General features: G+C 39.0%; 9 protein-coding genes and 1 pseudogene across 9 annotated transcripts; 6 read left to right on the top strand and 4 right to left on the bottom strand.

Moving 5' to 3' along the window:
* The first annotated feature begins 7,966 nt into the window (after positions 1-7,966).
* LOC103950225 lies at positions 7,967-11,041 on the top strand. Its single transcript, XM_009361410.3, is given in 6 exon segments — positions 7,967-8,221; positions 8,542-9,158; positions 9,161-9,432; positions 9,608-9,808; positions 10,112-10,307; positions 10,571-11,041. Coding segments are annotated over 5 exon segments (1,455 nt in total). The 5' UTR covers positions 7,967-8,221; positions 8,542-8,557; the 3' UTR covers positions 10,756-11,041.
* A 497-nt stretch (positions 11,042-11,538) lies between these two features.
* LOC103950224 (E3 ubiquitin-protein ligase RSL1-like) lies at positions 11,539-13,143 on the top strand. The gene is made up of 2 exons (XM_018648181.2): positions 11,539-12,752; positions 12,924-13,143. The coding sequence occupies exons 1-2, from the start codon at positions 11,737-11,739 to the stop codon at positions 13,000-13,002; spliced, it is 1,095 nt and encodes a 364-aa protein (XP_018503697.2). The 5' UTR covers positions 11,539-11,736; the 3' UTR covers positions 13,003-13,143.
* A 625-nt stretch (positions 13,144-13,768) lies between these two features.
* On the top strand, positions 13,769-16,709 carry LOC103950286 (annotated as a pseudogene).
* A 1,322-nt stretch (positions 16,710-18,031) lies between these two features.
* LOC103950223 (E3 ubiquitin-protein ligase RSL1) lies at positions 18,032-20,228 on the top strand. Its single transcript, XM_009361407.3, has 2 exons — positions 18,032-18,933; positions 20,001-20,228. Exons 1-2 carry the CDS (start codon positions 18,032-18,034, stop codon positions 20,083-20,085), a joined length of 987 nt encoding a protein of 328 aa, XP_009359682.2. The 3' UTR covers positions 20,086-20,228.
* A 1,219-nt stretch (positions 20,229-21,447) lies between these two features.
* On the top strand, positions 21,448-22,756 carry LOC103950285 (transcription factor LRL2-like). Its single transcript, XM_048570754.1, has 3 exons — positions 21,448-21,659; positions 21,751-21,816; positions 22,393-22,756. Exons 1-3 carry the CDS (start codon positions 21,465-21,467, stop codon positions 22,672-22,674), a joined length of 543 nt encoding a protein of 180 aa, XP_048426711.1. The 5' UTR covers positions 21,448-21,464; the 3' UTR covers positions 22,675-22,756.
* A 1,153-nt stretch (positions 22,757-23,909) lies between these two features.
* On the top strand, positions 23,910-32,231 carry LOC103950222 (1-phosphatidylinositol-3-phosphate 5-kinase FAB1A). Its single transcript, XM_048587801.1, is given in 13 exon segments — positions 23,910-24,281; positions 24,574-25,282; positions 25,657-26,379; positions 26,569-26,722; positions 26,890-27,234; positions 27,587-28,480; positions 28,585-28,916; positions 29,062-29,185; positions 29,277-29,444; positions 29,566-30,756; positions 30,758-31,063; positions 31,181-31,447; positions 31,782-32,231. Coding segments are annotated over 12 exon segments (5,448 nt in total). The 5' UTR covers positions 23,910-24,281; positions 24,574-24,656; the 3' UTR covers positions 32,100-32,231.
* Positions 32,232-32,779: 548 nt separating this feature from the next.
* Positions 32,780-40,043, bottom strand: LOC103950221 (conserved oligomeric Golgi complex subunit 3). The gene is made up of 24 exons (XM_009361404.3): positions 39,821-40,043; positions 39,437-39,634; positions 39,314-39,358; positions 39,147-39,221; positions 38,962-39,057; positions 38,757-38,834; positions 38,252-38,337; positions 38,059-38,125; positions 37,888-37,950; positions 37,676-37,777; positions 37,366-37,470; positions 37,161-37,253; positions 36,806-36,894; positions 36,332-36,551; positions 36,117-36,203; positions 35,387-35,500; positions 35,257-35,289; positions 34,973-35,059; positions 34,825-34,887; positions 34,454-34,570; positions 34,160-34,252; positions 33,615-33,725; positions 33,373-33,473; positions 32,780-33,221 (listed from the first exon to the last, which is right to left on the bottom strand). The coding sequence occupies exons 1-24, from the start codon at positions 39,896-39,898 to the stop codon at positions 33,089-33,091; spliced, it is 2,334 nt and encodes a 777-aa protein (XP_009359679.1). The 5' UTR covers positions 39,899-40,043; the 3' UTR covers positions 32,780-33,088.
* Positions 40,044-40,907: 864 nt separating this feature from the next.
* LOC103950220 (DNA repair protein RAD51 homolog) lies at positions 40,908-43,705 on the bottom strand. Its single transcript, XM_009361403.2, has 9 exons — positions 43,447-43,705; positions 42,883-43,027; positions 42,665-42,775; positions 42,475-42,566; positions 42,017-42,111; positions 41,823-41,936; positions 41,520-41,649; positions 41,294-41,415; positions 40,908-41,219 (listed from the first exon to the last, which is right to left on the bottom strand). Exons 1-9 carry the CDS (start codon positions 43,534-43,536, stop codon positions 41,096-41,098), a joined length of 1,023 nt encoding a protein of 340 aa, XP_009359678.1. The 5' UTR covers positions 43,537-43,705; the 3' UTR covers positions 40,908-41,095.
* A 2,394-nt stretch (positions 43,706-46,099) lies between these two features.
* On the bottom strand, positions 46,100-48,854 carry LOC103950219 (putative pectinesterase/pectinesterase inhibitor 45). Its single transcript, XM_009361402.3, has 3 exons — positions 47,778-48,854; positions 47,534-47,694; positions 46,100-47,202 (listed from the first exon to the last, which is right to left on the bottom strand). Exons 1-3 carry the CDS (start codon positions 48,716-48,718, stop codon positions 46,505-46,507), a joined length of 1,800 nt encoding a protein of 599 aa, XP_009359677.2. The 5' UTR covers positions 48,719-48,854; the 3' UTR covers positions 46,100-46,504.
* A 1,642-nt stretch (positions 48,855-50,496) lies between these two features.
* LOC103950218 (probable pectinesterase/pectinesterase inhibitor 12) lies at positions 50,497-53,038 on the bottom strand. The gene is made up of 2 exons (XM_009361400.3): positions 52,017-53,038; positions 50,497-51,263 (listed from the first exon to the last, which is right to left on the bottom strand). The coding sequence occupies exons 1-2, from the start codon at positions 52,939-52,941 to the stop codon at positions 50,575-50,577; spliced, it is 1,614 nt and encodes a 537-aa protein (XP_009359675.2). The 5' UTR covers positions 52,942-53,038; the 3' UTR covers positions 50,497-50,574.
* Between the last annotated feature and the right edge of the window lie 422 nt (positions 53,039-53,460).

Raw genomic sequence — 53,460 nt, forward strand, 5'->3', positions numbered from 1 at the left:
GGCATTCAAGCTTCTCAAGAACAAGCTTACCACGGCACCTATCATCCTTCCACCTGATTGGACGTTGCCTTTCGAGCTCATGTGTGATGCATCCGATTATGCAATAGGGGCTGTTTTGGGTCAAAGGAAGAATAAGCAATCCCACGCCATCTATTATGCTTCTAGGACACTAAATGATGCTCAATTAAATTATTCAACCACTGAGAAAGAATTACTTGCTGTGGTTTTTGCATTAGATAAGTTCCGATCTTACTTACTTGGTACTAAAGTTGTTATTTTTACTGATCATGCAGCTCTCAAATATTTGCTCACGAAAAAGGAGGCCAAGCCTAGATTGATTCGATGGATGTTGCTTCTACAAGAGTTTGACATTGAGATTCGGGATAAGAAAGGCGTGGAGAATGTGGTGGCTGACCACCTAAGTCGAATGGTACATGAGGAAGTAGCGCCAATTTCTGAAACCTTTCCCGATGAGCAATTAATGTCTATCCAGGTAAGTGAGCCTTGGTATGCTGATTTGGTTAATTTTCTGGTGTCTAAGCAAGTTCCTAACACCTTAAGCAAGGCTCAACGTGATAAATTAAAAAAGGATGCACGTTTTTATGTTTGGGATGACCCTTATTTGTGGAAAATATGCCCTGATCAGATTGTGCGTCGTTGTGTTCATGAATCTGAATTTAATTCCATTTTGAGTTTTTGCCATACATATGCATGTGGTGGACACTTTGGCACACAACGCACCGCGTTTAAGGTTCTTGAGAGTGGTTTTTATTGGCCTACATTGTTTAGAGATGCTAGGGCTTTTTGCTTAACATGTGATAGATGTCAAAAGACCGGAAGTATAGGCCAAAGAGACCAAATGCCGCAAACCCCAATCCTTGTTGTTGAAATCTTTGATGTTTGGGGTATTGATTTTATGGGTCCATTCCCTGTGTCTTTTGGTTTTACGTACATTTTACTTGCCGTTGATTATGTGTCAAAGTGGGTGGAAGCTAAAGCCACCCGAACTAACGATTCTAGAGTTGTTGCAGACTTTGTGAAATCTAACATTTTCTCTAGATTTGGGATGCCTCGAGTGCTCATAAGCGATGGTGGGACTCATTTTTGCAACCGCACCATTATAGCATTGCTCAAGAAGTACAACGTGATGCATAAGGTTTCCACACCTTATCACCCCCAAACCAGTGGCCAAGCCGAAGTTTCAAATCGAGAAATCAAGCAAATCCTGGAAAAGACCGTTGGACCGAATAGAAAAGATTGGAGCTTGCGCTTGGAGGATGCACTATGGGCCTATCGAACGGCGTACAAAACGCCCATTGGAATGTCCCCATTTCGGCTAGTCTATGGCAAGCCGTGCCATCTACCCGTAGAGCTTGAGCACAAGGCACATTGGGCGGTCAAGACCTTCAATATGGATGTGGACGCGGCTGGAAACCATAGGAAGCTACAATTGAGCGAGCTTGAAGAGATTAGGCATGAAGCGTATGAGAATGCCCGGATTTACAAGGAGAAGACCAAGGCCGTTCATGACAAGATGATTAGAGGCAAAACCTTCTCAATTGGGCAGAAAGTGTTGTTATTCAACTCTCGTCTTCGATTATTCCCCGGTAAGTTACGTTCAAAGTGGGTTGGCCCTTTTATTGTCACTAATGTTTTCTCTCATGGTGCAGTGCAAATCAAAAGTTCAAGGACGCAGCAAGAATTCAAAGTGAATGGGCATCGATTGAAGCCCTATTACGAGATGTTTGAGGAGCATGTCGTGGAGGAGGTACCCCTCCATGCCGTGGAACCTAGTCAAGCTTAAATGGAGGTACCGTCCGGCTGCAAGACGTAAAAGAAAGCGCTACTTGGGAGGCAACCCAATACAGTGAATAAAACAAAGCTTTTTCATTAATTTTCGAGAAATTACAAATGTATCTAACAAATGGAGCTTCACAAAGGTTGTTTTTGTTTTTGTTTGCGTGAAGACCCGCCACGAGGCAAAACTCTAGAAGCGGAAGGCATCGAAGCAGGAGGCATCGGAGCAAGAGGCATCGGAGCAGAAGGCATAGGAGCGGGAGGCATAGGATATAGAGCATTCCAGGCCCCAATACTTGGCGAAACGCTGGATGACCCAGGAAAGAGGTGCCCCTGGAAGAAAGACGCAAGCCGTTGACGGTCACTTTGCATCCGACCTTGAGATTCCAGCATCTCATCAAGCTTCCTCTTCATGCCCGACGAATAGTTATTGGCAAGCACATGCAAAGTTCTATTCTCATACTTAAGTTGTTTGATCTCTTGTTTCAGGATCTCAACCTCCGCCATCAAAGATTCAACCTGACGGGAGCGAGCAAGGAGGCGTTGGCCCATGTTGGACACAGAGCCTGCGCACTGCACGCTGAGAGCCAGGGACTCTTGAACGGCCAACTGATCGGACCGTCCTGAAAGCAGCTGACTATCTCTGGGAGTGAGGAGGTTCCGAGCTACTATCGTAGCTGTTGTGGCGTCCTGCATCACGGAGTCTTCAACTGTAAGAGGACCGTCAGAAGATAAGAAAGAAGGGCGCCATACGTTATCTTGTTGCGGCACGCCCGAATCACTGCGGAGACTCAATTCTAAGCTAAGGTTCGATGGGTTTGCCATTTTTCAAAAGTGTTCAAAAAGAAGGGGTGGACGGAGTAAATTTTCGAAAGGCCGGAACCAATTTTTTTTCAGAATGGGAAATCTTCAGAGTGTGTAAGTTGGCGGTGATCGATAGCTCTATAAAAGGCCAAGGCAACGCGTCCACCGATTCAAAAAGCCGGAATTTGAGGTGCAAAGTTCGGCGACGCTCCCTCAGCTTTTCAGAAAACGCGTTCAACACGTGGAGGCCATCATCGCAGCTACACGTCTTTAGCCGACAGGCGCAAAGTTCGGCGACGCTTTCTCTGCTTTTCAGAAAGCGCGTGCAGCCTTATCGAAGAGACGTCTTCAAAGATCGAGGAGTCGTCACTATTCCAAAAAGCCGGATTTGCGGGATCAAAATGTTTGTCGACAACGGTAAAAGCACAGTATCACCACTTGCTATTGAATTCCCTATATATGTCGACCTTCATTTTTTTTTTTGGCAAGACAGAACTGAAGAAAATGCCCAACTCTTTCTCACCTCTGAGGGTGCACTCCCAGCAAAGCCTTTCGAGATACTCCATTCTCTCTTCTTTCCCAAAGATGATACCAGATGCCTGGAGTACAGATGATCCAGGAGGAAGCAGCACAACACATACATGTGCTGATTCATTCACCGCTTCTTCAAAAGCAAAGGTATCTCATATCATCAAGGGCAAAAGCAAAGGTATCTCATATCATGCTTTTTCCCTGTCTTTTCCTTTGTCCTTGATATTACTTGCATGGCAAAGTGAAATAAGCAATCAGCCGGCACTTGGAGTCTATCTGGACTCTATTCCCTGGTTGCTTACCTAGCTTTGCTAAGCTATCCTCTAACCCTCTTCAATACGAATTGGAGAGATTGAACAAAGAAACAGATAAGAGGAGGAAGCTCAGACCTTCGGGGGAGACGAAAGGAAGCCTGCTGCCCAGTTCAAGAGTAGCACAAAGGAAAATCAACGATGGGAGCAGCGCAGTTCAAGAGTAAGCCTGTGGAATCACAAAGATCCAAGCCTCACTGCAATGATCAAGGAGAAGATGGAACGAACACTCCACAACCAGATTTGCATTTCTAAACTCTTCTCTTTGTTAGATACATTCAGCCATGTTTAGTATGTTTAATTGCTGTTTATATGTTTGTTTGTGTTTAGTGTGGTTTTTAACATTGAGGACAATGTTTGATTTAAGTGTGGGGGAGTTATTAAAGTATTTTGATGCAAATTCGTAGGGTTTTATCCACCATAAACCTCAAATGTTGTTTCTTGCTGTTTTTAAGTGTGTTTAGTGTGTTTTGACTTAAAATTTTGAAAATCACATAAAAATTTGAAAAACATGTTTTGAAAAGCCTAAAAAGAGTGTTTTGAGTCGTTTTTGTGTCGTAGGTCACCTTCCAACACAATAATAAGGATTTGGTTTCTAATTGCATGACTGTTGAAAAGAGTTATAAACATGGAGAAAAGTTTGATTTACTCTTGGTATATGCTTGATTATGGTTATAATGTATGACTTCACATGCAATCATAAAAGAAAAATTCGTTTTTGTAACATGCTTGAAGGAAGGAACTCAAACAAACGCTACAACCCTGAGAGACTTAAGCCTATAACGTTCTTTGGAGAGTATAATCTGTGATTTCTTGTTTTCTAAAGTCGTTGCATGATCTCATTATTCTTTGCTTGGTTACTACTTAGAAGGCGTTTCATCATATAGTTCCAAATGCTAGAACTCATGCCCATTTCATTCAAAGCATGTTATTGATTTGCATAACATATATCAAGATGAAGTTGTGTAGTTGCCACCATAGCCAAATAGCCTCACTTCCCATATTTCGTATTTGTTATAAGTTTTAACCCCGTTGAGCCTTGTGTAGCATTTATTCTTTGTTTACCCACATTTTCCTCACCTAGCCTAGTTTAGGACAATCCACACCCTTGTTCTTAAAAGATAGTGAGCATAACTTAAATGAATTCCTTTTGAGAAACATTATGCAAGAAAATAAGTGTGGGGGAAGGAATGCTTGTTCTTAAGTATGTTTTGAGTTTCAAACAGAAAAAAAAAAAAAAAAAAAAAAAAAAAAAAAAAAAAAAAAAAAAAAAAAGAGCTTGAAAAATGAAAGAATGAGTGATTGAAGAAAGGGCTCAAAACACCAATTCTGGCCCTAAATTGTCTCCCTTTTTGTTCCAAAGTTGAGTGAATTCTAAGTTGATTCAATTGTCTTGCTCACTATTTCTTTAAGAACCTTTGTTTTCCATATCCCTTCTTTGTTATCCACACACCCCAAGCCCCATTACAACCCGTGACTTCAATCTTGAGTGTTATGTGTTTCAATTTGTGGAGTTTGAACTTGGTATGAGCATATGGTGTCACTGGTTCTCGCGTCTAAGTAGTAGCATTCCATTCATGAGATCATATCTAAACATGCTTATTAACTCCAGAAATTGCGTTCCTTGTGATACATATATGTGAGTGTTCGTTTTCATATTTACATCAATCTTCTCACATATACTTAGTGTAGGGTGTGTAGTTAGAAAATCTGAGTGAAAATTGAGTGCATATCTTGTAAGGAATTGAGCAAATTCTCTAAGGCATGTTACTACATTCAAAACATGGTTTTAAATGCTTAATTGTGAACTAGTATATGGTGACTATGATTAAGAATGTACTTAAGTGTGAAGATGACTAAAATCTGTGGGAATGATGATTTTTAACTTGTCATGTGCATTGGAAATCCCTAAGACGATTGTTGGAAGGTTTAGGTGTGTTTTACTTGTTTTGTTTCGTTTCGTTTTGTTTTGTTTTTCTTTCTGTTTTGCTCGAGGACTAGCAAAAGATAAGTGTGGGGGAGTTTGATAGGAGCATATTCATGCGACTTAAACGGCTTGTTCTCGTGCATTTACGTTATGTTTCTCTAGTTATTTTAGTCCTTTATGCTTCTTTTGTGTGTTTTCAGGTTCTAAGGGCTTAAGGAAGAAAAAAGATGCATTTTGGAGCATTTTGGAGCAAAATTGGGCTTGGAATGGATGGCATATGATTGGAGCCAAAATGTTGGACGAATTTGAAGGCCTTGTATTCATTTTGGACATAAAACAAAGGGCCTAGCCCATTCTCTCTTAAACCAAGCCCTTTGCCATGCATTTCCTTCCAATTCCAAAAGCCCACAATCAATTCAAATGCCATGCAAATCCATATTCAACACCCTAAACTACAAGCATGCATCATCTCACCAAGCAATCAAACAAGCCACATGCATGTCCCTTTAATCATTCAACCACATTCCCACTTTCCTAGCTAACCCTACATGCATTCTTTATTCACTCTTCATCATTGCACCACAAATCATTCACCCACATGCATTCATAAATCATCCACACCTTTGTGCCATGCACATTCATAGCTTTCCCAACATAATTCACATACATTCCATTCCATCTCCCACATGCACATTCACCCCTTTCTCCATACCAAAACCGTGCATACACATTTCATTCCATTCATCCATCATTCATCCATCTTCCACCCCCTTTAATCATTTAACCCACATACATTCACAACACACTTCACATGCAAAACAATAACCATTCACACACCAAAACATCCATGCCGTGCATCCCCTCCACATTTCAGCTTTCCAAATGTAATTTCATCAACACATGCATTCATTATTCATTCACCTTGCATTTCAACCCACATGCACATTTAATCATTCAACCTTGCAGCCACCTTTACACCCCATTCATCCACAAACATGCAACCAACACATTTTCATCAACAAACAAGCATCATTGCCGTGCACTTCACCTTGTGAAATTCCAACATCTTCACATGTATTTCTAGCTTTCCCTTGCATTTCCACCACTCATTCTTCACCTACATGCATTATTTATTAAACTTTTCATCATTGCATCCAGAAAATGAGCAAGAAAGCTTCCCAAACACATGTTTCTTCAACAAACAAATCAGCCCACATGCATCAAATTCTTTCCTTTGCCGTGGGATCCCTTTGGCCCCCTTGTGAAAATTTCAGCTTTCCACCCACTTTCCTAGTCTTTTATCACATGCATTGCAGCCATATGTTCCCTCCACTACTCCTATAAATACCTTGCATTCTCATCATTCAAGGCATTCCTCATTTTCACTCACAACACAACACTCTTCAAAATCATCCATTCCTCTCCCTTTGGCCGCAAGCTTTCCCTTCCATTTCTCCTCCATTTCTTCCATTTCCATAAATTCCCCAATCCATTCAATACACCAACAACATCCCTTAAACCTTGTGCTACAACAACGAGGAAGAGAAGAGTGCCTAAACGTTCATACAATTCAAGCTTTGAGTTGTTGGAATGTTTAGGTGTTTCTTTGATTTCAAAGTTTCATTTTAATTCTCTTTGTGTTGTATGTATGGAAGAGAAGAGTGCTTAAACGTTCATACAATTCAAGCTTTGAGTTGTTGGAATGTTTAGGTGTTTCTTTGATTTCAAGGTTATGAGGAACTAAACCCCCTTTAGGTAGGGGGTGATTCGAAACTATGTTTATATTTGCAATATGAATTGATTAACTTTCGTTGGAATTTCATAAGTTGTGGATTCAATTTGTTTAACCGTTTGATTGATAGCTTATTTATGAATGTTTATTAAGAATGCGCGCTTAATTTTCATGCATAAATATGACGCTAGAATATAAGTGAATTTCACCTAATCGTTATGAACTTATATTCACAAGTAGTGGAGGTTGCTTATAAACAATCGTGTTAAACATATTCTTGGCACGAGTTTCATGCTCATCATAGTAACGAATGCCTCGTCAACACTTATAGTTTTCATAATGCTTAATGATCTTTGATTGTATCTTTATTGTGCTATTCACGTAAAGGACTTTTGGAGAATGTTGTGAATTGCGTTGCGCAAACCCATCCAATTCATTAACTTAAGGAAAATTTGACGGTTAATTTAAGCGGACCTAATTAATCCGGAGTGTTGAGTATCATAATTTATCGAAAGACCAACTGAGAATCAATCTTGTATGCAAGTATAACATATGTGGAGAAGAACCCCTTAGCTAGCTTCCCATCCATTCATTTCCGTCAAATCCATATTCACAATTTGTTTTGTGTCTAAGTATTTATTTTAGTAAATTCGTCCAAATCCAATCCCCCCTTATTTTGTTTAAGTTTTAGTCTTAATCTTTCTTATTTTTAGTTTTGCATTCTTTGAGCATTAAATATTGTTTTATATTGTGTTTTTACGTTTTTAAGTCAAATCCAAGTGATTAACAATCCCTCCTAATCCCCGGTCCAGAACGATCCCTACTTATACACTTCACTACAATTGAGATCGCCGCGTGAACAACTGCCATAAAACAACGGCATGCCATTTCCTTTTAAGATGAGGATTTTTTTTTTTGAAAAAAAAAACGTGTACCCGACTGGATGTTGTTTTTGTGATCACACGCGGACGCCAAGTCTTTTCGTGCATCCGAAGAACTCTGGGTGTCTTTTCTTCTTCTCCCGCTTCTTCTTCGTTGGTCGCAAAACCCTGAAAATTAAATCCCTAATCAAACCAGTTTCTCAATTTTGTTCAATTGACAGCTCGAATTGATCAACAGGTACGTCTGCTGTCGGTTTATCTTTTTTTTTTCTTTAATTTAATTCAATTAAATTACCCTAGAACAAACCAGAAGCAAAATCCCCAATTCCCGAATTCGAATTCGTGTTATTTTTGCTGAAAAGATAATTAATTTACGATTTTTGATTATTTTCCAGCTGCATATTGTTGTCGTGCTCGTTTCCCTTAATTTAATTCTGAATTTTTACCTTGATTTCGCTTTGACGTCAAAGTTGATTCTCTTTCTGGGATTTATTTATTTTTGAATTTTGTAACATATTCTGGTTTCGAATTCGAACCGAAAAATTGAATTTTGTGTAGTGGTTTGAGGAATTGTATGGAGAGCTTTGAGGGGAGAGTTTCGTATTCGTCCCTTCCAAAGATAGACAAACACCAACCCCAATTCCACTATGGTGACGAGTATGTCGGTTCCGATTGGCCCGAGCCAGAACACTGCGGGAAAGTTAGTTACCCCGCAGTAGCATCCAAGCCCGAGAAGCATGATTATTCGTACCAGTTTCCTCTTGAGTCCGAGGATTTTGTTGATGGCTGCGAGTATGATTCGAGCGAAGAGCCTTGTGATTTACCTCAGACTAATACGCAACCGGAAGTCAATTTGAAGAATGTGCTGACTGGGGTATTTGCCATTCTGACTGGCCGGAACAAGGCACCGGGTCTTCCATCAGGCAATCAGCTACCCAATTCGAATGTTTCATTTTTGGGCTCAGAAAAAAATGGTGATACATGCTTGCACTCGTCGGTTTATATACCCAGTGCCCCACCCCTGCTTGAGCCAACAACGTTTAATTACAACGCATACAAAGATGTTTTGGAAGCTGAGCCCCCTGAGTGGCTTCCTGATAGTTCTACTACAGGTTGCATGCAGTGCACTTTGCCTTTTACTGCACTTACTCGTGGAAGACATCATTGTCGGTTCTGTGGGGAATTTTCTGCAGAACATGTAGTAAAGGAAGGTGCTTGTTGCCTGTCAAGTTTAGGGAGAGGAATCCGCAGAGGGTCTGCGATGCCTGCTATGATAGGCTAGATCCTTTACAGGGTATTCTAATTAACAGCATCAGCAATGCTGCACAAGCAGCCAAGCACGATGTCATCGATTGGACGTGTACAAGAGGATGGTTAAATCTTCCTGTTGGGTTTTCCATGGAACAGGAGATATACAAAGCATCCAACACATTGAGAAGTTACTCCCAGGTGCAATTCTGAATTCCATATAAGTTTTGTTAAGTTAATTTTGTTCCTACATTTCTGGATTATTAGTTTCGTTAAGTTACTCCCAGGTGCAATTATGAATTTCAATTCATTTCGTCTAAAGAGTTCTCATATTCCAATTCAGATGATTTCTGACATCTTATGTTATGTTTGACAGGTTGCTAGGTTGAATCCTGAGAGGTCTATACCCGCAGCTGTTCTTAAAGGAGCCAAAGGTCTGGCAATCCTAACAGTTGCTAAAGCTGGTGCACTTCTCTCTTACAAACTTGGTACTGGTTTGGTAATTGCTCGAAGGTCTGATGGATCATGGTCTGCCCCGTCATCCATATTTTCTGTTGGCTTAGGATGGGGCGCACAGGTATATATGCAATATTTTCGTTGTTCTAATGTTATTTATCTGTTGTTTCCGTCTATGATTATTTGTACATGCTTAAGTTGGAAGAAAGGAATTTCAGAGGAGTAATAATTCATATACATTATTTACAAAAATAATAATAATAGTTCATATGCATTTGTCACCAGCAGTTTCTTTTTAAAATTGATATGTTTAGTCTCTTCCGCTTCAGTAAGTTGAGAAATTCTAAATCTTGGCTGGAATTTTCTACTTCCTTAGTTCTTTTCCAGGCGGTAATCTTTGCATTCCCATTGTTTCTTTTTCCAGATTGGGGGTGAGCTTATGGACTTCATCATTGTGCTTCACGATTTAAAAGCTGTGAAAACATTTTGTAGTCGCATGCATTTTTCTCTTGGTGCTGGGTGTAGTGCTGCCGCAGGACCTATTGGTAGAGTGCTGGAAGCAGACATGCGCGCTGGAGACAGAGGTTCTGGAATGTGCTATACATACAGTTGTAGCAAAGGTATGATAACAAGTTTAGATTGGTAAAGCTTTCCAGTTAATGACTAGGATCATTCGCTGTATACCATGGCACGAGGGTCTTTTCATTGGTACAAGTAGCAAAGATTGTAGTGGAGTATTGGTTTGTCATTTTACTTTTCAAATTCTTAATATGTATCACCCACTGTTTGTTTAACGCATTTTGAGGGTTCTGTTATTCGGGGCAGTATGGGAGCTTGGAAAAGATCCTACTCCTGACGGTGTGACGTTGCGATGTTTTGACAGGTGCATTTGTTGGAGTATCATTGGAAGGGAACATTGTGGCCACGAGGATGGATACCAATCTACAGTTTTATGGTGACCCTTACTTGACGACTTCTGATATACTACTCGGAACTGTGGACAGACCAAAGGCTGCTGAGCCCCTGTATACGGCCCTGAAAAACCTCTACTCCAGTCTACAGTGCTAGTTCCGGTTGCATCTCCGATGACTACTTGTTTAAGCTTTCTGTTCAGAACAATTGACGGGGTTCAGAATTCGTTTCTTAATATTTCACCTTTGGTTTGAAACTGTACATTAGAAGTTAATAGGTGTTGTCTGTATAAAGGAAAAGAAAGATTCATGCCTGACAATTAAGTTTTTTTTTATACCAATTGTGAAATCACTTGGAACTGCTCTTGTATATAAGCAAACCATAGATGTGTGTATATCATATTATTTGACAATGTACCACTGCAGAAAGACTCTACCCCTTATTATGTTGCTTCTGAAATAGCTAAAAGCGCTTTTATGACCGTTAAAATCTCTGTCAGGGGGAGGGAGTTCTTTAAAAAGAATGAGGATCCTTTTTGGATCTTTTTTGTAAGGATTTTGGAATCTTCCAATCAAATCTGTTTATCATATATCGTGCAATCAGAAATTATTGTAATTTTTTTACTTACAATGGAATATAAACAGAACTTGACGAAAATTGGTCACGCGATGTACGATGAATAAACGTGATTGAAAGATTCTCGGATTTTCACGTAAAGATTTTTTTTACTGCACGATATACGATGAATAGAATTGATTGAAAGATTCTCGGATCCTCATAAGAGGATCCGGAGAGTTAGTCCTATGTTTGTCAGTGGCATAATGGTAATTCAAAATTGCCCAAAGTAAACGTTTAGGGAAGATGTATTCTCTCTCCAAAAGGTCAATCTTCTTTTATTTTATTTTTTATAATCCTTATTGACGAAGGAAGTCCCATTCCTTACCGCTCATGGACTCTCCTCTTGTGTATGGATGAAGTTGATGATCCAGAATTCAGCCCTAGAAATTTCATCACATCACTCAGTCTTAACAATTAAACCTCACCATCTGTAATTAGCCTCTTATTATTTCTTCACACTGCCACCTGAGTTAGATTCTTAATCTTAACCACTGAAGAGAGAGAGAGAGAGAGAGAGAGATGGGCAACAAACTTTGCACAGGAAAGAAGTTGGGTGGCAAAGTTTTCACAGGAAACAAACTGGGGAGCAACGTTTTCACAGGAAAATACATAAGGGGTAAGCACTTCTCCTTCGTGACCAAACATATAGTACTGCATACAAAAACAAATACGAAGCAACATGAACATGTTGTTGATATTGATATTGATCCAACTTTTGTATGTGACTTGTGTGATGCGAAAAGTCATCTCGAAAACTCATTCAACATCAAGGGTTGTGCCCATTTTTACTGTCGAGAGTGCGTTGTTCAATACATAGCGTCCAATCTCCAAAACAATGTCACATCCGCTGTTATGTGCCCTGTACAAGGCTGCACTGGCGCTCTAGACCCTGACTACTGTCATCCAATCCTCCCAGACGACATCTTTGATGGGTGGGGCAATGCCTTATGTGAATCTACACTTGCAGATGAGAGTGATGATATCGATTCAACTTTTGTATGTGACTTCTGTGTTGAGCCAGTTGATCTAAAAGACTCGTTTAACATTAAGGGTTGCTCCCACTTTTACTGTCAAGACTGCATTGTTAAATTCGTAGCATCCAAGCTTGATGACAATGTATCTTCCATTACATGCCCTGCACAAGGCTGCACGGGCACATTAGAACTTGACTACTGTCGTCCTATCCTCCCAACCGACCTCTTTGATAGGTGGGGCAAGGCCATATGTGAATCTGTGGTTATCGGGCCTCAGAAGAAGTACTTATACTGTCCCTTCGTTGGGTGCTCTGCGCTGTTAATCCACGAGGGGCCAGAGGATACCAATCAGGCTCCATGTCCTCATTGCAAAAGAGAGTTTTGCGCCAAGTGTAAGGTTCCTTGGCATACCGAATTCAATTGCTCCATGTTTCAGAAACTGAGAGATAAGGGCGAAGACGAGATGCTGGAAGAGCTTGCCAAGAATAAGAACTGGAGGAGGTGCCCACGTTGCAGTTTCTATGTTGAAAGAATAGATGGGTGCAGCTACATGAAATGCAGGTCAGTTGAACTTCTCTGCTACTTCTAGATTAATTCCCTATCAGTTTTGGAATTAAATAACTTGAGTTATCTCATTCAACTTGCATAAATTTTAATATTTTATCTTTTGGTGTATATATATTTGCCCTAATCTTCATTGATCATCAAAGTTGGTTACTATTATTGTTGTAGGTGCGGATTTGCTTTCTGTTACAGTTGTGGAATTCAAGCTGTCGAACATACCCGTTATTGTCAAAGCTGTAAGAAATAATCCTAATTATTTGCTCATGAGCGATCTTGCTGCAATATTATGGAGTTTGTTGCAGGTAGGATTCTAGGAATTAGATCATTGTGCTGTTTGTTTATACTCTGATGTGTAACATCTATTTGGATCAATATTACTCAAGTTCGAATCTCCCTCCTTGTAGTTGCTAGTTAATTTGCAGTTGCATCTCTGATGCTACGCATTTTAATTAAGTTTTATGTTCAGAACCTTCGTTGGGGTTCAGGAGTAAAGTACTTAAAGGAAAACTACTCTTATTCCTTACAGTAACCGATGATGAACTCTCCACTCGTGTATATAATGAAGTTGATGTTCCACCATAATCTAACCTAGAGAGAGAGAGAGAGAGAGAGAGAGAGAGAGAGATGGGCACAGGAGTAAAGCTCGAAAACTCATTCAACATCAAGGGTTGCACCCTTTTCTACTGTTGAGAGTGCGTAGTTCAATATGCAGGGTTAAGTGCCTTAAATAAGGCTGCACTGGCGTGCTAGAGCTTAACTAATGTCATCCTATCTCCTCAAACGACGTCATTGATAGATAAGACAAGATCTTATGTGAATTTGTGGTTATGATGGATCAAACAATCAATCCGACAACAGACATAAATTGATCCAAGTTCTGTATTTTATAATACAAAAAGAGAAAATTGAAAATTCGTTTCTCATTTTGAAAGGGTGAAATATAGTTAGTCCAAATATCAAAAGTACTATTTAAATAATTTCGTTGCGTGCACAGTAAGGAAGAGGAGGAAAGTGAAATAGGAGAGAGAAACAGAGTATCCAAAAGCCTCACAAACAGAGTATCCAAAAGCCTCTCTCAGTGACAGCCAATGGGAAGACGAAACAAAGTTAATATGGAGAACCCACCGTCGTCTCACTCTCACATCCACATCATCGACATGGAAAACGACGCCTTCTGCTTCACACCCACTTCGCGGAATCCGTCAACCAACCCCATCAACGTCAACGACGACGACGGAGACCTCCGATCGATCACGGCTTCTCTGCTCAAATCGGCTCCCATGCCAGCCAAAGCAGGCAACTTTATCGACCTTTCTAAAGAAACCCTAGACTTTTACGACGGCGACGACGAGCTCAGAATTCTTAGGTTCAAACCATCCAACACTCCCTTCGGAAAGCGAAGAAAAAAAAAACGTTTTCGGATTTTTCCGTGACCGAGTCTGGGCAATCTTCAAATTCTAAAAACGACACAGACTTCGTTTGTGAAATCTGCGTCGAATCCAAGTCGGGAATCGAGTCGTTTCGGATCAAAAACTGCAGCCATGGTTATTGTACTGAGTGTATGGTTAAGTACGTGGCCTCCAAGCTTCAAGAGAACGTTACCAGCATTAGGTGCCCTGTTCCTGATTGTATAGGGTTGCTGGAGCCCGAGTATTGCCTGCCGATTCTGCCTCCGGAGGTGTTTGATCGCTGGGGAACTGCATTGTGTGAGGCTGTGATTCTTGGATCAGAGAAATTTTACTGCCCCTAATAGGGTTGCTTTGCAATGTTGATTGATGATGGGTCAGAGGTTGTGAGGCAATCGGAGTGTCCTAATTGCTGGAGAATGTTATGTGCTCAGTGTAAGGTTCCTTGGCACGAGGGGATTAATTGCGAGGAGTTTCTAAAGTTGAATAAGGATGAGAGGGAAAAGGAGGATATCATGTTGATGAACCTTGCGCAGAAGAAACAATGGAGAAGATGCGCCAAGTGTAGGTTCTATGTGGAAAAAACGGAGGGTTGCATGCCCATGATGTGCAGGTTAGTTTTTTATCTGCTATGTTTCTTCAATTGTTTGTTGGAAATACTACTTGGAGTAAAACTTTCATCGTTTGTTTCTGATATAATCGAATCACTTGGAATTGGATTGCTTTGCCATCCTTGTTTGTTGTGCAAATCTCCTGAGGTTGATTATGCTATCGTGTTCCATTCGCTATTGTTTTAAGTTAGGTAAGAACCAGAGACGAGGGAAACTGCATTGGATTACAAAACCAATTAGTAAGTCTTCAGAAGGCATTGGAAACCATCTAAAAACATGACTGAGAACCATCTACCTTTGTCGTTGGCATTGGAAACCATCTAATGCCATAATGAATCCCTAGTTGGAGGAATTGTTGGCTTTCTGGCACATCCGTTAAGGTTATATTCTGAAATAACAAATGAGTTTGAGCTAACGTTCCTATGTTTAGAATCCTTTGTCTTTGCTCCTCAAATTGGCCTGCGAAATGAGTAGTTCGGAGTTCTGATGAGGGAGTACGTAGAAATAAGGCTGCCATGCCTTGATAAATTTTACTAGATTTGTCACAAGAGTGAACGCAACTGTGACGTTAGATGGACAGAATACCTGGCATAGTTGCTCTGCTGAGCTTCACTTGAAGCATTATGTTTGATTCCGTTACAAGGACGAGATAGGACGTCAATCCTTCCTTAAACTTCCCAGTTCTTTTAGGAGCAAAATTTAAACTTGAATTTTTATCGTTTATACGACCAGTCTACTAACTAAAATTTGAGTTTACTGCATATATACGGACAAGCTCTCCGCTATTTAGTGCTTGATATAGGCACACCCCATTGCTCTGCCGACATTTGACCTGTCATTACAAATTACTCAGCACTATTTCAACTTGTTTCGTTCAGTAAATTCTTGAATGCACTTTGAATTTCTGTTTATTTGTGTTGGTTGCAGGTGCAGAACTGCTTTCTGCTACAAATGTGGAGACGTTTTAAAGGTAAGTCGTAACTGTCCCAGTTGAAAGGAGATTTGACGTGCTCTATAATCTAGGTTACGATGGTACTTCAAATATGGTAGTTTATCAACGTACGTCGAAGAAAGTTTTAGAGCGCCAGAAGATGGTTTAAACCAACACTGATCTGCATTGCAGACATTTGACTTGAAACTTTACATATTTGGTTTGGATGTATCTTCGATTCACTTTTAATTTCCAAGCAGTTGTAAAGTTTACTTTCAGGTGTTTCCAAGGGCTCCCATCCTCTCCCCATCATTCTATCCAGTCACGCGAAGGGAAGGTGATGAGTGTAAATATTTCTCCGGTTACATGTGAGAATCTCCCGTTCATTAGCCCATTGGTATTTAGCGACGACACCAAGCTGAATGTAGTCAACTCTCACGACGACCCTCCATTTGGTCCATCAAAACTCAGTCTCGTTTTCAACGGCAAATCTTGCCAAAAACATACAAAATGATCAATGACATTTGTAAGTGCTCTCTGTTTCAATACTACACGTTTCTCCAAATTTTGATTTGATTGAAGCCCAACTAAATCGACCTCACCAACGAAAATCAGTGGGGCATGGAAAAGGTTTGTTTTGGTCAAAAAGCAGGTGGTGAAGGAAGAACCTCCCACTACAACCTAAGGAACCGAAGCCCCTCCGCGTTAACTGGGCCGGATTATCACTTGTCACCGCCAAAATTACCAGAATGCCCTATATTTGCTGCGCTCCATCTGCATGCATGCATCGGTTGGAGAGATTTTGGAGCCAACTTCGCGGCATTTTTTAAAGCTCATTGAAATATCTGTAACGTTCTACAGTCAACAGAAATTTTTTTTTGAAATCATGGTGACATGGACCAATCTCTGGTTGACACCAATGCACAAAAGGGTAATATACTCTTGATTTGTAAAAGCCTACAACGGCCGTTTCTGTTGTAGTTTGCGAGTCTTAAAATTATTTCTCTTCTTTTGGTTGCCCATTACTGCTTTTAACTGCTGCTTCTACTCCCGTGGCTTCTTTTCTATATTCTTTTTTATACAAGAGATATCGACGAAGGGAGATTTTGAACAAGAGGACTTTGGTTAAGGTAAACTCTTTTCCCATTTGGGCTACAAGTTCCTTGCAACTTCTCTTTTGTGCATGTTCCGTTGTCGCGCTTCAAAACCAATCCTATCAGGCGGGTTAGATGCAAGATAATGTGATCAATATGTTAATCCGTAAGTTAAGTTTAGCTGCTATTTAGAGGACGTTCTTCTAATTTCTTGCTGCAAAGTTTTTCATAAATTCAAACCAATCCTTTCAGTCGGGTTAGATGCAAGATCAGTACGCACCAAATGCACCCCAAAGGAAAATTACTTTGATTCCTTACCGATGATGAATTCTCCAATTGTGTGTAGAATGAAGTTGGTGTTCCACCAGAATCTAACCTACACAGAGAGAGAGAGAGATATGGGCACAGGAGTTGAGTTTGGCAGCAAAATTTTCACAGGAGAACACATAAATTAAGGGGTAAGGTTAAGCACATCCCCTCCTCTATCACCAAACACACAGTACTACATACAAAAAAGAAAAAAGAAAAATAAGCAACATGAACATGATGTTGATATTTATATTGATCCAACATTTGTGTGTGACGTGTGATGAAGAAATTCATCTCAAAAACTCATTCAACATTGGGTGTGAATCTATAAGTCTATCTATTCTATATATATAATATAGATGCATAATCCAGAATAAATGATTGCTGAGATTCGTACTGGAGCATATACTTTAGATTTTAAAGAGGGTTCAAAAACATATTTATTCTAATTCTGATGGAGAAGTGCATTGGAGTACTGATGTATACTATGTGCCAAAATTTACGTATAGTAATGTACATTTTATATGATCAGAGGTTCATCTAGTTCAGTCCATTTTTCACTCCACAAGGATTAAGATCAAATGAACGTTCATTCTCTTTCTGTTGTACCCATTTTTACTGTACATCTAGTATGCGTAGTTGTCATCTTATCCTTTTAAATGACGTCATTAATAAGTGAGATAATGCCTTATTTGAATCTATGGTTGATGGATCAAACAATCAATCTGACTAAAATATAAATCGATCGAAGTTCTATATTTTATAATGCAAAATGAGTCCAAAGATCAAACGTATCTCGAAATATTTTCCGAAATAGCGTGTACAGTAAGGAAGGGGAGGAAAGTGAAATTGGAGAGAGAGGCGGAGCATCCAAAAGCGTCGGTCTCTGTTAGTGACGCTGACAGCCAATGAGAAGAAGCTAAAGATGGAGAACCCACTGTCGTCTCACTCTCACATCCCCAATTTCGACATGGAAGACAACGCTTTCAGCTTCACACCCACTTCGCGGAATCCCTCAACCATCCCCATCAACGTCGACGACGACGACGGCGACGGCGACGGAGACCTCCGATCGATCACGGCTTCTCTGCTCAAATCAGCTCCCAAGCCCACCGAAGGAAGTAACTTTATCGACCTCTCTGAAGAAACCCTAGACTTCTACGACGGCGACGACGAGCTCAGAATTCTTAGGTTCAAACCATCCAACACCCCCTTCGGAAAGCGAAGAAAAAAAACCTTTTCTGATTTTTCCGTGACTGAATCTGGGCAATCTTCAAATTCAAAAAGTGTCCCAGATTTCGTTTGTGAAATATGCGTCGATCACAAGTCGGGAATCGAGTTGTTTCGGATCGAAAACTGCAGCCATGGTTACTGTACTGACTGTATGGTTAAGTACGTGGCCTCAAAGCTTCAAGAGAACATTACCAGCATTAGGTGCCCAGTTCCTGATTGCATAGGGCTGCTGGAACCCGAGTATTGCCGGCCGATTCTGCCTCGGGAGGTGTTTGATCGCTGGGGAACTGCTATGTGTGAGGCTGTGATTCTTGGGTCAGAGAAATTTTACTGCCCCTATAAGGATTGCTCTGCAATGTTGATTGATGATGGATCAGAGGTTGTGAGGCAATCGGAGTGTCCTAATTGCTGGAGAATGTTCTGTGCTCATTGTAAGGTTCCTTGGCACGAGGGGATTGATTGCGAGGAGTTTGTAAGGTTGAATAAGGAGGATATCATGTTGATGAACCTTGCGAAGGAGAAACAATGGCCAAGATGCCCCAACTGTAGGTTCTTTGTGGAAAAATCGGTGGGTTGCATGTTCATGATGTGCAGGTTAGTTTTTGTCTGCTATGTTTCTTCAATTGTTTGTTGGAATTACTACTTGGTTATTCATTTGCAGCAAAAATTTCATTGTTTGCTTCTGATATAATCGAATCACTTGGAATTGGATTGCTTTGCCTTCCTTGTTTGTTGTGTAAATCTTCTGAGGCTGATTATGTTATCGTGTTCTGCTCGTTATTGTTTAAAGTTAGATAAGAACCAGAGATGAGGGAAGCTGCATTGGATGAACCAAACCAATTAGTACACTTCAGGCGGCATATACGCATATCATTTGCACAAAATTTTATATAAAAGCACCAACAATATAAAGTTGATTTCTTGCTTATTTCTCTCATTGAACCTCTAAAAACAGCAATTGCTGACACCCCGAAATTTACATGATTGAAAACCATCTACCTTTGTCGTTGTCATTGGAAACCATCTACCCTTGAGTACCTTTACAATACAATAACGAATCCCTAGTTGGAGGAATTGTTGGCATTCTGGAACCTCCGGTAAGGTTATATTCTCAAATAACAAGGCAGTTTGAGCTAATTTCCCATCTGTAGAATCCTTTGTCTTTGCTCTTCAAATTGGCCTGCGCAATGAGTAGTCTGGAGTTCTGATGAGGGAGTATGTAGATATAAGCTGCCATGACTTGATACATTTTATTAGATTTGTGAAAAGAGTGAACACAACTGTGACGGTAGATGGACAGAATAACTGGCATAGTTTCTCTGCTCAGCTTCATTTGAAGCGTTACTGTTTGATTACGTTCAAAAGAATGACATGCGACGTCAATCCTTTCTTAAATTCAGATCAGAACTTCCCAGTTCTTTTAGGTGCAAAATTTAAACTTGAATTTTCTTCGTTTAAATGACCAGTCTATTAACTAAGATTTAAATTTACCGCATATATACGGACAAGTATTCCACTTTTTAGAGATTGATATAGGCACACCCCATTGCTCTGCCAACATTTGACCTGTAATTACAAATTACGCAACACTATTTCAACTTGTTTCTTTCAGTAAATTCTTGAATGCACTTTGAATTTCTGCTTATTGGTGTTGATTACAGGTGCAGAACTGCATTCTGCTACAACTGTGGAGACCTTATGAGCAACAATCATGCCCACAATTGTCGCAGGAGTAACAGGAGTTGACTTGCTCTAAAATGTACTTCCAAGTGTTGTAATTTATCAATGTCTATCGAAGAAAGTTTTAGAGCGCCAGAAGACGGTTTAAACCAACACAAATCTGCATTGCAGACATTTGTTGATAAATAAACAAGTGGCTTGAAACTTTACATATTTGCTTTCTTATTAGAATGCATTTCAACATAATTTACTTCAAAGATTTTTGGTTAGACATATTTGAAAATCATCAGATAAGTTCCACTTTGTGTATCTTCATCTTCTAGGACGGCCAAGGTTTTCCATGGGACAGAGATGGGGTTATAATCGTCCATATCTCCATGCTCTTATACTTCACAATTTTGGTAGTTCCAGTGAGTTTTCGGTTTGGACATCTCTTCAATTCACTCTTAACTTCTAAGCAGTTGTAAACTTTCAGGTGTTTCCATCCTCTCCCATCCTCTCCCCATCACCCTATCAAGTCACGCGAAGGGAAGGTGATGAGGATATTTCTCCGGTTGCATACTCATCAGCCCTTTGGTATTTAGCGACACCACCAAGTTGAATGTAGTTAACTCCCAAGGCGACCCTCCATTTGGTCCATCAAAACTCAATCTCGTTTTCCACTGCAAATCATGCAGAAAAACATACAAAATGATCAAAGATCGATATGTCCTAGTGTTGTCCGTTTCAATGCTATACTATACGTTTAGTCGTCCACTCATATTGTAACACTCGAAGTTTTCTCCAGATTTTGATTTTGATTGAAGCCGAACTAAATCGACCTCAACAAGCAATGCACATACATATTTGAGCTAGTAATTGAATTACTAAAATATCCCTGACCAGCAAAAAACAGGGGGCATGGAAAATATTTGAGCCAGTAATGCACATACATTACTGCTTAAAACTGCTGCTTCTCCTATCTTGGCTTCTTTTCTATGTTCTTTTTTATACAAGTGATATCGAAAAAAGAGGATTTGAACATAGGACTTCGGTTAAGGTAAACGCTCTTCACCATTTTGAACTACGAGATCCTTGCAACTTCTCTTATGCAGTAGTCTCTGTATTGAGTTGAGTGCGAATGAGGCATCACACTTGTGGTTACTGATTTCTCTTGTGTGTGTGTGTGTGATGCAAAGTTTTTCATAAATCTGTGTGTTGGTTGCTCGAATCTATGATTGGGGTTACGTTTTAAGTTCTTTCGACACTTTATTACAAAGTTGTTTAATTTTTAAACCATGTGTGACTGTTAAATTCATCTGCAGCAGCCAAGTCTTTAAGCAGATTCATCTCCACTTTTCATGAAGTTTTAGGTGGAGCCAGCTTCAAATGGCCAGAAGTTCTTTGTAGGCTCAACAAACCAAAAGGGAGAAGAAAAAGAAGAAGAAGAAGAGCCGTTCCTGTTGATGATGGACAAGTACATTAATCAAATTTTCGGTTCCTCATCGTGGTCAGATGTCGATGTGAAGGAAATACCATCTTGGGCATGTTGTGGATCTGAAATACGTCAAATTTCATCATCACTTTATTTGCAGCTTCGGAGAGAAAAAATTGCTGATAGGATGAAGAAGCTGCAAGAACTTGTGCCAAATTCTAACAAGGTAAGCTCTTCTGTTTCACGCTGAAATACGTCATGTGTAATCAATTCCGGTTGGATTTAGAGACGTACTGATATCATTCATGATTTTACAGACCGACAAGGCATATATGCTTGATGAAATCATTGAGTATGTCAGACTTCTTCAGCTCCAAGTAAAGGTATGATGGAGAACTTTCACTCACATTTTCGATTCTGTGCTTCAGTCATAAAAAAATTCAGTTTTCCGAAATATTCACTTGCTATATGAATGTTACATTTTTGTTTTTTATTGAACAAGATGGTGATTTACTCAAATTTGGTAGGAAAATTTGCACGAATCACTGTAAGAAGAACCGATATCATAATTTAGTGCTCGATATAACGATTTGCACGAACTAAGCATGAGCAAAATTGGGGCAGCAGGGGCAGTTGTCCCTCTCATCACAGACAGTAAAGGCTGTCAAACTAAGGTGCTAAGCCCCCTCTCTCTATGTAGCTTAAGGTGCTTTGGTCCAATTTACTTATAATAGGTACCTTGTATCATAATTTCATAATCGAGAAATTCTACGCCTTGAGTCTTTAGTATTCTCTTATTTACTACTCGTAAACATTAGGCATAATACCGTCGTTCATTATTACTAAGAAACTGAAAAAGACCTCATACACCCTAAAAAAGGAACCGCTCCAGATTTTCTTGTGTGCTAAGAAATAAGAACAAACTCGATGATTTTTTGTAACAAGTGAATCTATGTCAGGTTAAGAATGGTTTGCCGCAGTTGCCATCAATCGGTCAAGAAGCTGACATTTCCTTCGACGAAACTGCTTTAGAACAAGCAGTGAGGCTGATGGAATCGGACGCGAACAAGGCAATGCAGCATCTCAAAAGCAAAAGTTTCCGCCTCATGCCAGTTGCACTTGCTGATGCCATTTCCACAGGAAAGGAATTGTCTTCATCACCATCAACTCCTGTTTCTGATGATTGGCAGAAGAAGAAAACCAGTTTTGCCGGTGTTGCTCACAATAACAAATTGGATTAGTTACTACTTCATGAATTTTATTTTATTTTTTCTGTTTCGATGACCTTTGTTTTTAAATTAAAAATAAAATATAAAAAAACCAATTTCTGAGGCTTTTGTTTTGTTTTGTGGAACATGGTCGGTAGAGATTAGTACTTTCATCACATGGAACTACTTGACTTGGAAACATTGGATCAGTTCAATCACGTGCCCTTGCTAAATAAAGTTTTTTCCACAAGATGATATATGTTTTGAACTATTCTAATCAATGAAGGGGTATTCGATTGTAATTGTAAAAACTAAAAGAAATGAACGGTACACTACCTTGATCAACTGACCTAACTCACATCTGTAAACTAATTCTTAAGTCATTTAACTAACTGACCTAACTCACACACGCAAACTAATTCTTATGTCATTTGTCTTCCTTTTCATTGCGAGGTCATTGATTCAAATACTTATCCTTTAGTATTCCTTTTTTTTTTTTTTTTTTGAAAAATCAAACTCAATAATTGAAGTTATCCACACAATTTTGAAAACTTTCTAAGATTTGATATCTCTTTGTTAAATCTTTATTCATGTCCCTTAGATTTAATTCGACATTATCCTTTTATCTTCACATGCACTCCTACTACTACTAGATAATTTCTATGAATTATCATGTCTCATGATAATTATTTACTACAAAAGAAAAAGGTGAGCACTCAACACTCAGCATGGAGAATAAAACTAAAAATAAAAAAAATAATATTATTTCATAAATAAAAAAGTTTTATTTACAAATTGTCAAAGTTTATATGATGTTAAGTTTAGATATGTTTGTAGTTAAAATAAAATTGAGAAATAAAAATTAAAGTGGAACGTAAGTTGAAATTGTCGTGAAAAAGGAAATAACTTTGCTCACCAGTCTTCAATAAATCGCTCACCTTTCTTCAATAACCCATCATTCTGTTTGTCATCGATTGATGAATTTAAATTTTAAACTATGTGTGAAAATTTAAATTCATATAACAAAAATAAAATCGGGCGTACGACCGCGTGGGGGCGGTGATGTAAATACACTAAGAAATCATTTAATAAATCGGTGGTCTTTGTAGAGTAAGTAACGTGCAGTCGGAGGCAACAATGCGGGAATTACAGTTACAGGTGGCGGTTGACGTTTCGACCTTTCCGTGTCTTTCCTGCTTTTTAATAACCTTTTTTGTGTGGCTTGGCTTCTATAATATTTATTTTTTTATAAAATATAACATAATTGTTACAGATAATACAATACAACAGGTTTGCTGTTGTATGAACAATTTTATTCCGAAAATAGAACCCATATAAAATTGCAAATATTCTGCATATAAGACGGCCTTACTGTTTCTGGTGGGGTCTGTCGGAGATTCTGTGCCTTCTGGTTTGATTGTAATAGGGTTTTGGTTTTTGGGGCAATTTTGCACAGAGACGTATTGCAATTGAAGAAGAAAGAAAAGCACTTTTGCTTGTGGAGGATTCAGGTTCTGGGAGTTTCTGGTGATCTCTCAGAAACCCAATTGGCAAAAGCTCTTAAATTTGCGAAAGCACTTAAATTTGGGGACTTTGGCCAAATGGGGTTTTGAATTTGCTGCTTCCAACTTTTAATTTTGGTAAAATTTTGCTGCTTTTCTTGTATACCATGAGAAATGAAGCTTAAAGTTGTGTTTTTTTGCATGCAACCCTGTTGCTAGCTGGAAAGATTGATGCTTTCTTGAACTCTCAGCTTGAATTTTGTGTTTTTGAATTCAATTTTGTGATTGTGATTGAATTATGAGTTCGGACGGCATTTTGTATGCGTGCATTTCAGTTTCGATGAGCTCTTGAGTTCCAAATTCGTAGAGCTTTGATGGGTTTTGGCGTTTTTTCAATTTTTTTGCTTATTTGGATTCTATTTGTTAGCAGGTGATTTAGTTGCAATTCTGTTTAGGGAGAGCATACAGTTATGACAGTGTCATCATGAGAGGGCTCCGGTGGGGTAGTTGTCGATGGGCAGCCCCGACAACAAACTATCCGAGTTAGTTGACGTATTCAAGTCTTGGATCCCCAGGAGGTCCGAGCCGCCCAATGTGTCCAGGGACTTTTGGATGCCTGATCAGAGCTGTAGGGTATGTTATGACTGTGATTCTCAGTTCACAATATTTAACCGAAGGCATCATTGTCGACTTTGTGGCCGAGTTTTCTGTGCCAAGTGTACTGCAAACTCTATTCCTGCGGCATCTGATGAGCCAAGGGTTGGAAGGGAAGATTGGGAGCGGATTAGGGTCTGTAATTATTGCTTCGAGCAATGGGAGCAAGCGGTAGCCGCACCCGATAATGCTGCCACCCCCGCAGCCAGCCCTGGTCTCAGTCCATCACCATCCGTGACAAGTTTGGCAAGCACCAAGTCCAGCTGCACCTGCCACAGCAGCAGCAGCACTGTTGGTTCTACCCCTTATTCGACTGGACCTTACCAGCGTGTGCCATATAGTTCTGGTCAGAGCCCTAGTCAATCATCTTCCGAAATTTATTCAGTTCCGGTACAGCCAGACAATGTGACATCGCAGACGAGCATTAGTTCTGATGTAGCCATGGCCGAGCCGTCTCCAAATCTATATGGCTTTTGTATGAACAGGTATCTCTTGCTCTCACTGAATACTTTTTTGGTGTACTTCACAAATTGATAGAGCATTATCTTCTTTAGTTTCACATAAGTTTTCAAGTGTCATTGTAAGGTATTTGTGTACGCGTGAATAAAGAATACAAATCGTGGATTGGAAAGTGAATAAAGAGTTTATGTTTTCATGAAATATTTTTTGCAGGTCATTCTTTCTTCATTCAATGTTAATGTTGCGTGTGAGTCTGCGATACATGTCGGGTCATATAAATGAATTTTGCGTTTATGTTTCTAACCATGATTATTCATTCAAGATCTCATATCTCATATCCTTATATTTGGCTCTTTATAAGGTAATCCATTGCTTGTTTTTACTTATCATCTGATACCAGGAGTGATGACGAGGATGATGACTATGGAGTTTATCGTTTAGATTCAGAACCAAGTCATTTCTCTCATGGCAATGACTATTATGGTGCAGTCACTATCGAGGAATTTGCTAGCGTCTATGGACCCCAGAATGTGCATCTTGATGGAGATAACACGAGTTCCTTCTTACCTGGGAGTTTTGATACACAGGATGTAGTGGGAATTCAGAAAATTGAGGAAGATCAATATGAACACGATAACGATGATGAATTTGGAACTTCTCCATATGACCTGCAAAGCACGAATACCGAACCTGTGGATTTCGAGAACAATGGGCTACTTTGGCTCCCTCCGGAGCCTGAGGATGAAGAAGATGAGAGAGAAGCTGTCTTATTTGATGACGACGATTATGATGGTGGTGGTGCAGGGGAGTGGGGATATCTGGGTTCTTCAAATGGCTTTGGTAATGGGGAGTGTCGTACGAGGGAGAAATCAATTGAGGAGCACAGGAAGGCAATGAAGAATGTGGTGGAAGGTCATTTTAGGGCTTTGGTATCTCAGCTTTTGCAGGTTGAAAACCTACCACGGGGTGATGAAGGCAACAATGAGAGCTGGTTGGACATAATTACTTCGTTGTCTTGGGAAGCTGCCATGCTTCTCAAGCCAGATACGAGCAAGGGTGGAGGAATGGACCCTGGGGGATACGTGAAGGTTAAATGTATAGCTTGCGGGCGTCGAATTGATAGGTAAATTTTTTATCTAAAGTTAATTCTTTCACCATTCAGTGCAGTGTGAGGCATATTCCTGTGCAGTATTATTTCAGCAAACCAAATTTAGAATGGTTCCTAAACTTTTATATTATATCTATGTTCTGTTAATGCAAAAATTATGCAAGCCATTAGTTGTTTGACAGTTTTTCATTTCATTTTGTTCAGTATGGTGGTAAAAGGAGTTGTTTGTAAGAAAAATGTGGCTCATCGGCGAATGACATCACAAAAAGAAAAACCACGCTTTTTAATCCTTGGAGGAGCTTTGGAATATCAGCGTGTTTCAAACCTCTTGTCAAGTTTTGATACGTTGTTGCAGCAGGTTCTTTTTACCTTTTCCGTTTATTTGTGTTAAAAGTTAGAGCTGTGAATTTGTAGGATTTTGATAAGCGATTAAACCCTGCATATGTGTTCTATCACGCAGTTATCTTTTGTATTGATTTAGTAATCTTGGATGTTTCTTCTTCTGATGGACTATCCCTTTTTTAGGAAATGGATCATCTGAAAATGGCAGTTGCAAAGATAGACTCGCATCACCCTAATGTCCTTTTGGTGGAGAAGTCTGTATCTCGGTATGCTCAAGATTACCTTCTTGCGAAAGACATCTCACTTGTTCTGAATATTAAGAGGCCACTTTTAGAGCGAATAGCCCGCTGCACTGGGGCACAGATAGTCCCTTCAATAGATCATCTCACATCACCAAAACTAGGGTTTTGTGACATGTTCAATGTGAAGAAGTTTCATGAAGTGCATGGCAGTGCTGGGCAAGGTGGGAAGAAATTGACAAAGACTCTGATGTTCTTCGAAGGTTGCCCGAAGCCCTTGGGTGTTACCGTAAGTCCTGAATATATACACATCAACACAGACTTTGTTGGGCATTAACTGGCACATTTTGGTGTCTTGTCAAATTTTTAGGCTAGGACTTATTGTTATTTGTATTTTCACTTATTAACATGGTGGGAGAACAAAAGAAATAGCAAAGACAATGGAATTGTAATCAGGTTAATGAGGCCGCTGATCAAGGATATCTTCATTCGGAGTTGTTCTTAGCTTGGACTGGTGGATTGGGGGCATTTGCATGACTGTTATAACATTTTTTGTATTAACTACTTTAATAATTCCCTTTACTATGTATTTTGTTTAAACCCAAAAAGTCATGTGTTAAGAAGGATTGGATTTGTTTCAGATAATGCTCCACGGTGCCAATGGGGATGAGTTGAAGAAGGTGAAACATGTTGTCCAATATGGAGTTTTTGCTGCTTATCACTTGGCTCTGGAGACTTCATTTTTAGCTGATGAAGGTGCTTCACTTCCAGAACTTCCCTTGAAGTCTGCGATTACTGTTGCATTACCCGATAAACCATCAAGTGTTGACAGGTCTATTTCCACCATACCTGGTTTTAGTGTCCCACCAGCTAGCAAGCCTCAGGGTCCCGATGCTAGCAGTGAGCTACAGAAATCTAATCAAGGGTTAATTATAGATAGCAATTCATCTACCACTAGTGGCCCTATTTTGAACCCGCAAGGTGCCGATTCAATTTGCTCATCTAAAGCTTGTTCTCAAGCTTTTCTCATAGAACATGCTTCGAGCTCTAGAGAATCTAGATCTCTCTTTACTTCCTTGTCTCTTCCCCAAGAGGATATCACAGAATCCTATAGTAAAGAGCTCCCCTCAATATGTGCCTCTGAAAATAAAATTGATGTGGGTTCTGAAGATTCTTGCCTGGACAATTCAGCTCAGGCTGGGGAAGCTTTGGTCAACAATGGTTTAATCTCTAATTCTCTTGCCACCTCAGAGGCATTAGGACATGCTGGCGGTGCTTTAGCTGCAACTCTTGGTGAGACTCCAGAATTCACGTCCATAAAACATCATAGTGATAATCAGAATGAGGAGGTACGATCTTCAAAGGAAGAGTTTCTGCCCTCACCTTCTGACCACCAAAGCATTTTGGTTTCCCTGTCAACACGTTGTGTGTGGAAGGGAACTGTGTGTGAACGGTCCCATCTGTGTCGAATCAAATATTACGGAAGTTTTGATAAGCCTTTGGGGAGGTTCTTACGAGATCATCTGTTTGATCAGGTATTTTTATTTTCAATCATTACCTTTTGTTTTTGCTAATTTTATGCGGACAGATTTTTCGTCAGCAATCTCATAAGATGAAGTTGTCATTACTTCTTTATCAGAATTACCTTTGTCATTCATGTGGGATGCCATCAGAAGCACATGTTCATTGTTATACTCATAGACAAGGGAGCCTTACAATATCCGTTAAGAAGCTCCCAGAGATTTTGCTACCAGGGGAAAGGGAAGGAAAAATTTGGATGTGGCACAGGTGCTTGAAATGTCCTCGAACCAATGGCTTCCCTCCTGCAACTCGAAGAGTAGTCATGTCAGATGCTGCTTGGGGTTTGTCATTTGGGAAGTTTTTGGAGTTAAGCTTTTCAAATCATGCAGCTGCAAACAGAGTTGCAACTTGCGGTCATTCCCTTCACAGAGATTGTCTTCGGTTTTATGGGTATGCATTTTCACTTATGAACTGCTAACTTTTGCACCAACCTCAGTTTACCTTCTTTCTTCGTGTTGTTTAATTTCAGAGAAAAGCATATGCTGTTTTATCACTATGTTATTATCTTCTTATGCTATTGTTCTTACATGTACAGTTTCGGAAGAATGGTTGCTTGCTTCAGCTATTCCTCCATTCACGTTCATTCTGTTTATCTTCCACCACAAAAACTCGAATTTCACAATGATAATCAGGAATGGATACACAAAGAAGCTGACGAGGTGAGTTTATTATCTTTTATTTTTAATCTCAAAGTAGCAGGTGATTCTAAATTTATCAACGCTTATGAGATTATTGATCTTGTTTTACTAGGTGGGTCATCGGGCAGAGCTTCTCTTTACTGAATTGCGCAATGCTCTTAATCAGATTCTGGAGAAGAGACCAATTTCAGGGACAGCGGATGGTGGTAAGAAAGCACCGGAATCAAGTCAAATTGTAGAACTTGAAGAGATGCTTCAAAAGGAAAGAGAAGACTTTGAGGTAGTTCACAGGAATCACACCCCCTTTCTACATGCGTTGTTTATTTTTTTTTCATCTGTTGGAGAAGGAAGTTATATGTTTGCATTATTTGGTATCTCAATTGCGACATGACATTGTTTAGGAATCATTACAAAAAATGATGCATAAGGAGGTGAAGTTTGGCCAGCCTGCAATTGATATTCTCGAGATCAATAGATTAAGGAGGCAGTTGCTTTTTCACTCTTACATTTGGGATCAACGCCTAATTCAGGCTGCCAGTTTAAGTAAAAAGAGTTTCCAGGAAGGTTTGAGCAGTTCCCTTCCAAAACTCAAGGAGAAACCTATCAGTTCTACGGAGAAGCTTGTCGACACAAATATAAACTCCATGCCAGGTAAAGGATTAAGTAGTAGTGATTCCTCTCTTCGGGAAACAAAGCCTGATGTAAGTATTTATCAAGGAGGAGATGTTGGCAGCTTTAGCCAGCCTGGAGGGGAGCAGAATAAAAATGAAATGGTTCAGGATCCGAATCATAGTAATGAGGCAAAAAATTTCACATCCTCCTCTGACAATTCCATTGATAAATCTGATCCATTGGAATCTGGAACAAATGTACGAAGGACCCTCTCAGAAGGGAACGAGAGTCCAGTAGTGGCGAATTTATCTGATACCCTTGATGCGGCTTGGACTGGTGAAAGTCACCCAACAAGTACGATACCTAAAGAGAATGAATACTCTCTACCGGATTCAACCTTGGTAAATTCTGCAACTGTGTTGAGAAAAGTTGAATCGAATTCAGATTTGCAAAATTGTGCTGTTGACCAAGCTGGGGTAAAGGCAACTGCTCCAACTCATTCTCTTAGCTCTAAATCTCTCAAGGTGTTTGACAAAAATTATTCCTCTAATTCTCAAAAGATCATCATTGGTGAATACAATCCCGTCAATGTTTCAATGTTTCGGGAATTGGAAAGGCAAAGCGGTGCCAGACTGTTACTGCCCATTGGTGTTAATGACAGTGTCATCCCTGTTTTTGACGATGAACCCACTAGTGTTATTGCATATGCACTTGTCTCGTCAGATTACCATTTGCAGATTTCCGAGTCTGAGAGACCAAGAGATGCTCTGGATAGTTCAGTCTCATTACCTCTTTTTGATTCCGCAAATCTTCTCTCACTTAGCTCTTTTGATGAGTCGCTTTCTGAGACCTACAGAAATCTTGGTTCTTCTGATGAGGGCATGTTATCTGTGTCACAGTCACGGAGCTCTCAAGCTTTGGACTCACTTTTGTCAAAGGACGTTCATGCTAGAGTTTCTTTTACAGACTGGTGGCCCCCTTGGGAAGGTGAAGTATACAGTGACATGTTACTACGCAACGAGGTTTGAGGCTTTAAGGAGGACGTGTTGCCCTTCTGAAATAGATTTCGTGCGATCTCTTAGCCGTTGTAAGAAGTGGGGCGCCCAGGGTGGCAAGAGCAACGTTTTCTTTGCAAAAACCTTGGATGATCGGTTTATCATCAAACAAGTTACAAAGACAGAGCTGGAATCATTTATCAAGTTTGCACCGTCTTATTTCAAGTATTTGTCTGAGTCAATCAGTTCTAAAAGCCCAACTTGCCTGGCAAAGATCCTGGGTATTTATCAGGTATTCTTCGTTTCTCTTGCTCTCACTAAAACGCTTAACGTTTTTCTTAAGAGGCCTGATACATAACTTTTCAGTTGTAAGTCTGACCCAATTTTTCATTTCTCTTTTGTCTTGAAGGTTTCGTCAAAGCATGGTAAAGCAGGGAAAGAGTCCAAGATGGATGTTTTAGTAATGGAGAATTTATTATTTAGACGGAATGTCACGCGGCTTTATGATCTGAAAGGATCTTCTCGATCGCGTTATAATCCAGATACAAGTGGGAGCAATAAAGTTCTACTCGACCAGAATCTGATTGAAGCAATGCCAACTTCTCCAATTTTTGTGGGGAACAAGGCAAAGCGGCTACTAGAGAGGGCTGTCTGGAATGATACTGCATTCCTTGCTGTAAGTCCGATTTTTAACTCCCTGTTTCCGCCTTAATGTTCCTCAGTAACCCTATTGTTTTCCAATCGGAAAATTCTGTGTGCACAAAGATTTTAACAAAAACTATTTTACGAATTGGCGCAATTTCTTGAATGGCATGGCACACATATCATACTACGGTACTACCCTGCACCAGTCGATGCAGTGTGCAGAGAAGAATGCATGTATTCTATTCGTCGCCACCTCCCACCAAAAATCCTGTGCGATTGTTTTTGAGGCGGATTGATTAGATTTTGGGGTGTGATTATCATGGCATCCGTTGTTTACTAACATCTTGTCATCTATTTTGCTACAGTCGATAGATGTCATGGACTACTCGTTACTGGTCGGCATGGACGAGGAAAAGGATGAGCTAGTTCTGGGGATCATAGATTTTATGAGGCAATACACATGGGACAAGCACCTTGAAACTTGGGTGAAGACCTCAGGAATTCTCGGCGGAGCCAAGAACACGTCTCCAACCGTGATTTCTCCCCAGCAATACAAGAAACGATTCAGGAAAGCTATGACAACTTATTTCCTCATGGTACCCGATCAGTGGTCTCCCCTAACGATCGTTCCAAGCGGGTCGCAATCTGACGTTGGTGAAGAAAATGCGCAAGATCCGACCTGAAACTGTGCTCTAGCCTCTCTATGTGTGAAGATTTTAGCTGAATAACTTTTACTTGTATACTTGAAGATGTGAGTTGAATGGAATAATGTCCAATGCAAAGCTATAAAGCAGAATGCTCAATTCTTTTTATCATTCTCTCTCTTACTTGCTCTGTAATCTTTATTCAAAAGTCTTTTTTTTTTCGTTCTTCATAAGAGGTATAAAGAGGTAAAGAGCCCTTCGATTATTACCCGAGTGAAAATTATGTTCTAAACTATTAGAAACTATTGATCTCCTTCTTTGTTAGATTCAAAGTTATTGCATCTAATCCTCCGTCAATTTAAGCAATGTGACTTGCACATGACGCACTTTAAAGGGTGCTGCTGTCATTTTTTTGTCCATAAATCCTTACCATTGCAAATAGGCTTTAAATGTAATTGTCAATTTACCCTCTCATTATAAACTGCCAACCTACCTTCAAAATATCACATACAAGTCAGCTGACTTAAGTTAACGAAAAATTGAAAAATATCTTTGAATCTTCATCAAATCTTACGGATGAAGGAAATTGGCAGTTTAATAAATTCAAGGTCTAGTTTTCCAAAAAAAATTATAAATAAATAAATAAAATTTAGAGGCCTAATTTTCACTCGGTAATAATTTAAGGATTATTTCAGCAAAACCAAATTTGGAGTAACATATATTTCCCAATTGCAAATAGCATATTCTGATATAGATTATGACCTGTTTTCAAAATACAAATTGTGCTTCGCTGAACCAAAAACTAGAAACTGAAATCGAACAAAAACTGCTCATGAGCAATCTATCCTACACAACCTATAAGACCGCCATTGGCTTATTACCCGTTACAAAAAATGATACATATATTTCCCGTTTCATAAAACTGTTTCGACATCGCAGGATTTCTCTAATCCACGAATAATAACATTTAAATCGCACGGCAAATAAGAACAACGCATATGGTAAGAGGCAATGGATTCACAAACACTCTAAAGGAGTTTATCAAGTTGTGCATGTAGTTCTTGTATGGAAGGCATGTTTATGATGCCTTGTACCTCTTCCGCTGAATACTCGTCCTTCAGCAGCGTCTGTACTCGAACATGTGCTTCGACAATATTTGTCCTGCAGAAAAGGAGAAAAGAGAAAGCTTGTCAGGACCGAGTTATAAAAGGAAGGCAAACTGATCTGTCATCAAGTAAAAATATCAACTTAATCTGTCACAGGTGTATATGTTGAGGACCCCAAATTTTCAACGAGTGACTCCTGTACTCACTTTATAGCTTTGAATAGTATAGTTCGTGTTGACGGGTTCTGCAAATAAAGCTTCATTTTTGTCATTACCATTGGCAACTCTTGCTGAATTGCAGCAGCTACCTGTCCAAGAATACATTATGAGAACCAGCTGTTATCAAATATATAGAGAGAGCAAAACACGAACCCCAGCAGACAAATATATAGATGGCCCTCCCTAACACGGCTCTCCACCGCACTCAAGAAAACGAGAAATATGCATACCTTTTGAACAAGTTCAGCCACCTTATCTGGGGTTGCAAAAGCATGATCTTTAATTGGTTTGGCCATAACAGAGTCTACCTTTTGATTCTGGCTACCTTTCACAGCTGTGACCTACAAAAAAGCACAATCAAAACCTTTTAGACATGAGCGAATTTTTGAAATACAGATGTAAGAATCCATGAGAAATCATATCCAAATGAGACCAAATTTAGTAAAGGCAGGACCCTTAATGACATTGTGGATTTTAAGTTATAACGAGCACTCAATTATGGATCCATTGATCCATCCTAGGAACCTCAACAACATGCCATAGGAGTCTACCAGTATAGACAGTGTTAGCATTTTTTTAATGATAAGGGTTTATGGCAACGTAAAGTATATGAGTTATTCACATGTGACATGTCTAATGTGGATTTCAGCAATTTATTCTAATGTTCTGTTTGGTTTTTTTAATTGTGTACTTGTATCTACATGTCTGGTTTCTCATTTGCTCCAAAATACATTACAAAGCCATATTACCAAAGGAGGAAACGACAAACACAAACCTTGGTAATAAATGAAAGCATAGGATCCACAACTAGCTTCGTCACTGACATAATGAACTCCTCACCAGTGGTTTTCAGGCTTTTCTCCAAGTCCTGCAAGTACATTACATTGAACTTGTCACCGACATAATGAACTCCTCATTGTTTTTTGAATAATACAATGAAGCATCCCCAGAAAATGAACCAAAGTGAAAAGTATAATTGAAACGAAAGCAGCAACGGAAAACAAAATGATTAAAGTTATGCTCTAAAAATAAACCAAGAACACATTAATTAAAAAGGAAAATGACAAACCTTTTTGGCATCTATTTGACTTTCCAAAACTCGGGGAGATAGGGTTCTTGCTAGTGAAGTTGACCTGGACCAATCAGATAGAGAGGCTTGACCTCTAAGAATTCGTCTTAGATGCTCCTGCCAGGAGATTAAAAAATATTAAGATTTCCATTCCATCAAATTTCAGGCATTTAAGTAACTTTTAATGCTTACTGCTAAACCAAATCAACATTCAAAATATCTTCGTCAATGAAATACTGTCCATACTAGAACTGATTTATTTGAAAAATAAAGTTTATGAAGACCGAGAGGATATATCAAACAATAATAGAACTTTACTAAACACTAGATAATGCATTTGAATAGGAGAACTTTTGCGTTAGAAAACTAACCAGCAAGTGCGAGAAATCAAGTTCCTTATGTGTGACAGAAAACTCAATATCGAAAGGCGCAATCTGGGAAGACGAAATAGATGCATTAACAAGTCATCCTTAAGAATAACTACCCATGATATAAACAGCAGATAGGAGGAAAAGTCACCTGCTCCCTTAAGATAAGAAGATGCTTTAAGAGGAAAAGCTGACCATCCATTGGAGATGATCTCTTTGTGATGAGTTTGCCCGCTTTCTGGCAGATGAAAGAAACAACAATCAAGATAGCACCGAAAAAGCTAGTCACCATATTAAGCCCATGCTAAACAAATCCTATCAGCTTAATAAACAGGGATAATATGACAGTCAAGGTAACCCCAAAAAGAAAAGTGGAATTATGCACAGAGAATTTCAAAATGCGCTGCATATGACAGTATATATTCAGTAACTCACCTGGATAGATACTGAACAAACTTCAACTACTTCCTGAATACCAAAAAAAAACAAAAAAATGTTTTAACAGAATTTATATGAAGGGAATTTATTCAAGACAAGTTTGACACCTGAGCTAAGGCTTAAATACCTGTGCTAAACCAGTAAAAACTTCTGGTTCTAAACAGCGATACAACTTTGAAAGGCAAGATATTGTTTTCTCTAGAGGTGGATACCATGTTTTAAAAACTAGGTTTTCATCAGCCTGTGTTTGACAAAGATAAAGATAAGGAAAGATGAGAAAATCGATCAAATTATATATAACAATCCGAGGCGAGCACATTAAATCACCAGAAATGATGCAGAACTCAAGCTAACAATAGTGTAACCACTTGCCACCAACTTCTATAAAAAAGATATTCCATCGTGCACGAGTAATCCCAAATAACCAGCTTGGAAACGTGTTACATGGGCAAATGCATACTAGTGTCCCTACAGGTAGGCTGCAAAATTAAAGGATATATTTAACAAAAGTAGTGATGAATAAGTTCTAAGGCCACTAAATGGCATCTTAGTATGTTCTATTCTCACCTCCCAAATATCACTTGTATCGAAAACAGGACACAGTTTGTTTCTGTGTTGTGGATATTCCGTTAAGTGAACAACCAATCTCACCAGACTATGAATGAATAATTCATCAAGGCCATTAAAGACTTTACATAATGGAAAATTAAAGTTATTCAACCTATGTAGAGATGTCCTATAAACCTATAAGTTTGGGTCTAGCAATGTTGACACCTAAATACACATCGGACAGCATAAACAAATATTTATCTCAGACATCCATAAAAGTTAAAAAAAGGAAATGGGAAAAAAGTTACAGAAGTAGTTTCAAGTTGATCTGCTGCAGATCTTTCCAGCTTAGCAGGGTAATCCAAGTCTTCATCCAGAGGAAAATAATTTGCTATCTGGAAAAACAAGATTAAGAAATTTAAAAAGGAAAAAGGTACTAGTCAAGAAAACAAGATTAACAGGAACATAAAGAAAAAAGGTAACTACTCAAAAAGCAATGAGAACTCTCAGGAATAGAGATCACCTCATCACGAATATGTGTTCGAGCACGGAAAGTTAACCGCTCATGAACATCGGCAAGAATTCTCTCTAATGTAGGACGTAGACCAGCTAATGATTCACTCCTCCGACTTAACTGTTCACCTAGGACTTCAACTTTCAATATGTCAACAAGTTCACAAAGAAAATCAACATTTGTTTCATGAATAAGTTTTGGCCGCAGTGTATCATATAAATATGTGGACCTGCATGAATTATCATCAAAAGGAGGTTATTATATAGTTTAAAATGCACATAAACCAATCAACCAGCGAACCCCCATCCTACAATGTAAAAGCCTAACAAGGAATGAAGTGGAAAGGACCAAACCAATCAAGCTTCATTCGCTTTTGGCACATTCAATTTAAAACAGATTGCTTAACCCATTATTACATGTCAGCCTCTCGAGAATGCAGAAAACGAGAGAAAATGACTAAAAAGAAAAGATAATGGGACCTACAGAGGATCTATCAATGGAGCCAAACTTGAAACGTCCTCTGCAGAAGATGGGAAAAAATGATCAAACAGTTGGTGCTCTAGCTGGCAGACCTGCAATGAATAGTGGTTTCAATTACCATGGAAACTTTGTGGTCCTACAACATAAATGTTCACAATGTATGCAGCTCAGATTCATACGTGAGAATAAGTTGCATATCACATTACATCTTACATCACAGATATTGCCACTATCATTAAAGAGAACAGGGTCAATCACCCCATCCTCACTTTATACTCTACAATAGACAAATCTTTCGCTTGTATTCTTTTTAAGGAGTCTTTCCTCAATGAATGTCCTTGTAACATTTACATCTTACCTGCATTAGATATGCACATCCAGATCTAGTCAATGATGGCAAGGCCTCTTTCTTGGCAAATTCAGATATTCGTTGATGTACTATACCTCTCACCTGAAAAATGCATTAACAAGGTGGTTTACAAGTGATAAAATTAAGGAATAAATTAGTATGGTAAACAACTAATTATCCTTTTCAAAAATAAATAAAAAATTCATCAGCTCACCAAGGAAAGTCTCTGTTCACAATATAGTTTGTGGCATTCTGTAAGGATCTGAGTATATTCTTTCCTTGATGCTCTGCTTTCAATTTCCTCCAGCACTGGCTTAAGCTGCAGAGATTCTATTTGTTAGACATCAACACTTAAACGAGTGTGAAGTTAAAAACTTAAGGCAGAAAATTGCATGCCCGCATTCAAATAATAGGATAGAACTAAAAATGCTTTCCAGACACATCTTGCTTTCAGCTTTTCACACCCTGGCTGGTTAAATGCATTAATCAAATTTTAACTAATTCAATAGAATCATCAATGTTACCTCACTTGCTGCTGCCTTGAAACGGACATATATAACGGATGCTTCTACACCCTCAGAAACAGATGCGTTATTGCCACCACTGCCCCGGATAGCTGCCTGTACCTGATGACAGTGGCCATAATTCAAAGCCAGGTAATATACACTAATGCATATTAAGACTGAAGTCTACTACGATGTGTTAATGGTAACTCAGTTCAATAAGGTAACATTACCTGAGAAGAAGCACCTTTGAGAACTGAAAGTACATGAGAACGAATCATTCCCAAGGCTCGAGACTGTCCAAAACAAGTAAACTATATATTACTGAAGGTCAAAACCAATCTTACTAGATGACAATCTCCATTCTATACTATTCACCTAATCAACGCTCTTGCAAATCATACCTGCAATTGTCGAAATTTGAGCAGGTAAACACTGGATTCTGCATATTGTGGATTGCTTTCAACATACCTAAAGTATGCACAAATTGTTTGAAAACAGTAAGTTTTAATCCAATAAATATATCCTTATTGTTTTTAACTGAATAGTGTCTGAGACATAGAATTGCAGAGAGTTAGTAACAAAAAAGATACTTACGATATGCACTCATCAAGGCGTTTGAGAAGAGGGAGAAAGTTCTCGTGTAGGACATTCATGTTTGGAGAATAAAAATTAGTAGTAATCTGCACACAGTTGAAGAATTAAACGTGAATACAATATAATTATGGGATGAATATACTACTACTACTACTATACTATACTACACACACATATATATATATATATATTATATGTATTTCATACAGTTTGTGCATCATGATATTTTCTCACATATCAGAACAAACAAAAGAAGGTAAGATCCTTGGAATGAAGCTTCAAAGTATATTAACTTCAATGTAAATTTGAACAACACTACAAAGTAATGCCTGATAAGGAGAATTCACACTAGGGACTAGGGAGAAGTTGACTATTTGGAAAAAGAATCAATTAAATTGTTAGTTCAAAAACAAAAGTTTATCCATGCATTACGACATATATTTAACAAAACCACAATCTCAGCAAACAAAATAATATCTCTAGGTAAGGTAGATTCAAACCTTACATTCTCCAATTCATCAAAGTAGTTGAGCTTACTGCGGAGTGCTTCCGTAAATTCAATCAGTCGTTGCTTCTCTATTAACTGCAAATGAAAAATGAGGAAACATCAAGTTTTAAATAAGTTTCCAGGCCCCCACAACAATGAATTCAACCTGACACCAAGGAAAGTGGGAAGAAATAAAAAGGGTAACAATTGAAAGAAAATCCACCAATCGGTCGCATGCATCATGAAGAGTTCTAGTCTTTGTTGCTACTGCCTGATGCTGATCTTGTAGTTCATTAAACAACTCCAGGGTGTCATCGACCTGCACAGAATGAAACCAGCTATCTCAAACAAGCATAACAACGTAAAACAAAGATGTCTTCAACACCGATAGATATATATCGCCATTACCTGACCGAGTATGCCATCACATGTCTGAATGCGTTCTGTCAAAGTGTCTACATAGTGTCGATACTTCTCCTCTGTCTAAAATGTAAAAAAATTATGTGCAATGAGAAGTATTTACACTCAATTACATCATAAGGAGCAGTATTTGTCGGAAGAAATCGATAACTAACCTCCGACTTCAAGGCCGCTTCGAGATCTGTAAACCATTTGTAAAACTGCAAGTAGAAAATCTAATTTCAGTGAGAAAGCCTTCGAATTGGAATAGATAACGGAATGTGATGACAACAATGTACCTGATTCGTATTGACAAGAACAGCTTCAATGGCGGCTGAGTGTTCTGAGCCAAAAGAGCTGTCCTTGGTGGAGACAGTCAGGCCATTCTGGTGGCCTGTGGTGCGGTCCTGTGCCAAATTGGGAGGGAATGGCCGCTCCGCGACGGAATGCGAGAGCGTTGCAATGGCTGCTTGCTGCTGCTCCGTTAACGGAGTTTTCTGCAGAGGAAAGAAAGCAATATATCAAAATTCAAATCGAGAGGATCCGATCCGATCTGAAAGCAAGATAGTTGCAATTAAAGCGAGAAAATTGCAGAAAACTCAGATGTAGAAGAAAACGGCGTCGTTTCCATGGAGAATTTTGAATCTAGGGCAATGAGGAGGAGGAAGAAGAAGACGCAGCACCTGTTCCCAGTGAGATGCGAAGTTGTAGCCCCTGGAAATGGCTCCAGATTTCGGAACGCTCGGCTTGCTTGCCGCCATTCTCGATCTTCTTCAACTCACAACGACGTCGTTTCAGGCAATGGTTGCAGTAGCCTTCGTCGTCTTCCACAATTCGCCTCCTCTCCTCCGCCCTCTTTTCTTAGTCTTGAGTTTTTACCCAGTCCCTCGCTTCCTTTTTCAACGATAAAGATTTAAACGCCCAGCTTTTATGTTGTTCGAACTACCACGACGTCGTTTGGTGGTTAACAAACAGTTGAATGTTGAAACGGTGCGAACTTGTTTGCTTCTTTTTTACCTCTTTTTTTTTTTTTTTTTTTTTTTTTTTTTGGCCCTTTTTACTTTTGGATTTTTATGTCGCTCGGACAGGTAAATAACTGAAACCGCTCAAACAGAATCAATTTTTTTTGGGTTCCAACTGAATACGTTGATGAACCACTATTCTAAAAATCTCCGTCTAGCGCTGTGTAGGTCTCATCTAGGTCGTTAGCCACTGCTCCGATTAATGCATAAGCGTTTGAAAATTAAGAAATGATGCCTAGACCTACTGAGGCACCCACCTAGCCCGTCCAGACCCGCTTAAACATCCACCTAGGTTGCAACTTACTTAGACAAAAAATACATAATTTTCATTTTGCATTTTATTTTTTCAATAAATTGTAAGAGACTTATTTTATACTTAAATGAACACACATTATATATTTGTTCTCCATGTTTTCATTATGTTCCAATAGCTCATAATATATATGTTATTCCATTTTGTAGTTTATAATGAAATCATATATATTTTAAGTAAATCATACACTTATTTACACGAAATATAATATATTTAATTAAATTTGTCTAGTCCACCTAGACGCCCATCTAGATCCCGCCTAGCCGCCTAGACGCTAGGTCCTCGCCTGCCATGTCTTTTAAAACCTTGTTTTTAACAACCAATAGGATAATTTATGCTAAATTCATCTAAATAAATATTGTTTTTAACATTTATTGGTCGAATTTGAAGTCACGTTTTTTCACTCTTGAGAATTAACCCAAAAAAAAAAAAAAGGGAAAAAGGGTCCTGTAAATTTCCAAGCTCTTGGCAAGTTGTTCAAAAATTGAACACAAACTTTAGACAAGAAAATACAAAGTTTGTGACATTTTGCTGGGATCCTTGCAGATCTATTACAATAAAGCTACCCCAAGAAAAAATAAAAATAAAAATAAAAACAAACAAGACAAAACACGAGAAGTGTATTAGTCCTTGACGTCGGTGACACCTTCCGGGGAGATCTGAAACCGTGCTTCTGCTTCGGCCAAACAAGGAGAACTTATCACTTTACAGATGCGCTCTTCGCCTCTTCCTTTCCTAACAGCAAGCCTGTCGTAAGAAGAGATAAGTCATTAGTAATGTTCATTGCTAAAGGAAAATTGATTTCTTCTAGTAGTACAAACCTTGTAGTGGAAGCATGAGCCATGATGTTACCACCAATAGGCTTAATTTGAGGACCGGCAAAGATTGCAGAACCATCCACTTGGGCAACCACTTGATTTGTGATCACAACAGCTACGCCAAACTGCGCTCACAGCATACGGAGGGTGAATCCTGATTAATAATAATGCTAAACTAGGGGGTCCAAGTATATGGTGTTAGGATTAGTGAAGCTGTAAGCATTTTTACCTCATCTGCTAACTTCTGGAGGCTCCGGAGAAACTTTGCAAGATGCATTTGACGGGCTGAAAGTTCACCTCTTCCTGAGAAATCTGTTCTGTATAGGGCTGTAGCACTATCTACTATCATGAGAGCAAACCTGTAGAACCAACGTCAATTAGATAATTAGTCTTACCTAAAAATGTGTACACTTGACCAAACTATAAACGAGCATATATGTAGGACTAAGAGGCTCACAACAGACCTTAAGTCATGACTGTCAAAAGTCTACGCACAAGACAAAAGAATGGAAATCATAAATTGTTGTCACACCTTGTTTCTACCATCATGGAGGCTGCTTCGAGCAAGAGCCTTGATTGGTGATCCGTGTTATAAGCTCTAGCATACGCCACATTCTCCAAGACATCAGCACCATTGAGTCCAAACCTGTGGAAACATCATTAATAGTCTCATCTAGCATACACAAACCATATGAGCAAGTTCACCTCAAGGTATCTATAGCAAACCTCTCTGCAATCTGTAAGAGTCTTTGTGGCCTGAATGTACCCTCAGCATCAATGTACATTGCTTTTCCCTCACCGCCTCCTTGATCCAAGGGAAGCTGAAACATGGAAATGAATTAGAATTGCACTGTAACAAGTGAAATAAAAGGTTGGAGGTGGGTGGTTCCTTGTACAAATTGATTGATTGATTTCTTTGTCTAGCCTACGAGTAAATTGTGAACCATAGACAAGGATCTCAAGAGCCCATCCACGTGAATAACTTTTCAGTTATGGCAGAATTACATATTTTAGGAAAACATGATACTCAGTGTATGCATTATCCCTTCACGCGGTTGAATTGCAACCACATTGTCAAGGCAACAGAACATCTGGAAGCCAGATCTAGGGTCTAAAAGGATTATACTAATGTCTTCTTATGAAGCACCAGAACAACATATTAAACAGAAAATAAACTCACTTACTTGGCAAGTTACACAAAGTGTGTGACACAACTGGGTCTTTCCAGAACGGAATTCGCCATATATCTCGGTAATAGATCCTGTCTCAATTCCTCCTGTTACAAGAAAACCACGCCATATCAACTTTAAGTTTAAAGTATTGCATTTGTGTTGGTAAAATAAGGACTCAATTCTAAGAACATTGGAAACTGACCCTCCAATATCTTATCAAGTTCTCTTGATCCAGAAGTAATTTGAATGATTTCGAGTCTCTGTGCGTGGAGCTGGCCAGCACTAGTAAAACCCAAAGGCACAAGTTTGGAGGCTGCAATGAAATGAAACAAGCCAGGCAGCGGAATATCAAATTATCGCAAATAGTGATTCGCTTTATAAGAATGGTGGGAAAATGAACAAAATAAATAAATGACATACCTGCTTCGATGATCTTGTCAACTTTAGCGTCGCTGATTCCTTTGATTTGCAGAAGATCCTTCCTGGGAGAGTAAGCGACAGCTTCAACAGTGCAAAGACCCGCATCCTTAAGTTTCTTTACATCAATGGAAGCTATGCCGGACGCCTTGAATCGAAGAAATTAGAACATTTCATCATCAGCTAAACAAAGATTGTTGCTTTCATTGAGATCTACGCAATCCAGATTCTCAATTTCTTCCAAAATATTTATAAAAAGAAAAGACAAACCCATATGAAATTGGAAATAACGCACAGGTCGGTTGCTGGCTAGGGTTTCTCATATCATAGTGGGTAAAGAACAAAACCCAAGACGGATAATTCAAAGTACAACGAAAAACCCGTATAAAATGTACAATCTTGAACAACAATTCACAGAAATTCGAACCCAATTTCAAAGAAAATGAGAACCCATTTCTTAAATTTCAAATCTGAGCAAGAAAACCCCATCGGAAGCAGATTGAAGAAGAACCCACATGGAGAAGCCATTCAATTGCTCGAAACGAGTGTGAATTGAAATGGGTTTACCTGAAGTTGATCGACGGGGACAGGGCCATGGTGCATTTCTTGGAGCTCGTCTTGTTGCTGGGCAGTCCTCTGATTGCCCTGCTGCTCCATGGTTCCGCTGATTGTAGCTCTAACGACGACGGCGTCGACCGACTGAAAGACACAGAAGGAGAAGCAGAAGACGAGCAGAGAGGATGGGGAAGAACGAGAGGGAATTGGTATTTTTAAAAGCCTTTAAGGAGCGCCAAAGCAGCAACACAGAGCTTGCTACGGAAGCTTTGGAGAGGTGCTTCTTGATTGCCTAGGTAGATAGATTGAAGAAAATTGCTTGTGGGTTGAGGCCCAATTTTATAAATCTACAGTTTGGCCTGTAGCCAAGCCTGTTTGTGGTGGTTAAGTTGAGCCCAATTGAAATCCAATTGTGAATAAAACAGCGTTTGATCGTTCATTGCGCGCTCAAATGTTGTGACATGCCAACATGAAATAGTTAAACATAATCCCGTCTAGAATTATAGTTCTAAAAAAAATATTTCGAAATGAACAATGTAGGCCATGCTTATATATCATCTCCATCCGAAGAGGCTAAACATAACCCTCTCAATAATTTATTAATTTTAAGTTTATACTTTAAATTTATTGGTTAATTTAGTTAAACTACTGTTGAATGTTTTTAAATCTAGCCATTGAATTTAAATCAATTATTGCAACTAAAAAGCTGAGTTCCAAAAAAAGGCTAAGAGGAGAGCTACATTTGGCCAGTCTGATGCCCTTTGGCCAAATAATTGTCTGGTGGGCTTCACAGAATTATAGTTCAGTCAGTTGGAAATAAGTTTTTAGACAATTCAAATCATTTTTTTTACTTTTAAATCTTTAGTCATCCCCATTAAAAATAGAAAATTTTAATGAAAAGCTCAAGGTACTGTTTACTTTAACGAAAAACCACATTTTTACACTAAAAAGTAATCCTAGTAGTATTCACTTTACTCTTTATTTTGTCCTCATCGTTAAAACTCAAAGTTTTCAAATCATTTTCATTAGTTTTCCTTTAAAAATAACATCACAACCTGTAAATTGCACGACCAAGGCATTTGCTCATCATTTTAATTCAATCAGTAACATCGGTATATTACTAGTATTAAGTATTGTTATCAACTTATTAACAGACCGATGGCATAAAAATTAGCAACAAAAAAGTAGATGTAGTAGCACCACTCGGCATGTCAATGGTTTACGCGTCACACAATACCGCTTTGTGTACCTTATAGTTAATGCATTAATTCTACATAAACATATGTTGATGTATATCTATCATCTGGTTTTTTTTTTTTTTAAGTGGACCATTTATCATATCATAATTTAATTATATTTAATTGGACTCTAAGAATTGATTGGAGCAACTAGTAATACGGTGCACTGGTGCAGTGATATTTTTTTTTATTTGTAAGTAAAAGATTTCAAGTTCGATTCACATGAATGGTGAAGATGTATACTAAAACATTTATTCAATCATGAAAGATTATGATCTCAACTTGAGGTAGTCATATATAAGAATAAACTTCATTTTGTTATAAGTTACAATATTTTTTTAGATTTCGTCTTAAGAAATTTGGCTTCACATAATGATAAACAAGTCCAATTAATATGCAATGTAATATTGGAAATGAAAGGTATTCACTTAAATTGGTTGAAGACGTTGTTTTGTATGTATTTATAAAATTTTACTTAGAAAGAGAAGCATTCACGAAGTCATTGACTCGCTGAAAACGCACATGCAATAACTTTAGAGACTATGTTGTGCTAATGTAGTTCTTTGTATTTATAGAAGTTTCATTAAGGATAAGTAAGTATTTTTTTTACTACATCTCGATAAATGCACTCTTGTAATAATTAAGTCTCGACAAAATGTAGTCTTCTCGTAATTTAGCTTTAAACATGTGCAATTACAATGGTAAAGTGGCGACGATGAAAAGCCTGTTTTCATAAGACCGAAGCTGTGGCACAGAAAATGCCCAAATAGTGAGCCTGAAGCTGTTTAAGTTTTTAGATACATGGCGGCTCCAGGGTCATCATTGGCCTAAATGGTTGAACTGTAAGCGTCCTGTAATCACCATATTGTCTTAAATTGGATGAAATTAATTAAATTGTTGCTAACAAAATCCATGTAGTGTTATCAATTTTAATGTGAGGAATATGTGAAAGTTATTTTCACGTTAAAAGCCTATGTCGTCTCTCGATTAAGAATTATATCCATCTTCCTCCATCAATCATGAACTTTTTTTGTTCAAATTCCCGTCTTTTGCATCTCAAATCATCACCTTTTAATGTTAATATCGAAATCCTATCAATTTAAGCAGACCTAATGATTACTGAATATGGATTTTAATTAAGTAACATGTTCAAAGTTCTAAAACAACAAATGTGGTTAGGTCACTTAATCAAAGGCAGTGTGTCCGTCCTCATGTAAGTTCGAGAACTGCCCTCCACGTAAATTAGAATAAAGGTTAGACTATAATTTGTATTAAGAAAAAGAATGAATACAATAATTTAACCCATATTTTGCTTGATGTAATCCTCCAATGTTTGTCCTTTTATTCTTGAAATTTGCATGTTTGAGTTTTGATGTTATGCCTTTACTTAACATCATATCAAGGAGAGACGTGAAAGAACTTTTGTATTTGGAGCAAAATGTCAAAACAACACCAAAAACAAGTAGACAGTCCATTTCCAAGTACATCACACTCGTTTTGGAACAATGTTTCGGATCAAAGAGCTAAAATTTGGAAAACATGGAAACCTAAGCGTTCAATCTGGTACAACCTAGAACTCAATTCAATGAATTTTGCTACACGATGAACCGTATGTTTTTCGTACGTAATTCAATTTTTTATCTTCGTTTAAGGCTAATATATTTAGCGTGTTGCAAATACAAAAGGATGTCAATTTCACTCCCTTGATGATCGATGTTAAAACAAAGAAACTGACAACATTACCATTTCACTCCAGACACAAATGTTCCACTCTTCTTGGTCAGATAACTCAACATCATCATCGTCATCTCCGTGTCACAAACCAACTCCGTTTAACTTTCAAATAGGCCGAAGCGAACAGGAACACCCACACCCATAAGCCAAGCGTGCCCCTTCAGGAAAGGCCCTGCAGTATAATGCATTGCCTCTTGCTTGTCAATTTTCTTGTATCCATCCCACTTCACTCTGTTGTCAGTTTTCGCGCCCGGTCCCTTGTTGTTATACTCTGCGTAATACAATGTTTTCAACGCGAAATCTCCTTCCCACTGTGTCCATCCATCGGGGTGAATCAGGTCCTCAATTGTCGAATCCATCACTATGGTTCTCGAGAATTCCTTCGATGGCCTTCCGAGGTAGGTCTTGAATTGGGACTTTACTGGCTCAAGATCTTTGTCCGGCATGATTTTGCAATTCTGTAACACTATTCCTGTGGTTTCCTGTTTGTCAGTCCTTCCCTGGGCTGTGACAGTGTTTTGTTGGTTTTCCAAAGGCTTGCGAACGTAGATCAAGCAGTTTTGGAAGATGGCAGCAGCGTCGCCAAAGATGAAATCAACGGTGCCTGAAATGACACAGCTCTTATAGAACTGCCGATGAGTTTGTGCGTATAATGTGCTTTGGTACCCTTCAAATCGGCAGTTCAGAAAAATAGTGCGGTCTGCTTGGACTCTTGCTGCCACTGCCTGATGCTTCTCAGGTCCAGCCGTGTTTCTAAATCCCATCGACTTTGCCATAAAACCTTCCCCTAAGACCACTGCAATTGAATCAAAAGGAAAAAAAAAAGAGTTAAGTAACATTGACACTAGCTTGAAATGGTGAGTTAGGCCTTACACATGCTCTATATCTTCTATTGTTATAAGACATATACATCACTTGTTGCCTAATTTGAGCGCATGTATTGCGATGCAAAAGGAGAGTGATTTCCACACATTCATTTTCTCGCCCTATACACCCATGTTTATTTATGGTTCCGGCCTTTGGTTTTATCAAAAGAAAATCAAGGGACAAAATTAAACACGAGTGTGCAGGAGGATGAGAATGATGTGCTGAAATTATTTCTTGGTGCAAATTTGTTGAGCCCATACCGAAGGGTGCAGTTTGGAATATCCTAACTTTATCAGCAAAGTTCTTATTTCCGGTGATGATGCTCTTCTGTGACCCATCGCCGTACATTGTAATGTTCGGCATCTTCTTTGTCACAGTCACAGTCTCATCATAGACTCCTTCTTTAACATAGATGACATACCTGAATTTTCATAAGGGTAAAAACACTGATAAATAAAGATAACAAGATAATGAAAATCATTATTTTTTTAACACAATACATACCGTCCTTCGTATTTTTCTGGTATTTTTTCCAAGGCTTCACTAATGGTTTTGTAGTTTCCACTGCCATCTTTTGCCACTGTCACGTTGGGGGTGAGCTTCTCGTCGTTTTTCTTCAACATCCTTCGGTCCTCGTGACTCATCCAGGTAGGGAATCCGCTCTTGTCGTGCGATAGAAGGCGGCGATTGGATCCTGCAGCTGCTTCTGCACCCAGTGGCTGCAATTGGTTAAGAAGTGAAAGCATGGCCAGAGAATTGCTAGTGAATTCCTTAGAAGCCTGCAACATCTTCTCCAACTCGGACTTCAATTTTCCATCAGGAAACCCGTCGACGCATGTCTGCTGGTAAGATATCACTGCACTCAACCAGCTGTTCAAGACGCCCGTGTGAACCTTCCCCGACTCAATGTTGTTGCCAAGCTGAGAAACGGCGTCCCCTAATTCCTCCTTGGCATCATCGAACAACACTTTGCAATCCTCAAACGCTCCCTTCTCTTCCGGGCTATTGAAAGTCAGCTCAGCAGTTTTGCTATAGGCACTCTTGGCCTCGTCTGAGGCGGCTGAGATAGCAGTCTTGATGAATGCCTTGGGTTTCGTTTCGTCCTTTGCCTTTTCAATGATGCCCTCGCACTTGTCCTTGTAATCTGCCACGCTGCACATCTCTTTCAGGATCTTCTGACCATTCGAAGGCACTTTGTTCTTCGGTGGTGCGTTTTTCTGTTGAGGAGCCTTCGGTGCAACTTTGCCTTGCTTAGCATTGCCCTCCTTTGCATTGCCCTTCTTAGTACCTTTATTATTAAGTTTGTTGACAATGAAATAAGCTCCGACGGCAATCAAAACAAGGAGGAGAATGACGATGACCGCAATGATAATTCTCTTCTTGAACTTACGTGCATTCTCGGTCTTTCGGCGTTCGGTAAGTTGGTCGAAATCCTGAAATGCCATTGCGAAAGGTGGCTATAAGGCAGAGGAACCTCTGCCTTAATAATTCAGGGCCAAGCACAGGGGGAAAGCACCGATTCGAGCAAGAGACAGTAAAGAGATTGAAATACAATGGTGTTTCAGCTTTAATCGTTTTCGCTTTTCGCCTTCTCTCTCTATCTCGTTGTTCTTCTCTTCCGGAATTTCGAATGTCCATTATTATTTTGGCAATTGACAGATGAGGTCTGGTCGAGAGAGTTTTCAGGTATTCTATTTTTTTTTTAAAGTTAGTTGAAGACGACAACAAGGGGTCCTTTCCTTTCTTCCTTTCCAACCGCATTTCCCTCGTAGATCATTTCAAAATTACATTCATACCCCTTACTGCCAAACAACGTATGAACATATATTGTTCAAAATTGTCAATGAATTCATGGTTGTGTGTGTTCTTTTGTGAGGTTAGGATTGAAGTCATAACAAACTCATGACTCCAATCAATGGACTAAGCCAGTCAAGCATTATATATATTTGGCTATTCTCAACATTCTTCAACTAATTAAAGAATAAATCATGCTAGAAGGGCAACATTTTGACTAGATTAGCTGCCTTTGTGATGTTTGTTTACTTGTAACACCAATTGTTATTATTTAGTGCTAATCGACATATCAATTCTATCACGTCACGAGCAGGGGCGGATTCAGAATTTTAAGGTCGAGAGGTTCCAATGTAAAAGGTTTAAAAATAGGGGTGTGATATATACACACACCTTTTTACTTCTCACACACTTTTCTAATTTTCGGCCATTAGATCAGATATATTAGAAAAGATCAAAGAACATAAATTAACAGGCACACACCCCTAAAAATAATATTACAAGTTACAAAGTCTAAACTGTAAGCGTCTTTTTTAGCAAGGTCATTTATATTTAAAAAAAAAGTCTGTTCCCTTAAAAAAATTGTACCATTTGGGTCTTCTTCCGAACGAGGAGTCTTCTGCAAGCTTGCAACCCATTCACCCTCCTTGAAAGAAATTGCTTAGACTATAAGGCTTATAACTATATGGCATTTAACAATACAAATAAAACTGCTTAAACTGTAGAACTTATAACAGCTAGGAATGGAATGGTCCTCCCCACCCAAACATTTGGAGGGTCCTCGAAGGACCTCCATAGATGTTTTTCCCAGATGTCAAGTGGTATGGGACCACCCTGGTCCCTCTATGAATCCACCCATGGTCATGAGGTAGGTTAATATGGTCATTACACGCCAATTACGAATACAAGAGTGATGACATGGAGAGTACATTTGTGTACCACATTTTAATCATATTACTTGACGAGTTATGTGCACAACATACATTGAAAGAGTTAAAGTCATTGATCGATTAAAAAATCACATGAATTTTGTAAAAATAGCATTTCTTTTTCTTTAGAATTTTAACTAGCAAACATGGATTTGGACAATTAGTTAGGGCAGTCTGTCCATTTTCTTGTACTAAAGTTTAAATTTCTCTCCTTATAGATTATAGTAATTTAGAATGTCGTATTGCAAAAAATAAAATAAAAAATTGACCGATAAACTATTCAAGGGTTCTTGTGAGGGCTCAAAATTATGGAGCGGCGTCGAGTGACTATATTTCTTTAACTTTCCAAATTTCCTTTAGAATCATGAGGGCAGTGGTCAAATTGTAAGCTTTTTATTTGGGGTTCATGGTTTGCACTTTGAACTGTCCAAAGTGTAGAACATCCTATAAGAAAATACACCCTCCCCCTATACCCCTAAAAAATCAGAAAATATTTCACCACATCCATGCAACTTCACCTTTGATACATATTTTGAAATTGTTGTAAAAAATTATTTCAAACAAAAGTATTCATACAGAGATCAGATGCCATCATCATAAGGAAATGAAGTGTACTGCAGCCATTCATCACCAGCAATAAACTCTTGCACAGTGAAATTGGATGCATCATAATAGTCCATAACATGATGTCCTTTCCAGTTCACTCTATTTTCCGTCCCAGCGCCAGGACCATAATTCCCATACTCTCCATAGTACAAAGTGTTCAACCCTAGGTCCCCGGACCAATTTTTCCACCCAGTCGGGTCAATAAAGTCGTCAATGTAGGACTCCAGGACAACAGTCGTAGAGTAATTCTTCCACGGCCTGCCTAAGTAGCTTTTGACAATGCTGGAATTGGAGTACAACTCATCAGTGGCAATAATGGAGCAGTTCTGCACGGAGATTCCTGTGTTTTGATCTAGTGTCTCCCTGGACTGCGCTGTGACGACTGTGAATTGTCCCGGCATTGGCATTTTCGACACGATGCTGCATGCTTGAAATACAACTGCGGCGTTACCAAATATGTAGTCTATGGTTCCGAATATGTCGCACTCTCTATAGAATTGTCTAAAAGAGTGTACGTATAATGTGTCTTGGTAGCCATCGATGGTGCATTTGTAAATTGCAGCCAAGTCTGCATTAATTCTCAGAGCAACTGCTTGGTGCTTTATTGGCCCTGCCGTGTTCTGAATTGTTATGTCTCTTGCTAGAAAGCCCTCTCCGGACACAGCTGGAAAAATTGAGAATGTTGGTTGGGTTAAACAATCTGGGAATGAACTCATGAAAGGTTATCAAATGTAAACATGATTTTCAAAAATTGCACTATATCCCCTACGATTAAGCATGTTATCGATCTCAATCCAAATTGAGACTTTTATCGTAATCTTATCTAACTTTTGTAACGTGTGCGTCTTATAAGGGGTGAAAAGTTCATTTTAAAACATTGGATCTTGTACTTTGACCGATCGATGAGACTTGAAATGACCTTTTCATCCTCTCACATGAAACACGTAAACAAGTGGAATAGACGAAATGCAGATAGAAAGTTTGATTTGGACTAATAACAAGTTTTAACCACAATAGTACCATTAAGGATTTTCTTATATTGCACTAATCCTCATTGTGGTGGGGTAGGAAATGTCAGTAATATCCAAATCAAACTTTTTATTTTAATTTTGACCAAAATTTGCTCATATGTTAGGGTGAAAAGGTCAGTTAAAAACATTGAGCTTGTTCAATTCATAAATAAGAATTTTAGATGACTTTGTCACCCTTTCACACTAACGCGTATGAACAAAATTAAACAAAATCAGATGAAAGTTCGATTTGGACTGAGAGTGAGACGGTAGCATGTTTGACCACAAAAGTATCGTCAAGCATCTTCTCACCACAAGACTGACATTGACATATGACTCCAGTATGGGGGAAGAAGAAGACAGTAAAATTGAAGATAGCAAGGAAAGCATTTAGAAATATTAATTACCGACGGTTGCAGATCTGAATGTACTCCATCCATCAACAACACTCCGGTTACCAGTGATGAAAGTGATGTCACTTCCGTCTCCAAGAAGAACAATGTTCGTCTTGTAGCTCGGAATCTCCACATTTTCTTCGTAAACCCCTTCCTTAACATATATAATGGTCCTATCATAACTATTATTTGGAGCAAAAATAATAGCATCACTAATTGTGGTGAAGTTCCCTGATCCATCCGCGGCAACCGTTAGGACTTCACTGGGGTTATATTCGTCACCGGAACTCTCCAATATCCGCCGGTCTCTCCTCGATAACCACCTCGGAACGCTCATGAGACGGCGATTTGTGCGCCCTTTATTGGTCCCTTGTTTTGAGATAGCTGAGAGAGAATTGCTTACATATTTGTATGTGCTAGTCAAGGAGTTAACTAGGGTTGGCTTCATAGGGCCAGAAGCAGAATCCAACCCTTCCATGCAAGTGTTCTTGTTTGTGAGAGCGGCGCTGAGGTAAGCCCTAGCATCGTTGAGTTTCTTGGCTTTTCGCGTTTGGACTCGAGACACAGATCTTTGTAAGGAAGAGAGAGTGATTTGGTGGAGCTCCTTGCAGTCCTGGACAGCTCCCTTCTGCTTCTCGACGATGTTTGAGTACTGTCCGGCCTTGTAGATGAGATCGGTGAGCTTTCCGGCTTCGGAGATAGCGACTTGGAGGGATTGGAGGAGGTAGGAGATGATGTTGGGGGTGATGTTTATTGAGATTGAGAGCTTCAACGAGTCGAAGCAGATGTCTGGGTAGGGTGCGGACTTGCAGAATGATCTTATGGACGCCAAATGGGGATTAAAAGTAGTTGTGTTTGACGACGAAGAAGAAGAAGAAATGTGGAGAAATAAGATTATGCAGAGGAGCTGCAGCAGTTTTGGAGTGGAGGAAGCCATGAGAGGACTCAGAGGAGGAGTTGGGAGAAAAAGAAGCTTGATGTAAACATGTAAGAGTCTAGAGATTTTTCAGCGTGATCGGTATAGTATACCATGTGTCATTATATAAATGATGAGATATGCATGTTAAAATTTAATAACTTAAATAATAAAATTTATCATCACTTATATAAAAACATATAATGTATCACTCGTATTTCGATCGCAATACAAAATTTCTGTTAAGAGTCAGAATATATAAGAGCATAAAAGTGCACAACTTGTCGGTGTGGCCTGTTAATATATCTTTTGGAACATAAATGGATATTTCTTAGCTTATGAACAACACGGATTCTGATATGGTCCTATTTTAAAAATAATAATAATGATAACTAGACGACAATGACAATGTTAATTAAACATATATAAGTATTATTTGTCACATAATAAAAGAAATAAATATATAAAATATACAATCGATTACAAAGTAAATTCCGAATTCTTCAACTCTTGTTTTTTTAGTTTGATTCATGTTTCACG

Source organism: the organism of the source record quoted next, unplaced genomic scaffold, assembly GCF_019419815.1.
Source record: "Pyrus x bretschneideri cultivar Hongxiangsu unplaced genomic scaffold, Pyrus_bretschneideri_v1 Contig1, whole genome shotgun sequence".
NCBI lineage: Eukaryota > Viridiplantae > Streptophyta > Magnoliopsida > Rosales > Rosaceae > Pyrus > Pyrus x bretschneideri.

Coding starts and splice junctions, on each gene's coding strand:
- LOC103950220 (XM_009361403.2), bottom strand. CDS start 43,536: ATGGAGCAGCAGGGCAATCAGAGGACTGCCCAGCAACAAGACGAGCTC. Junction 41,650..41,822: donor TCCATGATGGTAGAAACAAG/GTGTGACAACAA, acceptor TTGGTTCTACAG/GTTTGCTCTCATGATAGTAG. Junction 41,220..41,293: donor GCTCATGCTTCCACTACAAG/GTTTGTACTACT, acceptor TTCTTACGACAG/GCTTGCTGTTAGGAAAGGAA.
- LOC103950285 (XM_048570754.1), top strand. CDS start 21,465: ATGATGGACAAGTACATTAATCAAATTTTCGGTTCCTCATCGTGGTCA. Junction 21,660..21,750: donor TTGTGCCAAATTCTAACAAG/GTAAGCTCTTCT, acceptor ATGATTTTACAG/ACCGACAAGGCATATATGCT. Junction 21,817..22,392: donor TTCTTCAGCTCCAAGTAAAG/GTATGATGGAGA, acceptor AATCTATGTCAG/GTTAAGAATGGTTTGCCGCA.
- LOC103950221 (XM_009361404.3), bottom strand. CDS start 39,898: ATGGCGGCAAGCAAGCCGAGCGTTCCGAAATCTGGAGCCATTTCCAGG. Junction 38,126..38,251: donor CGCCTTGATGAGTGCATATC/GTAAGTATCTTT, acceptor TGCATACTTTAG/GTATGTTGAAAGCAATCCAC. Junction 37,778..37,887: donor TCAAAGGTGCTTCTTCTCAG/GTAATGTTACCT, acceptor CACTGTCATCAG/GTACAGGCAGCTATCCGGGG.
- LOC103950219 (XM_009361402.3), bottom strand. CDS start 48,718: ATGGCATTTCAGGATTTCGACCAACTTACCGAACGCCGAAAGACCGAG. Junction 47,695..47,777: donor CCAGAAAAATACGAAGGACG/GTATGTATTGTG, acceptor ATGAAAATTCAG/GTATGTCATCTATGTTAAAG. Junction 47,203..47,533: donor ATTCCAAACTGCACCCTTCG/GTATGGGCTCAA, acceptor ATTCAATTGCAG/TGGTCTTAGGGGAAGGTTTT.
- LOC103950223 (XM_009361407.3), top strand. CDS start 18,032: ATGGAGAACCCACTGTCGTCTCACTCTCACATCCCCAATTTCGACATG. Junction 18,934..20,000: donor TGCATGTTCATGATGTGCAG/GTTAGTTTTTGT, acceptor TGTTGATTACAG/GTGCAGAACTGCATTCTGCT.
- LOC103950218 (XM_009361400.3), bottom strand. CDS start 52,941: ATGGCTTCCTCCACTCCAAAACTGCTGCAGCTCCTCTGCATAATCTTA. Junction 51,264..52,016: donor ATTCAGATCTGCAACCGTCG/GTAATTAATATT, acceptor CAATTTTTCCAG/CTGTGTCCGGAGAGGGCTTT.
- LOC103950224 (XM_018648181.2), top strand. CDS start 11,737: ATGGGCAACAAACTTTGCACAGGAAAGAAGTTGGGTGGCAAAGTTTTC. Junction 12,753..12,923: donor TGCAGCTACATGAAATGCAG/GTCAGTTGAACT, acceptor TTATTGTTGTAG/GTGCGGATTTGCTTTCTGTT.